Source organism: Rhododendron vialii, chromosome 4a, assembly GCF_030253575.1.
Source record: "Rhododendron vialii isolate Sample 1 chromosome 4a, ASM3025357v1".
NCBI lineage: Eukaryota > Viridiplantae > Streptophyta > Magnoliopsida > Ericales > Ericaceae > Rhododendron > Rhododendron vialii.
In genome coordinates, this window is record NC_080560.1 from 15,025,966 (window position 1) to 15,084,153 (window position 58,188).

General features: G+C 38.2%; 7 protein-coding genes across 7 annotated transcripts in view; 3 read left to right on the plus strand and 4 right to left on the minus strand.

Moving 5' to 3' along the window:
* Nucleotides 1-1,665: 1,665 nt before the first annotated feature.
* On the minus strand, nucleotides 1,666-2,536 carry LOC131323721 (uncharacterized). Its single transcript, XM_058355566.1, has 4 exons — nucleotides 2,326-2,536; nucleotides 1,947-2,232; nucleotides 1,812-1,864; nucleotides 1,666-1,703 (listed from the first exon to the last, which is right to left on the minus strand). Exons 1-4 carry the CDS (start codon nucleotides 2,534-2,536, stop codon nucleotides 1,666-1,668), a joined length of 588 nt encoding a protein of 195 aa, XP_058211549.1.
* A 10,909-nt stretch (nucleotides 2,537-13,445) lies between these two features.
* On the minus strand, nucleotides 13,446-15,013 carry LOC131323722 (protein FAR1-RELATED SEQUENCE 5-like). The gene is made up of 3 exons (XM_058355567.1): nucleotides 14,942-15,013; nucleotides 14,453-14,579; nucleotides 13,446-14,362 (listed from the first exon to the last, which is right to left on the minus strand). The coding sequence occupies exons 1-3, from the start codon at nucleotides 15,011-15,013 to the stop codon at nucleotides 13,446-13,448; spliced, it is 1,116 nt and encodes a 371-aa protein (XP_058211550.1).
* Nucleotides 15,014-18,511: 3,498 nt separating this feature from the next.
* On the plus strand, nucleotides 18,512-22,068 carry LOC131322714 (small ribosomal subunit protein uS5w-like). Its single transcript, XM_058354136.1, has 3 exons — nucleotides 18,512-18,925; nucleotides 19,817-20,215; nucleotides 21,698-22,068. Exons 1-3 carry the CDS (start codon nucleotides 18,653-18,655, stop codon nucleotides 21,860-21,862), a joined length of 837 nt encoding a protein of 278 aa, XP_058210119.1. The 5' UTR covers nucleotides 18,512-18,652; the 3' UTR covers nucleotides 21,863-22,068.
* Nucleotides 22,069-27,267: 5,199 nt separating this feature from the next.
* LOC131322713 (zinc finger AN1 and C2H2 domain-containing stress-associated protein 16-like) lies at nucleotides 27,268-31,399 on the plus strand. Its single transcript, XM_058354135.1, has 2 exons — nucleotides 27,268-27,693; nucleotides 30,393-31,399. The coding sequence occupies exons 1-2, from the start codon at nucleotides 27,595-27,597 to the stop codon at nucleotides 31,161-31,163; spliced, it is 870 nt and encodes a 289-aa protein (XP_058210118.1). The 5' UTR covers nucleotides 27,268-27,594; the 3' UTR covers nucleotides 31,164-31,399.
* An 8,418-nt stretch (nucleotides 31,400-39,817) lies between these two features.
* LOC131323724 (uncharacterized) lies at nucleotides 39,818-41,326 on the minus strand. The gene is made up of 3 exons (XM_058355568.1): nucleotides 40,959-41,326; nucleotides 40,609-40,907; nucleotides 39,818-40,317 (listed from the first exon to the last, which is right to left on the minus strand). The coding sequence occupies exons 1-3, from the start codon at nucleotides 41,324-41,326 to the stop codon at nucleotides 39,818-39,820; spliced, it is 1,167 nt and encodes a 388-aa protein (XP_058211551.1).
* Nucleotides 41,327-47,701: 6,375 nt separating this feature from the next.
* On the plus strand, nucleotides 47,702-53,677 carry LOC131322716 (uncharacterized). Its single transcript, XM_058354138.1, has 3 exons — nucleotides 47,702-47,869; nucleotides 53,088-53,188; nucleotides 53,269-53,677. Exons 2-3 carry the CDS (start codon nucleotides 53,095-53,097, stop codon nucleotides 53,415-53,417), a joined length of 243 nt encoding a protein of 80 aa, XP_058210121.1. The 5' UTR covers nucleotides 47,702-47,869; nucleotides 53,088-53,094; the 3' UTR covers nucleotides 53,418-53,677.
* A 1,307-nt stretch (nucleotides 53,678-54,984) lies between these two features.
* LOC131322709 (leucine-rich repeat receptor-like tyrosine-protein kinase PXC3) overlaps nucleotides 54,985-58,188 on the minus strand; it is a 4,454-nt gene continuing 1,250 nt past the window's right edge. The window contains exons 1-2 of the mRNA XM_058354130.1: nucleotides 56,292-58,188; nucleotides 54,985-55,786 (exon numbers count right to left, since the gene is read on the minus strand). The exon at nucleotides 56,292-58,188 is cut by the window's right edge and continues 1,250 nt beyond it. Of these exons, the coding sequence (XP_058210113.1) occupies nucleotides 55,461-55,786; nucleotides 56,292-58,188 (2,223 nt within the window). The 3' untranslated portion in view covers nucleotides 54,985-55,460. The remainder of the gene's footprint in view (nucleotides 55,787-56,291) is intronic.

The following is a 58,188-nucleotide window of genomic DNA, read 5'->3' on the forward strand; positions in this document are numbered from 1 at the left end:
CGGACAGGGGATCTGGTCTCGTGGAAATCTCAGGAGGAATACATGTATGTCTTTTTCCTTCCTTTTCTCTTCTTAGGAAAATTATCAAGTGTATAAGTAACCATGTGCTATTTGTATTCCAACCTAAATTAGCAAATAAGATTAAGTCTATAACCACATAGTTAATAGAAAATTAGAATGAGGGTTATTACACTACATGCATTGGCCCAATTTATTCTCTTGTTGTTCATTGGAGCTGAAACCCTAAATTGTTATTGTGTTCTTTTTTGACAGTTAAACTTAGATTGTGATTTTTTTTGCTGGTATGAGCCATGTATTTTGCAAGAAAGGGCTGATTTGGGGCCAATGATGGTTCAGACAAAAACAAAGCCTATGAGGATTGTTGAACAATGTGAGTTCAATATCCATTAGCATTAGTGAAGAAATATAAAGGACAACAATTACAATGCAGACGAAAATTGAAGCAATGCAAAAGGAGATTGATGCAATGCAAGTGAGAAATGGGGGGAAACTGAACTAGAATTTTGTTTGGGTTGTTTTTTCTGTGTTATGTGGTACATTTATGGCAAATTGGGTTAAATTAGCCTGTTAAATTAGAATGTTCATGGATAGGAAAAATGAGGCGAAATGCGTATCTTTACATTATTCTGCCCTCTTCTCTGTCTAGTTTCTATTACTCTCTGTTTATTGTTGTAATCTTTCTACTTCAGTTTATGGTTTTTGACAATTGATGTTTATAATTATGAGAAGGCAATGGGTTTTTAGCTTACAGTGTGATTATGGAGTTTTTAGCTTGGATATGTTTTTTTCCATAAAAGTTGAAAGTGGTAAGAGTGGGTATTCTCAGTTGGGGAAGCTCAGTTTGTACAGTGGTTTTCTTTAACATTGTTATAAATGAAACCAATTTATAAAAATGGAAGTGGAAGCTGCAGGCAGTCTTGCATTGCAAGTTGGAGTTTTTGGATGTGTTAGGCTTTTGGTGTAGATATTTCCCCTATATCCAGTGACTGTGTCTCTGGTTGCCTATTTCCATTTTTGGTTGCAAACATAAAAATAGTTAACAATATTTAGAACTAATGCAACAACAGTTAACACGTTCACTTAGAACAATGTTTAGTAAACTAGGTATATGAAACACTAATTTGTTTGAAGAACACTTTTACACCTCTACAGCATTGGAAGATCACTAATTTTTTTTCAAATACAGGATACATCGTTAATTTAGATGGAGCTCATTTGCAACCACTAACTACTAATCAAAATGGCAGAACAAATGAATCTTAAAGAGGTTCAAACCACATCCGATTACACTATGAAAACCAAAAATGTTATCCTGAAAAGATAACTGAGAGAGAATTCCAGGAAACTAGTTCGAAATATTCGTAAGACTCAAAACTCGTCCACAGAATAAGATGCAAACATAATACCAAGGGAATCAACTCCCATGAACCAAATGCAGTACAAACCATCAAAAAATGAGAATCTCAATAGACAAAACCAACAAAATTATCCAGTCAAGTATTCCTCTCATCGACCATTCACTACCAACAACAAAAAAATGGACAGTTGTTTTCATAACCACTACAGTTTTCATCTACCATTTAAGTCCAGTTAAGTTAACAAAGATCTATCATCTACCCAAGATCTTCCAAATCATCACAACCTCTATGTCTCTATATGCCTTCCGAATTTCATCTCCATATCTGCAAACCTATGTAGTTCCTGAAACACAAATAAAATTAGCATTCAAACCATGCATAGTCATAGTCAATGTCTATTTGAAGTGCGTATTTCACTTAAAAAACACTTACATTCTTCGTCAAAGTCATCATCGTCGTCATCCAACCTAACATCTTGTGAAGATCTAAAGAAATAAGGACATCAATTAAAATATGTTCCGTGTATAAACAATTCAAATTACAAATTACATATTAACATACACTTACATGTTCATAAGCATTGGACAATTTCTTTTGTCATGCGATTGCCCCGTTAACCCACAACCATAACATTTCCTACTTTTCTTGATGGCCTTCTCTTTTCCCCCTTTCAAACACTTACCACAACTCTTTACCCTAACTTCAAGCGGTTCTTTCAAACCATGTTGGCTTCCGAGAGAAATAGGCAATTGGATAGAACTCGTTGAACCATCTTGGCAAGAATTCCTCATCAATGCAATCTTCTTTTGACTAGCTAGCAAAGCTTCTCGCACAACTTTAGTTCCTGCTTCATCTAATACAGCGTCATCAATAACAGTAGAAGCAAGTTAGAAGAGACTCTGCCGCCTCACAAAAATTGAACTGCCGCATATTTCTTTAACATTACTGCCCAAGTCATCCATAACTCTGCCCGATTTTGCTGTTTTAGTCCACTTCTGCAAGATGAATTTAGAAGTGAGTTCCCTAATCTGCATTATGAACAAGTATGCCAACATGTGCCGACATGGACAACCATCGAATTCAAACATCTTATAACTGCAACTCACATGGTTCGATGACTTGTCTACCGAAACCTCATGACTTCTTGAATCTTCCATTTCTTCCCTCTGAACCTTTCAAACACAACGATATTCATCCTCATGAAATTTCTTAACCACATAGGCACCAACTTGAAATAGTTCCTCCTGAAATTTCTCAAATGCATGAAGTGTCTATAATTTTTTTTTTTTGATCCGCATGAAGTGTCTATAATTCACTCATTCTTTTTTCCATCAAACACGCGGTTTTCAAGACTGGCTTCTCATTTATATCCTTGTGGTCCAAATCCAATTTGTTATATCGTACATGTAACGCCCTCAATTTTTCAACGTAATAAATAATCCATTTCAACAAAATATCCTCACATATCATAAATTATACCCCAAAGAGTTCCCATATGTTTATCTTACAAAACAAATCCCCAAGATTAATGTTATACAACTTTGGCACTCCGGCCCTAAGTAAAACATAAGTACATGTACGAACAAACCGTTAGGTGACAAATGGTTTAGTAAAAAAAAGGAATTTTTAAAATGAATAGTTATAAACCCATTCTTATCAAAAGAATGTCTTTACAAGATGTTTAAGTAACTAAAATGAAGTTAGCTCCCAAAAACCTTCATGTCCAAGCACACGACTGCATGCAATCAATTGTCCAGCACTTTGTCCTGAAAAAGAAAGATTAGGTTGAGCTACACTAGCCCAGTAGGAAATTCTTTACCAGTTCTATATGTAAATATAATGACGTATGCAAGTGAGATGAAGACAAGAGATACAACTCAATCGACGGAAAACAACTGGTTTAAGGGTATTCCAACGTTCAGTATAATCACTCTAATACATGCCAAGAGCACAATGTGCCGCCAAGTTCCCACGGTGTCAACAACTCAAGTAAACTCGACACGACTCGCTATCGTCAATCTCCCTTCATCGGTATTTCCACCTCTTGCGTTATCGTATAACACCATGAGGATTACCGTGTTACCACCCCTTTGCGTCACGGTGATCCCTAACGACTCGGGTCTCCGTATTGCCACTTCTTGCATTACGAGACCGTCTAAGTCTCGTATTACCACCCATTGTGTTACGAGACTTCCTAAATCAACTTCTGACACAAACAACTTTTTCCTTACTCGATATACAAGTTATGACCTTCCCAAGACTGCAATCATACATGACATATTCACGACATGCCAACTATATCACAAATGTGCCACAATGTTCATAAATAATCAATCAATCACAAATTGCATCTTATTGACATTTTAACCTAGTAAACTATTATTCAATCCTTCCTAACGGAGGGCCAATGGGTCAAGAATAATATCTACTAATCATAGGAAGTCATAACGATAGAACGAGAATCTTATGAGTAGCCGACGGATGTTGGTAGACTAACACACCCCCAATCTAATAGTTATAACTTTTTGTGTACTCAAACTCTTAAGGTGATTTCAGTGGCAATGAAAAGCTAACTTTAAGACCTTTGAATCGATATAAAGTTTGCGTGAATCAGACATCTGACGAGGAAGTTATGGCCGTTTGAAGTTGGGCTGAAACCCAGAAGATGAGCAAAATTTCTAAAGAGGGAAGGGGTATATATCGATACCCCTTATTTGGGTATCGATACCTGGCTGTAAATTTCCAGAAAAGGAAGGGGTATCGATATCGATACCACGCAGTTCTGAGCGATTTTCTGCAGTTTCAACAGACTTTCAAGCACCAAAGGGGGGACGATCAAAGCACGATTCTCACACCAAATCAACATATATACATATAAAAGAGTTAAAGAAGTCTCTACCTCATGACGATAACAAAGGTCCAAATTATTAAAGCAAGCCCTAGCCTCCTTGAACTTCAATATCAAGGAAAAACTCTCCTCCAAGCTTTACCCAAGGATTTTCAAGCTCAATAACATAATTACAATGTAGGAGGGAGGTTGATTCTTGAAGCAATTGAGAGTTGGAGTGGGGTTTTTAGTGAGAGGGGGAGAGAGAGATGGCCGGCTAGAGAAAGAGAGGGAACGGATGAAAGAGAGAGAGAGAGAGAGAGAGAGAGAGAGAGAGAGAGAGAGAGAGAGAGAGAGAGAGAGAGAGAAAGAGAGATATTTTTATCTCCTACATACACACACCTCATATATATACTCCCATATCTTCCAATCACACCTACACTCCCTTAAGTCTCAATTCCTTAATTCTAGTCCTCAATTTAAATATCCCCCAAATAAACATATTTTCCCCAATTAGACATTTAATAAACATTTCAAGATTTAAATTTATACGGGTCTCTACAGTACACGTGCAAGTGTCCTATCGAACCGTGTCACAAAATCCAACATTGAATTATCTTCAGACACATACCTCTTGAAGAATGAATGAGAAATTTCAGCTCTTTGACTACTTGTCATGTGGGCAGATGAAACGTGTTTCGTATGTTAGAAATAATTGATTTTGATTATATTTTTGGCATAATTGATTTCTTAAAAAGCAATGTTAAAATTGCAGTTATTAAAATCTCACCAATATACATGATCAATTTGTGTACAAATCTTTTCTAGGAAAGAAAAGTCCCCTGGCTCGTACTTGTCTTTAGCATGACAAATAAAGGAACCCTTTATTAAATCTTGGCCCACCTATTTTATGACTTTGGTCCTTACTGGTTTTGGCTATTTATAGGCATCCTATTTTGTCAAATAAAAGAAAAAGTTAGAAGACTTAGAAACTCTCTTTTGCAAAGTAGAGACAAGTGGACAACCAGTAGTTTCGGCAGTTTTGGTTCAGTTCACCATTGTTGACTTTGGAGTTGTGCATTAGTTCACCATTGTTGACTTTGGAGTTGTGCAAGATCGTTGCAGACCAAAATTTTCAAAAGATCAGTTCACCATTGTTGACTTTAGGAGTTGTGCATTTAAGCCTCAAGATCATTGCAGATCAAAATTTTCAAAAGATTTCGACTCAACGGAAAGAACACAACGTTCATATTTTCTTCCTTATAAAAGAAAGGCTTCTGCACCAGAAGAAAACAACAAAAAAAAAAAAAAGGCTTCATCAGAGAAAATACTTAGAGCAATCTTCTCATACACTTCATTTTTTTTACAATCACTTTGAGAGATTTGTGAGCAAAATTGTTATATCTACTCTTTGAGGATTGTTGTAATTGTGAGCTACAAATTCTATTATCTTTTGAGCGATCAAGTGTTTGAGAAATCAAACACTGGTTCTGTAATTCCAAAAACAGGGGTTTTTGTTTTTGGAAGGGGTGTTTTTTTTTTTAAGGATTTTGTACTTTAAATCCTTGCGGTTGTCTAGCTTCTCCGGAAAGCTAGGAGCGTCGGTAATTGTAAGCACCCGCAAGGCTTACTGGTGTAATTCCATTTTTATTAGTGGAACCTTCAAGCGATTGTCTTGGAGAGAAGTGGAGTAGGCTGGACCGTGGACAAATTCAGACCGAACCACTATAAACTGGTTTTGCACTTCTTAACTCTCTCTCTATATATTTGCTAATTAGTTATTTGCCTTGTAGATTTTAACTGGTAATTTTTAATTAGCAACCGTATTCACCCCCCCCCCCCCCTCTAGGTTGCTGTCTGGGTAACAATTGGTATCAGAGCTTGGACTCTTGTCTAAAGACTTTACAGTCTAAGAGTGATTATGGCAACCACATCCTCACACATCGAGGGTCTATCAACCAACAGACCACCTTTGTTCAATGGAACAAACTTTGCCTACTGGAAAAATAGGATGAGAATTTATATCCAGTCCATAGATTATAGTTTATGGAAAATTATCACGATCGGACCCAACATCCCCATGAAAACTGTAGAAGAGACCTCTGTGGTCAAGACTGAGGCTGAATGGAATGATGCAGATATGCGTTATATAGAATCAAACTCCAAGGCTATGAATATTTTATATTGTGCTCTAGATTCTGCTGAATATAATAGAATCTCTATCTGTGAAACTGCTAAAGAAATTTGGGATAAATTGATAGCTACTCATGAAGGAAATAGTCAAGTAAAGGAATCAAAAATAGATATTCTAGTACACAATTATGAACTGTTCAAAATGAAACCTGAAGAATCTATTTCTGATATGTTCACTAGATTTACTGATATCGTTAATGGTTTAAAATCTCTTGGTAAATCTTATACTAACTCAGAAATGGCAAGAAAGATTCTCAGGTCCATGACAAAGTCTTGGGATACTAAGGCATCAATCATCTTGCAAACCATGGACTTCTCCAAATGTACTATGGATGAACTTATGGGCACTCTCATGACAGAAGAGATACATCGCAAGCTAAATGAGGAAGTCGATACAAAGAGGAAAGATATCGCTCTAAAAAGTACTACCAGTAAATCAAAGAACACCGAGGAAGCAAGTAATGAAAGCGATGATGATGAAGAGATGGCCTTAATCACAAAGAATTTCAAGAAATTTCTCAAGAAAAAGAATGACTGGAAAGGAAGGAAATTTCTCAAAAAGAATGAGAACAAAGAAGATGATGGCAAACGTGATGAGATGATCTGTTACAAATGCAGAAAACCAGGGCATATGAAAGTTGATTGTCCTCAGTTCAAAAGGTTCAGCAAAAAGGACAAAAAGAAAGCAATGGTAGCAGCTTGGGACAACAGTGAGGACAGCAGCTCAGAAAGTGACGAGGAAGCTGAAGTGGCAAACCTCTGTTTAATGGCACTAGAAGAAAATAAGGTATATCATGACTCCTCATCTCTTTCATTTGATGAATTACAAAAAGCTTTTAGAAGTTTGCTAGTTGATTTTGAAAAAGTAAAATCAAAGAATAAAGCTTTTAAGAAACTCGCCAAAGAACTTTCAAATGAAATGAATAATTTGATTGACGAGAAAAATGCTTTAGAAGAAGAAAATGAAAATTTGAAAAATAGTTCTAACACTGATCTTCTTGATAAAAAAATTAAAGATTTAATTACAGAGAGAAATGCTCTGGAAGAAGAAAATGAGAATTTGAGAAAAGCTTCAAATGTTGATTTTTTGCATAAACAAATTGATGATTTAACTAAATCTCTTGAAAAATTAACGATGGGTAAAGAAGCCTTAGACTTACTTCTTGGAAAACAAAGATGTTCTTTTCATAAAGCTGGAATTGGTTATAATCCTGACGAACATAAAAATCTTTACAAAAATCTTTTTAATAAAAGCACTTCACCTATTCGTCCTAAAATTACTTGTCATTATTGTGGTATAGTAGGACATATTTCACCTTCATGCTCTATGAAGAGACTTTCATCTGTTCATGTTAACAAGACTTGGGTTCAAAAGAACCAAACATACCCTATTCAAGCTAACCAACATGGACCCAAGATGATATGGGTACCAAAAATCAAGTTTTGATATGTTATTGTAGGTATGTCTCAAATCCATATCAACTAAGGGTAAATGGTACCTTGATAGTGGATGCTCAAGGCATATGACAGGAGATGAAAAGGCTTTCAATTCTCTAACTCCAAAAGATGGAGGATTCGTAACTTTTGGTGACAATAGCAAAGGAAAAATCATCGGTATAGGTAATATCGGTATATTTCCTTCTCCTGTTATAGAAGATGTCTTATTTGTTGATGGTCTTAAACACAATCTTATTAGCATTAGCCAATTATGTGATAAGGGTAACAAAGTTATTTTTGAAAAATCTAGTTGCATCATTGAGAGTATCAAAGAACACAAAACATTATTTGTTGGCCAAAGACTTGAAAATGTTTATATTGTCAACTTAAATGATTTGAGCAAACAAGGTGTAAAATGTTTTTCTGCAATGAGTGATAATAGTTGGTTATGGCATAGACGCCTTGGACATGCACACATGGATGCAATTTCAAAACTTTCTAGAAAAGAATTAGTTGTTGGTCTTCCAAAAATCAAATTTGAAAAAGATAGATTGTGTGATGCATGCCAACAAGGTAAACAAACAAAAGTTTCTTTCAAATCTAAAAATGTTATTTCAACTGCAAGGCCATTACAATTATTACACATGGATTTATTTGGCCCTACTAGAACAGCAAGTCTTGGCGGCAAATACTATTGTCTTGTTGTTGTGGATGATTTCTCTAGATTTACATGGGTTATGTTCCTAACTACTAAGGATGAGGCTTTTCCTTCTTTTACAAAACTATGTAGAAAAGTTCAAAATGAAAAAGGATTTGTTATTTCAAATATTCGAACCGATCATGGTAGAGAACTTGAAAATTCTTTATTTGAAAAATATTGTGATGATCATGGTATAGATCACAACTTTTCTGCACCTCGCACACCTCAACAGAATGGGGTAGTTGAGAGGAAAAATAGAACTCTTGAAGAAATGGCGAGAACAATGCTGTGTGAAAACTCTCTACCTAAATACTTTTGGGCAGAAGCCGTTAACACTGCTTGTTATGTTCTAAATCGAGTCTTGATTAGACCTATCCTCAAAAAGACACCATATGAGCTATGGAACGATAGAAAATCCAATATTGGTTACTTTCATGCTTTTGGTTGTAAATGTTTTGTCTTAAACAATGGAAAAGATCATTTGGGAAAATTTGATTCGAAATCTGATGAAGGAATTTTTATTGGTTATTCAACTTCAAGTAAAGCATATAGAGTGTACAACAAACGCACTTTACTTGTAGAAGAATCTGTTCATGTTTCTTTTGATGAATCTAATCCATCTACTGCTAAGATTATTATTGATGATGATGAGATAGATATCATAAAAGAAGTGCAAGACTTAACTATTAGCAAAGAAAATAGTGAAAGACAACAAGAGAGCACTAAAGCAAAGGATGATGTGGCTCATGATCAATCACAAGATCCTATCAGCAATCAAGATCTACCTAAAGAATGGAGATTTGTGCAAAATCATCCAAAAGATTTGATTCTTGGAGATGTTTCAAAAGGTATATCTACTCGCTCATCCCTTAAAAATATTTGTGGTAATTTAGCTTTTGTCTCTCAAATTGAGCCTAAAACTTTTTTTGAAGCTGAAAATGATGAAAACTGGATTTTAGCTATGCAAGAAGAACTGAGTCAATTTGAGAGAAATAAAGTTTGGAATTTAGTGCCTAGACCTCATGATCACACCATCATTGGCACTAAATGGGTTTTTAGAAATAAATTGGATGAATCAGGAAACATTATTAGAAATAAAGCTAGATTAGTTGCACAAGGCTATAATCAAGAAGAAGGCATTGATTTTGATGAGACATTTGCACCTGTTGCTAGACTAGAAGCTATTCGGATGCTACTTGCATTTGCATGTTTCAAAGATTTTAAACTTTTTCAAATGGATGTGAAAAGTGCATTTTTAAATGGCTTTATTAATGAAGAAGTTTATGTTAAACAACCACCTGGTTTTGAAAATCATTTATATCCTGATCATGTTTATAAGCTTTCAAAAGCTTTGTATGGTCTAAAACAAGCTCCACGTGCATGGTATGACAGACTTAGTTCTTTCTTACTAGAAAATGGTTTTTCTAGAGGAAAATTAGATACGACTCTTTTCATAAAAACCGAAAATCATGATATGCTTATTATTCAAATTTATGTTGATGATATTATTTTCGGTGCTACTAATGAAAAATTATGCAAAGAGTTCGCTAAGTGTATGCAAGGGGAGTTTGAAATGAGTATGATGGGAGAACTCAATTTTTTTCTTGGACTCCAAATCAAGCAATCAAAAGATGGAATTTTTATAAATCAAGCAAAGTATACGAAAGAACTTCTCAAAAGATTCAACATGGAAGATTCCAAAATCATGAAGACTCCAATGAGCCCAACCACTAAACTCGACAAAGATGAAAATGGTAAATCAGTAGACACTAAAATGTATCGAGGTATGATCGGTTCACTTCTTTATCTTACTGCTAGTAGACCTGACATCATATTTAGTGTTTGCTTATGTGCTCGTTTTCAATCTAACCCAAAAGAGTCACATTTAGTAGCTGTAAAACGTATTTTTAGATATCTTGCAGGAACTCCTAATTTGGGGTTATTTTTTCCTAGAAATACTTCTTTCGACTTAATTGGTTTTTCTGATGCTGATTATGCCGGTAGTAAAACTGATCGTAAGAGCACTAGTGGTACATGTCAATTTCTTGGAAACTCATTAGTATCTTGGTTTAGTAAAAAGCAAAATTCAGTTGCTTTATCGACTGCCGAAGCTGAGTATATAGCTGCTGGTAGTTGTTGTGCTCAATTATTATGGATCAAACAGCAAATGGAGGATTTTAATCTACATTATGATCATATTCCAATTAAATGTGATAATACAAGTGCAATCAATTTAACAAAAAATCCCATTCAACATTCTCGAACAAAACATATTGAAATTAGACATCATTTTATACGTGATCATGTTCAAAAAGGGGACATCGTTCTTGATTTTGTCAGTACCGACAAGCAATTGGCGGATATTTTTACAAAACCCCTTATTGAAGAACAATTTTATTTTATCAGAAGAGAACTCGGGATGTCTAATCCATTCTAAATATTTTTTTTGAGATTTTTTAGTTAAATTTAGTATTACTTGTCTAATCATTTTTTTTGGAGTACTTACCATCATAATGTTTAATAAATCACTCCGAACATATTACACTTAATTCTATGCTACATTAAGGGGACACAACAATAAACACCCGAACACAATTTTCTTCCCCTATTTTTGTCTTATTCGGCGCGGCAACCCCTATCCTCAATTTCAAATTTCAAATTTCAAAATTTTTTTCTTTCTCAACACTTCTCTCATACTCTATAAATTCAACAACACAATCTCTATCTCTTCATCTATCTATCTCTCCTTCTCTCTCGGCCTAAATCTCTCCAAATCTCTATCCTTCCAAATCGAGCAATGGCAAACTTACCGCAAGGGTTACCGTTTGAGTTTTACGAAAGAGATGCCGAACGAGCAGAGTTCAGGTTGTTTATCCAAACCATTTGGATGCAACTCTTTATTTTCATTCTGCTGTGTGCGTTACTTACAATGAGAATACCACCATGGTTCGGGTGGAATGTAAATGTGGATACTCTGTGGTATTGGATTGGCATTGTAGCTGCCGTTGTAGCAGCCATTATTCGAGCATACGAAAATCAAAGACGCCAAGCTTTCGATGAAAGAAGATAGAGTGCTACAGGGCAAGAGAGGCATGGTGCTGGAACCATGGCCATATTGTTTTTCTCTTTTTCTCTTTTTTTTGATGATGTCACAGGGGGAGAAAAAGAGAAGTTTTATTTGATCTATCGTGCTATTTTTAATATTTTAAACTGTTGTGGGCTAATTTAAAAAAAAAATTGCTTGCTATGATCTGTTGATTATTGCTATTACTCGTTGATCATAGATAACTGCTTTGGTGCATATATTAAGGGGAGCATATATGTAGGGGGAGCATTTGCTTTTTTTTACTTAACATTGCTTTTAAAAATTGTATTTTGTGTCATCATCAAAAAGGGGGAGATTGTTAGAAATAATTGATTTTGATTATATTTTTGGCATAATTGATTTCTTAAAAAGCAATGTTAAAATTGCAGTTATTAAAATCTCACCAATATACATGATCAATTTGTGTACAAATCTTTTCTAGGAAAGAAAAGTCCCCTGGCTCGTACTTGTCTTTAGCATGACAAATAAAGGAACCCTTTATTAAATCTTGGCCCACCTATTTTATGACTTTGGTCCTTACTGGTTTTGGTTATTTATAGGCATCCTATTTTGTCAAATAAAAGAAAAAGTTAGAAGACTTAGAAACTCTCTTTTGCAAAGTAGAGACAAGTGGACAACCAGTAGTTTCGGCAGTTTTGGTTCAGTTCACCATTGTTGACTTTGGAGTTGTGCATTAGTTCACCATTGTTGACTTTGGAGTTGTGCAAGATCGTTGCAGACCAAAATTTTCAAAAGATCAGTTCACCATTGTTGACTTTAGGAGTTGTGCATTTAAGCCTCAAGATCATTGCAGATCAAAATTTTCAAAAGATTTCGACTCAACGGAAAGAACACAACGTTCATATTTTCTTCCTTATAAAGAAAGGCTTCTGCACCAGAAGAAAACAACAAAAAAAAAAAAAAAGGCTTCATCAGAGAAAATACTTAGAGCAATCTTCTCATACACTTCATTTTTTTTACAATCACTTTGAGAGATTTGTGAGCAAAATTGTTATATCTACTCTTTGAGGATTGTTGTAATTGTGAGCTACAAATTCTATTATCTTTTGAGCGATCAAGTGTTTGAGAAATCAAACACTGGTTCTGTAATTCCAAAAACAGGGGTTTTTGTTTTTGGAAGGGGTGTTTTTTTTTTTAAGGATTTTGTACTTTAAATCCTTGCGGTTGTCTAGCTTCTCCGGAAAGCTAGGAGCGTCGGTAATTGTAAGCACCCGCAAGGCTTACTGGTGTAATTCCATTTTTATTAGTGGAACCTTCAAGCGATTGTCTTGGAGAGAAGTGGAGTAGGCTGGACCGTGGACAAATTCAGACCGAACCACTATAAACTGGTTTTGCACTTCTTAACTCTCTCTATATATATTTGCTAATTAGTTATTTGCCTTGTAGATTTTAACTGGTAATTTTTAATTAGCAACCGTATTCACCCCCCCCCCCCCCTCTAGGTTGCTGTCTGGGTAACATCGTATATGCAGGAACCCATCTGTCATGAATCTCATACATATACTGCAACCATGGATTGCTGGACATGTTAGATTTTTCTACAACATATACCCATGTTGCGTCAAACTTCTCAGGGCTCTCGGAATTCCAAATACATTTTCTGAACTCCTCATAATGTTGTTTATATGCCAATGCACCTAATTTCTCAAAAAATTTACTAACAATGTGCCAAATACAATATCTGTGAAACGTATTCGGAAGAGCATTGACAATTGCTTTTGTCATTGCCAAATCTTGATCTTGATCAGTTATGATCATTTTGGGCGGTGTTCCAGGCATCGCTTTCAAGAATTCCTTGAAAAGTCACTCAAAGGATTCACTTTTTTCGTTGCTTAAGAAAGCATACCCAAAAAGCGTTGTCTGCCCGTGATGGTTAACCCCTAATAGAGGTGAAAAGATCAAGGAATATTTGTTTGTGTTGTATGTTGTATCGAACACCACCACGTCCCCAAAATATTGGTATGACTTCCTAGAGGTAGCATCGGCCCAAAAACAATGAGTCATCCTGTGCTCATTATCTTCCTCGATTGTATACGTAAAACCTAGATTCTTTTCTTTTTCAGTCTCAAAATGCTCTTTCAACATGTTGGCGTCATGTCCATCTAAATATTTCCTCGTATCCCTTTGAGAATTATAAATATCTCGTCGTAAACATCCAACATTTTCAAGACTCCCGGCTTGCAACTCTAAAATACTCATTTGTTGGCTGGTTGACACATTTGCAGCTGCTAGTTGTTGCGTTAATGCTTTTTGTGCAATTGACACTCGACGATGAGATCTCAAGAAATGCACCTTTTTTGGTGTCGTAAGAGGGTGGCTATGCCCCTCCACAAATTGGGTGACAACAAATCCTTCACCTGACCGATTTTTTACGACTGTTAGTTTTGCACCACATTTCTCTCTAGTTAAACCCCGCTGTCGTTGAGTGGCCTCTGAACTTTTACTCTCCCCTTCTTTGTAACAAACATTCTCTTTCCTAATGGTTTCACCATTCTTATCCGTCTTACTAGAATGGATTCGCATACTAAAACCAGCTTCAAATGCGTAATTGTTGTAAAACTTCTTAGCATCATCTAAGCTTTTAAATTGTTGTGTAAGTTTTGGTATCACTTCGTTTTTAACTTGAGGAGTGTAAAGTACTTCAGAAATAATTAGCAAACTCCTCACACGGTTGAGAAGGTGACAGTGAGAGTAGTTGTAAATCATCCAAAGACTGTATTCTAACCACCAAAAGACAAAACAATAAATAAACTATAGTGATCATAACTACACTATTTTTCTACATGAGAGAAAGAGAGAAAGAAAGATACCTTCGCGGTGGTGGTGGTGGAAACGAGGGGGTTGGATTGACATTGGAAATATGTTCTTGTTCCATTTCTTCTTCTTCGTTCCTTCTTCGGTATAGTTCAAACTCTTTTCCTCTTTTAGAATGTGTAACTGGAAATAACAAAGACTATCAAATCGAATTAGTATTAGAATTAGGTTTTTTTTAAAACCAGAATTAGTGACCACAGGAAGTTCATAGCAGAGAACATGGTCCAGGACTCAAGATACCAAGATTCAACAAAAATGTAGAATGTTCAAAGTTGCAGGTTTGATTAGAGAGATATTTAAATAAGAATCCAAAACTACTAGGTTTGTGCCAAAAAATGCCTTCTAGGATGGCCTTTCTGTTGCTAATAACAGTTTGATAGAAAAACTAATCACATCTAATTTAACATGTCTAGGGAAAATTACTTCAAATTTGTGTAAAGAAAAATATAGCAAACGAACTAGTGGCATGCTCCTTATCTACATACAGCATGAGCTAACACCCCATTTTCCTCACTCTTGCTTGCTTTATACACTAAATGAGTGTTGATGGCACACATAAGCACAGTACCCCATTTTTTTGTATGGAAATTATCAAATAATATCAGAGATTACAAAAAAAAAAACTAATTTTTCGAAAGCAATTTTTCACAAACCCAAAATTAGTCGACTTTAATAGAGAGAGAGAGAGAGAGAGAGAGAGAGAGAGAGAGAGAGAGAGAGAGAGAGAGAGAGAGAGAGAGTTTGTTGTTCGTCTTCGTTTTCCAGAGCTATGTCTTCGTTCTTCGTCAATCTGGTACAAAATAAGGAGAAAAAAACCCCCTAATTTACAGTCTGATTGAGAGAGATACGAGTTAGAGATTCGAGAGAGAGATACCTGGTGGGCTTCGATGTTCTTCTTCGTTCTTCATTGATGGGCTTCGATCGATTTCTTCATTCTCCTGTGGATTTCTTTGTTCTTCGTCGATGTTCTTCTTCGTTCTCTCTCTCTCTCTCTTGAGCTCTTGAGCTCTCTTTTACGTTGAAAAAATGGAGAAAAAAAGGGAAGACCGTGTTTTAGGTGTTTTAAAACCGTGGCCGTTGGATTAAATCCAACAGCTGTCCATCGCGTCCCGCACCAGCACCCCATCCGGGATCCCTTAGGAGGTCCTTACTTTGTGTGTGTGTGTGTGTGTATATTTGGAATATACGATTTCCAATTCCCACAATTATAGGAATATATATATATGTATATATATATATATATATATCTACCTATGGGATATACAGTTTCCATTCTACAATTATAGGCATTATGCTAATCCCAGCAAAAACTGTAGCTCTCTCTCCTCCTATCTCTAAATCGAGGAACCAATATACCCACCGTCACCGATCAACTCTATCGTCTCCACCCCCACCGTTGCCAATCACCCTCACCATCACTATCAACTCCACCATTGTTGTCAACCTCATAGTCGCTGACCGCCACCATCAAACCCATCATCAGTTCGGATCTTTCTCTCTCTAGATCGATGACTGTCGTCGCCGCCAAACACATCCACCCCTCGGTCGCCATCAACCACATCGTCGCACCGCCACCCTCCCATGCCTTCAGGCCATCGCCGTCAACCGCACTTCGGCTTTGGTATTGATGTAGAATAAAGTGTGCTTTGTATTTTTGTCATGATTTTTCTTTATTGTAATTTAGTCGGGACAATTTTACAATAAATGTTCATGATTTTTTTATGTTTGGTCTTGCTATTGTCAGCCCACTGGGCTGACGATAAGTACACTAGAAGGCAAGGAAAACACGTATTTTTGTGTACTTTTTATACCATTTAATACACATTTACACACGCACTATTGTCAGTCTATTGGGCTGATTTTTGAATTTTCCTTTTATGTTTTATGGTGATTTCACCAATTTCGTCATGATTTCGGTATGTGTTTTTGTTTCTCTAAATTTTGTCATTATTTCGGTTTAGTACAGTTTCGTCAGCACAATTTTATGATACGTGTTCATAATTTTTTTTTTATGTTTTATGGTTTTATGGTGATTTCACAAATTTTGTCATGATTTCGATATGTGTGTTTCGATTTTTTTGAATTTTGTCATTATTTCAGTTTAGCGTAGTTTCGTTGGCACAATTTTATGAGGCATATTCATGATATTTTCTATTTCATGGTGATTTTACAAATTTTGTCATAATTTCAGTATGTCTGTTTCGATTTCTTCAAATTTTGTCATGATTTTGGTTTAATGTAGTTTCGTAGGGTATTCATGACAAATTCATGGACGTATTCATTTTCAAGTTTGGTAGATGTTAGTTTTATTTTTAATGTTGTTTTTAGATTTTAGATGAGAGAAAATTAGAGAGAGAAGATTAGGATAGAAAAAGATAGAAGAGAGAATTAAATAAAGGGAAAAAAATCGAAATGGTCCCTATAGTTTAGTATTTGTGTCAACTTGGTCCTTGCAATTTGAATTGGGTCGATATATACTTTGTAATTTTCATTTTGTTCCAACTTGGTCCAACTACTAACTGTCTTTAGCCTCCGTTAGCCCTAGACACAAATGAGTTCATTTTCTAATAAATTACCGAACATTTTCTTCTCGAACCTCGTAGACCTAAAACCTTTTCCTAAAAAAGTAAAACAGAGTCACTTTTATTCTTAAAATCGGATTCTCTGGCCCGTGTTCTTTTTTCTAAAATATTTGAATTATTCTTCTGATATTTAAAAGGCGACCAGGCACGCCTAAACTCTACGCCCGGTGGAGATAAGTTTTTTTCTAAACCCCTTTTGTGGCCCAAACTATGGCCAAACCTAATTATCCTTTACCCGAAGATATGTAGGTAGTTTGATGAAAGCTCGGTTCCTTTTGAAAATAAAACCCACTTCATTTTCTAAAATTTAAACATTTTTCAAAAATATCCAAACCCCTTTTATAGAACACAAAACTCATCAATTTTCTTTTCTTTTCAAGAGTCACGTCGCAATCCATAAGAATCGGATCACTTATTCATGCCCTAATCTCTCTCACTCCTTCCCCCGAAGGCGAACGAGACACGTTTCGGTAGAAGGTAAAATCCCGGGTGCGACAAATGGAGAATAGAAGCCGTGAAAAAAATGGAGAATGGAACAATGAGACTCTGTGTTTTGGTTCAAAGGTATATTAGGGTAAGAAGAGAATGACAGATTATGGTTTTAATCCTAAAAAAGCAGCCCATTCATGTCTGGGATTTACGAAATCTAACGACAGTTAGTAATTGAACCAAATTGAAACAAAATGAAAACTACAGAGTGTAAATCGAGCCAATTCAAACTGTAGGGATCAAATAACACTAAACTACAAGGACCATTTCAGTTTTTTTCCCTTAAATAAATTAGGAAAGATAATGAGAGTAAAAGATTATAAAGATTAGTAGAGAGAAAGGGTAATTTAGGATTTATTTGAATTTGAGGATGAGAAGATAAGTTTTTAAACCCACTAGGATGATGACTTAAGTATTTATATAGGGAATGACCCCTATTTAAGTTCCCCATAAAAATATGGACTGAAGTTGAAAAAAATTCATATAAGATGACACTGTAGACAAAAAATATCAATTATTTGGTATTTTCGTTTTTAGTGAAATTTTTTATTTTTTGCTTTCGATCATAACTTTTTAGTCTCTAGACTCCTTCCCTCGATGATTAACTTGAAAACCAAAACGTGAATTTACAAAAAAAATCAAAAAAATACCGAAATGGGAAATTTAAAAAAATATAGCATGAATTCACTAGGTCCAATTTATTGAAACACTCATTCTACAATCACAAAAAATTACACAAATTCACTCACATTCATATTGGGACCTACACACTACACCTCTAGTGAATGTGTGTGGGACTCACTAAAAGATGTGAATATGTGTGTATGTGTTTGTGGTTGTAAAATACTATTATTATTATTATTGTTATTGAAATTACTCTTGAAATTATCCCGGGTCAGCCCTATTCCGATAAGAACCAAATCATCCCAATTTATAACCTACCCGGATCTCCTAGCCAAACACACCGAAACACACTCAGAAACCCTACATTCTCTCCCCCATATCACATATAAACTCTTCGCCTCCGCTTGCTAGGGTTTCACTTGTCTCTCTCTAACCTCTCATTTCGCTATCTATATCTCCATCTCTATCTCCTCCAAACCAAAACCCTAGACACCAACAACCATGGCCGAGAGAGGAGGCGGAGGCGACCGTGGCGGTTTCGGGCGTGGCTTCGGAGGCCGCGGGGGCGGCAGGGGGGGCGATCGCGGCGGGAGAGGGGGGCGCCGCCGCAACCCCCGGCGCGAGGAGGAAGAGAAGTGGGTCCCCGTGACGAAGCTGGGGCGGCTGGTGAAGGACGGGAAGATCAAGAGCATTGAGCAGATCTACCTCCACTCTCTCCCCATCAAGGAGCACCAGATCATCGACACCTTAATCGGACCTTCGTTGAAGGACGAGGTCAATCTCTCTCTCTCTCTCTCTCTCTCTCTCTCTCTCTCTCTCTGTATATATATATATAGAGAGAGAGCCCCTTTACGATTTTGGAAAGAAATAAAATCCATTACTTAGGCTCTGCTTCACATAATGCGCGAGCGGGAGGGCGGACTTTACGGGTATCGTAAAATTTGCGAGACCAATGATTGAGAGAGCGAACGCAGGCTAGTGGAGGGTTATGTGACTAAAGCTTGGGCTAGCTTCAATGCTTACTTTCATTTTTCCGATTCTAGTGTGAGTGTATGAGTGTGAGGTTGGTAAGAAATTCCCTGCTTTTTATTCCGAAACCCATTTGAATAATAAGTTTTGATGGAAAATTGGAATCTCGAATAATACTCTCTTTTAGCGATTTCATCAGATATTTTGAGAAATGTATAGCTTAACCCCAAGTTTTTCCTGTCACTTTTGCTGAAAAACGTGTTGTACTTCCTTGATTTGATGGGAACAAGTTGGTTCTCGTTTAACACTAATTTTGGGGATGGGAGATCATTTTGTTGTGTCTTTTTGGGTTGGTAAAGAGCTCGAGATGTCAACATGCTAGTATTGGGTGGGAATTGAAAAGAAAGTGGAATTCTATCACTTGTTTCAATGATCAAAAGAGGTGAGAAGTTGTGAAAAACTGGAGATTAGTTTTGTTTGTTACCAAATCTATGTCGCCATTTTTGTTGAGATTTGATGAGAAACCGCAACCATTTCTTTTCCTTTCCTTTCTCACAATACACGTGGGGTGTGTGTGTGTGTGTGTGTGTGAGATTCAAACAAATGAAAACCCAGTACTAGCTTTTGCAACATTGTTTCACATATTTGTCAAACTTAGATACCTAGTTTAAAAATCTGGGTCCGGCCATGTTTCAGGTGATGAAGATCATGCCAGTGCAGAAGCAGACTCGGGCTGGTCAGAGGACCAGGTTCAAGGCCTTTGTTGTTGTTGGTGATGGCAATGGCCATGTTGGTCTTGGTGTTAAGTGCAGTAAGGAGGTGGCGACAGCTATTCGTGGCGCGATTATTCTTGCTAAGCTGTCAGTGGTTCCGGTGAGGAGAGGGTACTGGGGGAATAAGATTGGGAAGCCCCATACTGTGCCGTGTAAGGTTACAGGAAAGTGTGGTTCTGTTACTGTCAGAATGGTCCCAGCTCCCCGAGGTGCTGGTATAGTGGCGGCAAGGGTGCCAAAGAAGGTCCTGCAGTTTGCTGGGATTGAGGATGTGTTCACTTCTTCCCGTGGCTCAACAAAAACTCTTGGCAACTTTGTTAAGGTTTGAGCTACATTATGGACTTTATTTAGAATTGTTTACTTTATCAGATCATAGCTGATTACACTTCTTGTTAACTGATGGATACATGCACGTATTGTCGTTGTCTATTTTTCCTCCAGTGATAGAAGTGTTTGGTTAGGTATTGAATAAGTATGTGGTTGTATGTGGTTAGTTTGAGGAGTGGAATTTGAAGTGCTTTCTGTTAAATGCATGTGTGAGAACAGTATATTTTCTTAATCAGTTGTGCGAGAGGTCATCCTTTCTTTGAAATGATAGGGATAAGTCTAATGGATTATGTTGCATTGGTTTTTCATAGAAGGTGTTAGATTGTATGAAAGTTAGATTGTGCTATAATCCTTTGGCGGATAGGCATTTATTTGGTTGCAGGTTAGCAGGTCTTATCATGCATGATAAAAGCATTATTATAATTTTAATTGCATGGTTATTTTTGGGAGGATCGGAAAAGGTGGGATTGTGGATTGGGAAAGAGGGACATCTAAATGTACTTGTGATTACCTGATTGGATGAGATTATGCAAGTATAAGCGATATTATATGGGAAATGATTTTGCCACACTCTTTTTTGTTAACGTCACTCCCCTGCAAGTGTATTTTTGCACCAAAAATACACTTGCATGGGAGTGGCATTAACAAAAAAGGTAGTGGCAAAATCAGCAGCCTATTATATTTGTTCTGTTAAGAGTTAGATAAAAGGTAGGAGGATTATTCTTTACTGTTGGATACAGCTATTACTCCATATGGGAGACTAAATTACACAACGTACCTCAATTATGGGGTGTAACAAAAGTCTTGACTAGGTTAGGGATCACATGTTCCCCAATCCCGTTATATATTTATAAAAAATGTGCCGTGAGGTAATTAACTTCCTTTCTTTTTGAAGATGTAGTTATGGAGCTCATGTATTATGTACTGTCAAATATGTTTTTTGGAATGTCAATCACATTTGAGCACCATGTTAGAGTTAGATAAAAGGTAGGAGGATTGTTCTTTACTGATGGATACAGCTAATACTCCATATGGGAGATTAAATTACACAACGTACCTCAATTATGGGGTGTAACAAAAGCCTGACTAGGTTAGGGAACATGTTCCCTAATCCCGTTATATATTTATAAAAAACGTGCCGTGAGGTAATTAACTTCCTTTCTTCATGAAGATGTAGTTATGGAGCTCATGTATTATGTACTGTCAAATATGTTTTTTGGAATGTCAATCACATTTCGGTAAGTTGGAAAATGCATTCTGTCTGTTGGTCATTTTTGTGCTGATTAAAATTGTTTAGCTACTTTTGCGTGCAGGCCTAGTAACACAGCATTGTTAGATACAAAAATCTTTCTGAGTTTACACATAAAGTTATCTTGGGAGGGGGCCTCTATTTTTTAGTGGAAGCTACCTAGGTCTCCTATTTGTATTTTTTTCTCTGGAAATTTATGTGTGCGTGCAATTCATGTGTTATTTGCAGGCAACTTTTGATTGTTTGATGAAGACGTATGGGTTCCTTACCCCAGACTTTTGGACAGAGACTCGCTTTGTGAAATCCCCATACCAAGAGTACACAGATCTGTTGTCGCTAAAGCCATCCAAGGTTACTTACGTGGAAGATGTTCCAGAGAGAGCTGAAGTTTGATCAGGTTATGGTTTTAGCAAGAGATCAAGAGATGTTTTCCTTAAGCTAAAATGTTTTTGTTCTCTGTTTTATGGGATGCTACCTGCAGTTTGATTCTGGATTTGTTGAATCGCTACTCAAATTTTGAATTTATGTGGTGCTTGCTTGATCTTCCATGGATTTTGGATTTGGATAATATAATGGCGCTTTAGTACTTGTTGGATCAATAGATTCCGTGTGAAAATTTTCAAGTGAAGATGGAATAGGTGGTCTCTCTTTTCGTGTCTGTTCCTATTAGAACATCATAAGTATAGGTTGAAGTCTGAAGAGAGGGAAAGGGGTCCAGGTGCCTCCGGTAGCCTCTGGTCCTCAGTAACCTTTGGTTTAGGGTTTGACTCTTATTTGCGTGCCATCAATTTTGTGTCTGGATGGTTCGTATGAAGTTTTGTCGGGATTTTAATTGGACCTTGTATATGTGGACGGTGAATTGATTCCAAGATGAGACCGCAGATTGAGATGTCAAAGAAAAGGAAGCAGAAGAAGTGGAGTGGGGTGGCAAGTGATACCCACAACGGTTATTGAACAATGGGGATCCCCTTATTTGAATTGTGATGCAAGATGAATTGTGTTTTTATGCAACAAAATGTGAGAACTTGCAACTAGGAGGGAGAGTTGGAACCGGGGATCTTGTAGGGCGGCCGATCTGGTTGTCCATTTCGGCAATGAATGGCTTGGATCTATAGAAGCTTGGATTAAATTCGAGTTGTCGGCGTCAAAATGAACGGTTGGATCGGTCGTCCTACAGTCCCTGCAATGCGGATTGCTTTGCAAGATTTCCAAATTTGAGTTTTTGACCCACTCCATTCATAAACTCTCAGAGTTTATTCACGACATGCATCATATAGATTGTGCTCATATGTAGAGGTACTTGAATTTTTTTGAAAAGAGAATAAATTCTTTACATCGCCGGTGTAAAATATTTGTTTTCTCCAAATCAATTGCATCACGACGCGTGTCAAAATAGTGGTCCCAATTAAAAAACATGACGACGTGACGTAATGTAATTGATTTAGAGGAAATAAATGTTTACACCAGATGTGTAAAAATTTTATTCTCTTTTGCAAAGTGTATTATTAGCGACAAATTAATTGGGTATTCTCTTTTTTGTTCTCTCGCTTCGCCATCTCCACATTAACCCATCCATCAGGGTATTGTCAACCTCAAATGGTAACAAAGATTAGGTATTACTATCAAGTATCAACCCAAGAATTTCTCCGTTAACTGCTTTTTGTGTTTTGTTTAAAATATGTTAGTACAAGATCGCGTGTGCCCCATTCGCTAGTCAATAATCTGAGCCCATGCTTGTAAATTGAATGGACTAAATTTCATATTTTCACAGATTTTTAGTCATATTATTCTCATCTAGTCTTGGATTAAATTTTTTTTTTCCACTGAAAAAGGAAGTGATTTTATAATAAAAAAAATGCAGTCCAAGGACCGAACATCATAAGGGCGAGACTTGCGAGGTATTGAGGGACAGGACCCCTAACACTCCAATCTAGCACCTAATAGAAAGCGCTTAGCCAATGAATAAGCTACCTTATTTGTAACGACCCTGATTTTCAGTAAATGAAAATTTCGTAAAATATTTAAATTTTGTTTTAATTACTTGTTTTTACTTTTAAAAATTTCTTTTAATTTCTAATAATCCGTCATAATTAGATTTTAGTCCTTAAAATTTATATTTCTTGGCTAGAAATCCTACATGGCAAGTAGGGTTAGTTTCTAACCGATTAGTTGGAGAAACCGAACTACCAATCTACCTAGTTACAATTCCATAACCCTAGATGGACCTTTTTGACCGTCTTTGAGCCTTATGAACCCTTTCAACCCTAATTGAACCTTTTTGACCTAGAGAGGTCATCATTATACTCCATGTCTAGTCGTTTCAACCTTAGTCATCATCATTATTCCTTTATCCATTGGATAATAAATGTTAGGAAAATTTTTGTCCCTTGGATAATGGAAGCTAAATTTGCCAAAGTGTTTATATATTTGACAAGACAACTCATGCCATCATTTTACTACCAAAAGAAGTCATCATTTTGCTTCCAAAAGAAGCAAATTTAGCCTTGCCATGCATGCAAGCCTAGGAAGAATAGCCTTGAACCTAATTCCCCTCTTAGACTTACTTTCCTAAATTTTCCTAGATGTACATATATATATATATATATATATATATATATATATATGTTCATAGTACTAGAGAGAGAGAGAGAGAGAGAGAGAGAGAGAGAGAGAGAGAGAGAAGCCGAGAGGGAGAGGGAGAGGGAGAGAGGGAGGCCGAGAGGGAGGGAGAGAGATGGAGTGTGTGGTGTGCTTTGTTCACTCCCACAAGCTACCCCTTTAGCCTTAAGCCTATTTATGACTTGTCAACCCATTTTTAGTCAATTTCTAGCATAGAATCCCTTTAATCATCCTAGAAATTGACTACAACCTAGCCTAGGATTGACTAAACATGGGAAGACTACACATTAGTCTAGCCAACATTTCCTTCTTACTTGCAAGACTTACCAACCTAGGTTATAATTACCTAGGATTGCTTTTAAATCTTAGAAAATCTTCATAATTACCTATTCTTACACCTAAGTTGGATTGACAAGTCTTGGCATGCATGAAAAGCTTGATTAGACAAGACCATACCTTTCATAATTACCCTTTTAACCATTGGACAATATTTGCTAGGGAAAATTTTATTCATTGGGTAATAGAAGTTAGTTTGGCTATAAATAGCACCCCATCTTTGCCATTCAACACACACCTCCACCCATTCAACTTCTCTCTCTAGAATCCTTGCAATTGTTATTTGTTCTTCTTGTTTTTGAGTTCTTCTTGTGTTCTTTAAGAAACTCATCCTAGGCCACCACTAAACCACCACTCGACCTCCCTTTCGATCCAAAAAGTTTAAGTAATTTAGTCAAGAACAAGTTTCGAGAGAAACCTTTCTCTTTCGAAGCTACCGGAAGCTTACCGTAAGAAGTTACTCCGTTCGACCGCCGACTTACCTTTCCGTAGCCATCCTACCGCCAAGAAGAACTGTAGATTATCCTTATCCCCTATCTCTAAGTATACGTAGAATGTCCCTAGCCATTTTCTTTAAGTATAAAAGGTTATATCACCTATAAGGTTTGAAATGCATAATAATTAACAAACTTGTTTTCGCTAATGGAAGTATGAGCATGTTTGAATAATCGACTTTTACTCTAATAAACGTGTGTTGTTTTGAACTTCTCACAAAGGAAGAAAGAACGATTTTTGAAAGATAAGACTTCATCGTTTGGTAGAAGTATTCGTATTTTGATCTTTAGGATGGTTATGAGCATGTATACATGAATTACTTGCATTACTTGTCTTGTTGTAAAGTATAAGTGATTTTCACTCCAAAGGCGTCCGTACATGTGACGTTATGCTTTAAGTGGTAATTTGAGTATGATTAGTAATATAGAGTTGGATGATCTTGCTAGTTTAGTTTCAAGATTATAATGAATGATTTTATGATTACATATGTGAAAAGTCCTACCGCGGAGTCGTTGCATGAAAACAAGACACATAAACTGAGAAAGTAGAAACATGACACCTAGGGTGTGTTAATGGCAAAGAATGTTTGAAACCATAATGTGACCGGACTTGGTAGCCCATTGTGTGTGTGGAAACCGCGATGTGGCCAGACTTGGTAGCCCATCGTGTGGATTGCGAAAACCGCAACGTGGCCGGACTTGGTAGCTCGTTGTGTGAATGAAAACTCGCAATGTGGCCGGACTTGGTAGTCCATTGCGTGGATTGTAAAAACCAATAATGTGGCCGGACTTGGTAGCCCATTGTGAAAATTGCCAATGGGGCCGGACATGGTAGCCTCAATGGTAATATGGCTTGGTTATCCGTGGAGAGGAGCCAATGCAGATTTTGTGTGCCAATGGGAACCCGGTGCGGTGGAACCATTGTGAGAATACTCGGGAGACCGGAACGGCGGAACCGAGGTTAGGTGTGTTAAAATGATGATTTTGAAAATGTTGATTTGGTTAATGAAAGGTGAAACCAGTGACACGGTCTACGAGAAGTCAAGTAGGAGAAACTCAGAAAATCATGGACACCAACGTTAGTTGAATAGTGAATGTGGATGTATCATTGTTAACTGTTTTGTCGAATATATATGAGCTATGTGGAAATTATTGAATTTGTGATCATTTGTTCGTAAGTTAAGGGTTAGTGGGTATGTGTTACTCTATTGAGCTTTTGTAGCTTATGGTGTTACCTTTTGGTGATCCTGACATATTATATTGGTGGCGACACTGGTATAATGTGTCAGATCTTATAGACGAACACTTTGGAAGCTTTTGGAGCCGAGGAGCTGGCTAGAATGGAAGAAGAGGCGGAGCAGTAGATAGGAACCCTAGTTTATTTCCCCTCCTTTTGTTCAATAAAAGTACTTTTGTTAAGATTATGATGTAATATTGAGCTAGGCTCCATTTTATTTTCAATGAAATTATTCATTTAACGTTCTCAAAATTCGGGGCGTTACATTATTACAAGAACGCTTAACATGAACAAACGAACAAGATGAAAATAAAGGTAAAAGCCCTGCACAATCATCAAGGATAGAACTATTATCAGCAAAAGACTTTCCATCTTGATTCAAGGCTTGAACCACCTGCAACGAGTCACCTTCAATAATGATTTTCGAAAAGCCTCTATTAGCCGCAATAACTAGAGCTTTACGAAACACCGATGCCTTAGTGGATCGTGGAGAGAGGAACCCATCAAAGGAAACAGAGAGTCCCAAAATCTCACCAAATAATCATAGAAATTAGAGAGTAATAATATGTACTCCCTCCATCACAAATTCTTGGTCCTATATGATTTTAAGTGTAATTTTCAATTGCCTATCTTTCTCAATGTATATTATTATTATTATTATTATTTTTTTTTATGTTTTTGAAAATATTGTTGTATAGAAATAGTTGAATTTATCAAACAAGATTCATATTGCATATTTTAAATAAAATACATTGAGAGATACAGACCATTGAAAATTACATATAAAACCGTAGAGAATCAAGAATTTGGAACGGAGGGGGTAGTTTTTTTTTAATATGGGCAATCCAAACACGAAACCCAAATATTCAAGTTTTGGACTTTTAAACGGACTCATTTTTTTGGAAAATGAGGCCCGGGACGTGTTTTGATAATTAATCTCGTCAAGAACATTTTTAGCATTAACAAATGTTCTCAAAATGTCATTTTTTCAGCATTAACAAATATTTTTAGCATGTCTTTGGCGGGAGTATTATTATCAAAACGCGTCATTGGTTGTTATTTTCCCCTTTTTTGTAAGAAGTTAAAAAAACCGAAGATCCAGCCCAAGACTGGGCATGGGTCGGTTACTCGTTTTCCCTGCATCTTTTTTCCACCGATAAAATATGTCCCCAGAAGAAGAAGAAGAATTGAAGGCGACTTGGCACGACTCTTTCCCTTTCCCTCTGGCTTCCGGATTCCCCTTCGAAATTTCAACGCGGAATTCGCAAACTTCAGAATCAAAGTCAGTCGTTCCCAAAAACTGGGCTCAAATCCAGGGAAATCGATACCCATGAGTCAATTGTCTGATCTTTCAAATCTGTTCATTCATCATTCTTTGATATTTTCCTCTCTTGAATTGTCTGATCTGTGAGTTTGGGACGAGGAATAATCGAATTCCGATGGGAACTCCGGCGTTTCCAAACCTGGGAAAGCATTGCACCGTCGAAGACTGCAAGCTCATTGATTTCTTGCCCTTCACCTGCGATTGTTGTCACCAGGTTCCTCTCTCTCTCTCTCTCTCTCATATAATTTATGCTGACAGATTTTAGACATGACAATACTCCATTATGAATTGTATGCGATGTGTGCATATTGAATATGTGTTGCGTATGTAGGATAAATATACCGTCCAAGTACAACCAACCCCAAGGGGTTGCCAGAGTTTAGGGCTAAAGGTCAGGTTTGAAACTTACCAGGTGTTATCAACTCCTTTGGGCCAATCCATATGGGTCTCCCTCCAGTTGACCGGGGGATTGGTCCCAGGATTGGTCGAGGTGCACATAGGTTGGCTCAGACACTTGAGTTATTCAAAAGAAATCCACGGCACAATTCACGTACCTTTGGAAAGTATTATCTTTTGGGGTGAGAGTTGTTTTCAACGGTTTATGGGTGTGTGTTATGAAATTTGACTAATGTTAGCAATCATTTTGGATTTTTTAAATGAAATTGGGGCGACAAAAAGTTATGAAGTTTGTGGGGATATTCATCATCTTTCTTTTCTAATATTTGGTACGAATTATTGTGTTGTAGTTGCATACTGTTGTGGGGTTTGTGTCCTTAATTGGGAGGGTACTCTGGAACCTTAATTCGGTGTTGTTACTAGGTTATAATGGACTATCTTTTCGAAATATGTCATGTATCTAGCTCATAATTTCCGGTTACATGCTATGTTTCAGCTGTAGTGTATAGTCCTGTGATCTTTCCTTTGCTTTGGCACTCCAATCACTGAAATGTCCCGGTGAGTACTCTTATGAGCTTGTTTGATTACCCAGATTCCTATTACGGGGAGACACAAGAAGTAATATACAATAGTAGTAAATGAAGAAAGAGAGGGACCGAAGGAATGCATATCTCATAACTGCACTTCTGTTGTTTGAATATCACAATTTGGTGGAGTGATTACAAAACCATTGGACAACCAATCGGTGAAATGTATAATACCTAGGGATATGATATCTGTAATACTCCAACAATTAGTTAGGCGGAATTACTCGTTTTATGAGACTATATACACTCATTGATTGTCCGAACAAGGATGACTCGGGTTTCTTATCTTCTTCCCTTCTAGCATGTGTATATAGTTGTAGGAGGAATGATATTTGTGAGTTAGGCAAGAATCTTACTAATCTTCGTTCATGTGTTATATGAGTCCTTGGTGATAAAGGTTTCTCGTTGGACAATTGTTCTTGTGCTTTGTGACGGAAATGAATGAAAAACAAAAGTATATTGCCAAGAGAAAAGTTTATTAAGGGGTAGGCCGGTTACTGTGTGGTCATTGGAGAACGAAACACCTACAGAAACTGGCTAAATGCAGTGCTTAATAAGAAGAAATGTTTGTTCCAGTACTTGCGAGACTGTAGTTGCTTCTTCTTCTTCTTTTTTAACTTGGGCAGGTTATCTGAAGTGTAATTGGTACTACTGCATACTTAAATTACTACTAATACTTTGGCTAAAATTGCTCAATATGTTGCTAGTGCAACTGTACCTTTTGGTCTCTTCGAAATATATGGTGCTAGATGGTACTTGAATTGGCTCTATGGAGTATACTTGATTCTCGTGTACACTTGATGCATCTAAGATTTGCAAATGATATTGTAGCACTTTGTAGTGTTGCATTTGATCCCATCACTGTCATGTATTTCTATGCTGCAGAGAAGAGTAGTTCTTTTGCTTTTTCAGTTGTTGATGGTCTCGCATTTTCGTGTATGTGATTGATGAAAGAATCATTCAGACAATAGACCTGCTTTGTTGAGCTGACATGTAGCAAATTTATGGCAAAGGTGGGATCATCTGGAGCTGTTTATCCCATGTTACATAACCTCTTCAAAATGAATGACCTAGGAAGTACCAGTGTCGAACACTCTCGAGACTTTGGTAAGGGTATGGGGTATGGACTTTCACCTAGGAAGCTTATATGTATTCAAGTTTTCCTCGAAATATGTACAAAACCCTCGTATCATGTACGAAGTGTCAAGGAACCTTGTAACACAATTTATGTTGGAAAATATAGCAGATACCTTAGGAAATGCGAATAGTCATTGTCAACATGTCCTTGGCATGAGAACTAAGTGAATTTAATATGTACCCATATTAGAGTTAGTCTCAGGTTTACCTTGTTCCCTAATGAGGATAAAACTGAACTAGAAATTGAGTTTCAGGTTTACCTGGTTCGCTGAGGGTCTTGTTCACATGTGCCCAGGCCCCAAGGGCATAAGTTAAAAGAGCTGAAATTTGTTGTGCATTCTCTATGCATGCACTTTCACAAAGAGTGTACAACACATTTTAAGCATCTTAACGTGTTCCCTTGGGGCACACAATAACAAAACCTATCTATCTATCTATCTATCTATCTATCTACATGTACGTTTATACTATATTTTTTTCCCAAAGCTGCTGTGTCTGGTTTATTAGTTATGTTTTGCCAACTTTTGGGTGGTTTTCTTGTCTTTTTTGCCATTTGACTTTTCATTCTTTGGTACGGTATAGCTCTTAATCTGTTACAGTTTTGTTAGGATGTGTCATTGTAGCCAGCATATAGATTACGTCCTCCCGTATGTTGTGAACTCACTTCATTATGTATTCTTGTCTTTTCTTTCTTTCACCTTATCACCAGCACATTATTCTCTAAGTATTTTCTTGGGAAACTTCCTTTTCCTCTATTTTGCTCATATGCATTATTTGCCCTAATCTTCCACAGGTGTTCTGTTTAGAGCACAGGAGTTACGGTAAACACCAATGTCCAAAAGCCAACAAACAAGACGTAACTGTGGTTATCTGCCCACTGTGCGCGAAAGGGGTCCGCCTGATTCCTGATGAAGACCCAAACATTACTTGGGAGTCGCATGTTAATACGGAGTGTGACCCGTCAAACTATGAAAAAGCAACAAAGAAGAGAAAATGCCCCGTCCGTGGCTGCAGAGAGATCCTAACGTTCTCAAACACAATCAAGTGCCGCGACTGCATTCTGGAACATTGCTTGAAGCATCGGTTTGGGCCGGATCACAACTGTCCTGGGCCCAAGAAACCAGATCCGGGCTTCCAGTTTATGGGCCTTCTAAATCTGAGTCGAAAAGAAGATCCAAAATCCACGTCTTCGTCCAAATGGTCCACGAGCCTCCTCAATGCTGCCTCCAGCTTCCGGGCCACAGCTGAAGCCGGAATGGCAAGGTTGAGCAGCGAGTTCAGCCAAAAGACTCAGATGACTAGGAATGGAGTGGTGGGACAGAGTAGTGGCAGCAGTAGCGGTGGTGTGAATCAGGTGGAGCAATGTCCGCAGTGTAAGGTGAGGTTTTCTTCGGTTACTGCTCTGGTGGAACACGTGGAGAAAGTTCATGAAAGGAACGGCAACCGGAGCGGCGTTATGAAGGTTACCATTGATGTTTGCCCCAAGTGTAATAAGGGTTTTCGGGATCCGGTGTCGCTCGTGGAGCATGTGGAGAGGGACCATGCAGGCACTTCAAAGGCTTAGAAAGCATGTTTGTTCATACAGAAGTAGTCCTGGAGAACTTTTTTTCTGTTTGTTTTGGTCTGGTTCCATTGTTTCCAAGGTATGCTTTGCATACTTCATTGTTGTTAAAAAGGACAGCAAAGGAGGCTTGAGGCCCAACTTTTGATTTTTTTGTATTTACAGTTTCAAAGTAAACTGGTTGTACTCATTGTGCAAGAAAGTTGCAATTACTTCAGGACAGCAAATTTAGTTTCCTAGTTCTTGGGTGTTTCTGGTTTTTGGTTGATCAATTGTGATCTAATTTCTAAAATGGTAGTGGTGCCTTTAAATGTTGTCAGTAATAGAGCAACAAATAGTCAAAATTTGACAAAAGGGCACTCTAGTTGGGCCAAAAAATACTAACATACTTCTGGTTCCGTCTTCTAATTCTCCTAATTCGCAGTTGATTGAAGAAAAATGAATGTATTTTTAAAAGCCCAAGCCATTTTTCAGCATGCTACAAGGTCAAAATATGGCAAAAATACTCCGATAGAGCTAAAGCCATTATTTGGCCGCTATCACTTGCAGTCGTTGGATCACAACTATTGCAAGGAATGGTCCGGGTCATTTTCAAGTTTGGCCAAAGAAATGGCAAGCCATATTTTGGCTCCCAAAAATGGCCCCCCCATTGGAGGAGAGAATTTTGGTTCTGAAACCAAAATATGCTTTGGCTGCTCTTAGCCTCTTACACATCCAAAAGGCTTAGATTAAAGTGAATACAATTTTGTTCGATGTTTCAATTGATTTTTGGCTTTGGAAATCAAATCCTACCTCTATCTTCAGAATTTGAGAAGAATGGCATTTCTGGTGTGGGTATTGTAGCAAGGAACCATTTTGGTGAAATTTTGGGGTCTATTTCGATTTCTTTTGCTGGTTTCTTATCGCTATGTTCTACTGAGGCTTAGGGATTTCGTGAAGCCCCTGTCACTACGGCTCTTAGAGGATTTTCTGAAATTATTGTTGAAGGTGACTCGTTGCTCTGAGCTCTTTGTGCATCAATCCCTTCAAGCGATTCTCTGAGCTTTTTTGACTCCAAGTCCAACTGCTCTAGCTCCTCCATCAGTTGACCTCTCTTGGTATCAACATCCGCCAATCGTCGCTCCTTCACCTTTGAAGTCATCCCGCTAGCAAAATTTGATCTCATGGAAACATAATTGGTGGTATTCTGTATATATTTCTCTACCTGAGTTTGGAGCGGGGAATAATCCAATTCAAGCTTCGAAAATTCAGCGTAAATCATTTGCAGTTTTGGTCTTAAAGATGTTAGCTTCTCAAAAGGAGTTTTTCCCAAAATACTCTTAATTTTGCTATCATAAATCTTCGCAGCCAAACGACGACCGCAGTTGATCACACTCCCTGTATCAAATGCAGTAACAGTCGACTGCACCGCACAGCTTAACATAGGAGGCTTGGAAGTAAGAGGCTTAGAAGTAGATGGAAGATGGATTGCCCCAGATACAAAATTATGTTTTGATCGCAATGCAAGATCAAAAGGGTCTGGACCATCAACAGAACCTTCACGCTCATCTGATGCAAACTGGTTTCCCAACTGTAGAAGGAAATGGCTCATTAAGAAATTTGATGAAAAAGTCCAAACTTCTTTAAAGAGTAAATAAAGTAAAGAACAAAAGAAGGCGGTGGTTAAAGCTTACTCGTTTATCCAATACCTCAAGGTGGTCTGAAGTGTTCGGCAAATCATCAAGGATGCCATCCAAATTAAAGTCCAATTTTGCCAAATCAGAAACAGGTAGTTCAGGCTTTGATTTAAGATGGAAAGTCTCTCTTTGATTGTATCTCTATTCTTGCTGATTGTGTAGAGCTTTTTCCTTTATTTTCATCTTGTTCCTTTATTCATGTTAAGCGTTCTTGTAATAGGGTAACTCATTTATTGGCTAAGCATTCCCTATTTGGTGCTAGACTGGAGTATTGGAGGGGTCCTGTCTCCCAACATCTCGCTAGTCTTGTCCTTGATGATATTCGGTCATCGAATCGCTCTTTGTCTTAATAAAATCATCCCTTCTTCTGTAAAAAAAAAAAAACTCTTTACACACACCCAAACAAACAGGATACTTTAAGATAGACAATTTGAATCCAGAGCTCTTTAATTAAAAAAAAAAAAGAGAAGAGGGCACTCTATAAATTGAGATTCTTATTTGGTGGATTTGATTTCTCTTATTAAAATCATACGGAATCCAATGAGTTAAAATAAATTTTAAATTTTTATTTTGTCCTACGATTTGGAAAAAATGTTTACATTAAGAAATTTATTAGATATAAAAAACAATTTTAAAAGAATATTACGTGGACTATATGTAGATCTAATACTACTATATAGTACTACTATGTAGTAGTACTAGGGTTTGTCCATGCCTTCAACGTGAGATCTAATTAGAGGTAATTGTACAATTAATATTGTTTGAGAAAGAGAGGGAGAGCCGTAGAATTTATGGAGCAAATCAATAGTTAGGATTTATAGAGAGATAAGATTTAAAAACTGTTCTCCCTTATTATGTAGATATTATGTAGACATAGATTGATAATAGCTTTTTAGTTTGGGTGTTGACATCAAAACTATTTATTTATTTTGGACAAATGTGTGAGAAGTTGTATTTAACTGTGAGGCGAAAGGTTACACAACAAAGGAACCCCATGGGGGCAAATGTCCGTCCACAGACCGGACAAACAATTAATTAGAGAGTGCAATGAGAGCACAGTATGTGCAACCATTTTACAAACTCATCTAGCGAGATCAGGTATGTTGAAAAAAAAAACTAATATCAAACACATGATCAACAAACCATCGGACTAAATCCATATATAAACCAGACTAATCTGGACAGAAACTGTAACGCCCCGATTTTCGGAAATAAAATCGGAGGCATTTAAATATTGATTTCTAAAAATTTATTAAATTAAAATTCAAAATCCAAAACGGATAATTCACCCTAAAGTTTCGTCTATTACAAATTATTGTAGAAATACTGAAAATAGTCTTTGCGATAATAAACTAAACAAAATAACAGAGCCATCTTCTAAGTTTGATACGAATCCCAAGCGTATTCTGGCTCGGCTCCGACCTCTAGGTTCTCTTCCGCATAAAACTGATCGCCTTCGGAATTTTGTGTCTCTTCTTGATTTTCTGCAAAATCTGGCATGGAAGCCAAGCAATCCGTACCTGAGTGAAAGAGTTCACCCTGTAGTATAATCCAACCCAACTACCCCTCTTACTTTACAGTTAGCAAGCAGCAGGATAATAGTAGTGCGAAAAAGTAAGACAGAGTTTGTTCCACATAAACCAGTTTATTACTATCCATTAACTTGACGTGTAATCTAAGATCTCCTCCGCGGGATCTTTCCTCCCCAACCGCTAGCTATGCCTTGTCCCATGAGATCACTTTCTTTTATTGTCGCGGATTGCACCTCAGTTATGTACCTAGCGTGTATCCCTCTCATTACAACAAAAGGAAGCTTATCATGCCCGAATCATAATTAGGGTTCGCCTATCTTATGCACCACTTCACAATTATCACAATCATCAGAATCATCACTGGGCTTACTTTGCCAGTCTCAATTCATCACTGGACACCCGCCAGTTTCAATTCATCAATCAACGCTGGGCTTACTTTGCCAGTTTCAAACCATCACATCCAACTCATCACATCTCAAAATCCAGCCTGCAGGCATTCTAAAGAAAACAAAACTTTCCAATTCATCCATTACCTAGTATCGTCTAAGTGAACTCTATTCGCATACCACCCCATGTCTCTAGGGTCCATTCTAGCATTCAAATCAAGTGTCGGTACAATATACAATTAAATCAAATAATAATTAAAACAATTAACGAGCAATGCAATCACACAACTTTTTATGAATGGGCCGTTGCCCTTATTCTTGTACGGTACAATGTCAATAATGAAGTGGAATTTTTATAAAAAAAAATAATAAAAAAATATTTTCTAGGCTTTCATTAATTATTTCTAAGTAATTAGATTAATTAAAAACTAATTTAATGCATTAATTAGGTAAAAATATTAAAATAATTAACGTGACCTGATTAAGAGTCCGAGAGGTCCCATGCAACCAGTTGAGTGTCAAAAGTTGGGTTCGGAGGGCCGCGAGATTATTTTAAATAAAAAGATTAATAAAAGTTGTCGAAAGTAAAATAAATGGATAATAAATTATTTAATAAATAAGATAGGTCGAGGTTAACAACGTTTCATCTTTGGAAGGTAAAAAGTCCAAATAAAATTACTCGGGAATTTATAATAGGGTTTATATGGTCGTAAGGTAATTTTATTTGGAAACACTGTGAAAATATTAATAAATAGCAAATTAAATAAAAAAGTATAAAATTAACAAGATAACATCTTTGAGGTGTGAGGAATCTAGGAAAAATAGTTTGGGTGTTAAAAATATTGTTTGGAAAGTCGCAAATATTTTTCGTTTATAAAATCTTGACAGATAACGAATAAATAATTAATAAATATCTAAATAAATAAATAAATTATGAAATTAACAAGGTATGATCTTTGAGGTGTGAAAAGTCTAGGAAAAATAGTTTGGGGGTCAAAAATGGTGTTCGGGAGGTCGCAAAACACTTTCTAACCAAAACAGTACATACCGCAAGGTTGGACCAGTCAACCTTGCGGCTGGGGCCTTCACCGCAACCTTGGCTCTGGTTCTTGCGGCCCGCAGGTTGCGGCCGAAAGGTTCGAGACAGTTTTGGTTTTTTTCGTTTTTCTCACGGTTTTCGATGCATGGGACCATAAGGGGCATAGGGTTAAGTTTAAAAACACTAAATATACTTAGAGGAGAGGTTGGAATGGATTATAATACCTTGGTTCGGGCCAAATTGATTTTAAAACGAAACTTGGAATTTTGGGGAAGACGACTTCGGTTTCTTCGATCGGAGAACCTTGGGATCAAATTGGCGGACGTTTGGTGATGCTAGGAGTTGTAAGAACAGATTGGAATGATCGGATTGGGTTTCGATTGATTTTGGAATGCAAACCCAATTTCTCTCTCTTTCTTTCTCTCTCTAGAACTCCATGGATTGGAGCTTCGTTCTCTCCGATTTTTTTCTCCTTTCTGGACTGGTGGGGCGTGGAAAATATTGTGATATGACCTAGGGTCGGATTAATGAGGTATGTATAGGAGAATTTTAAAGAAGTTGATAAAATTGAGTTTAATAAGGACTCTAACTCTAGGGCTTTGCGATGGACGAAAATAAGGGTGGAGATATGATTAGGGAGAGGAAGTAGAGACTGAGTAGGAGAGGGAGAGATGAAAGGAATTTGTATGCATGCATGCATGTAATTGAAAATAATTAAAATAGGATAATTCTTATTTGTATTTATCTTATTAAGGAAAAGAATTAATTTCATTATTAATTACACTAATTAAATGATATTATTATTAATAAAATTTTTGGGTTGTTACAACCTATCCCCCTTAACAAAATTTCGTCCTCGAAATTAAAGTGTACCTTTAGGAGGAAACAGATTCGAATAGTTGACGCGCATAGTATCCGTTCGTTCCCAGGTTGATTCCTCAACTTCTCGATGTCGCCGAAGGATTCGGACGAGTTGAATGGTTTTTCCTCGAATGCACTTCTCACTATAGTCTTGGATTTCCACTGGCTGTTCCTCGAGAGTGACGTCCTCGTTGAGTTCGATGTTTTCCCAATTGATGATGTGGGAAGGATGTACCATGTACTTTCGAAGCATTGACACGTGGAACACGTTGTGAACTCGGTCCAGTTGTGGCGGTAGTGCTAGGCGGTACGCCACTTCTCCAATTTTCTCGAGGATCTCAAAAGGGCCAATGTATCGTGGTGACAGTTTTCCTTTCTTTCCGAATCGGATAACTCCTTTTCGTGGTCTGATCTTCAAGAACACATATTCTCCAACCTGAAAGGTCAATGGTCTGGTCCTCTTGTCAGCGTAGCTCTTTTGTCGACTCTACGCGGTTAGGAGCCGTTGGCGAATGGTTTGGATCTTTTCTGTCGTCTCTAGGACTAACTCTGGTCCTAGTAAACTTGCTTCTCCCAATTCAGCCCAACAAACTGGCGACCGACAAGGTCGCCCATACAGAGCTTCATATGGTGCCATGTCTATGCTGGATTGATAGCTATTGTTATAGGCGAACTCAACTAGGGGTAGGTGTCGATCCCAACTTCTTTTAAAGTCCAAAACACAGGCGCGGAGCATGTCTTCTAAGATTTGGATTGTTCTTTCGGATTGTCCGTCCGTCTGTGGGTGAAATGCGGTGCTGAGACGAAGGTCGGTTCCTAAAGCTTTCTGCAGGCTACCCCAAAAGGTCGACGTGAATCGTGAATCTCTATCACTCACGATGGATACGGGTACACCGTGTAATCGCACGATTTCTCGGATGTAGAGCGTGCTGAGGGAGTCCATCAAATCCGTCATCTTCATGGGTAAAAAGAGGGCGGATTTGGTTGAACGGTCAACTATCACCCAAATGGCGGTGTTTGATTGTGGAGACCTTGGTAATCCTGTCACAAAATCCATGGCAATGTGTTCCCACTTCCATCCAGGTATAGGTAATGGTTGTAGGGTCCCACCGGGTTTCTGATGTTCCGCTTTCACTTGTTGGCAGGTGAGGCATGATGAGATGTATTTGGCCACATCCCTCTTGATTCCAGCCCACCAGTACTGTTGGCGGAGGTCTTGGTACATCTTGGTGCTCCCTGGGTGGACGACGAAGTTGGAATGGTGGAATTCCTTAAGTACTGCTTCCCGGAGGGTACCGATGTCTGGTACAAAGATTCTTCCCTGGAAGCGGAGGCTCTAATCAGCGTGGATCTCCCACTCGGCTGCTGCTGTTCCAATTGAGAGTTGATGTCGAATGAAGTCGCATTCTTGTTCAAAGGTTTGAGCTAAAAGAATTTCTCGGTGTAAGGCTGGAGTTGCGACTATGGCGAAGAGACACGAGTCAGTGCCTTCTGCGGTTGGTTGCAGTTTGAAGCTATTAATGTCCTCCATCATTTTCCACTCTCTTATGGCTAAACTAGCCACTTGTCCTCGGTTCTTGCGACTCAGCGCATCAGCGACTACGTTTACCTTTCCAGGATGATAGGACACTGTGAAGTTGAAATCTTCCAAGTATTCCACCCATCTCCTTTGTCTCATGTTTAGCTCTTTCTGAGTAAATAAGTATTTTAAACTTTTGTGGTCCGTAAATACCTCGAACTGCTCTCCGTATAGATAGTGTCGCCAAGACTTTAGGGCGAATACTACTGCTGCTAGTTCCAAATCGTGAGTTGGATAGTTCCTTTCATGCAGCCTCAACTATCGGGATCCGTAAGCAACTACTTTTTCATTTTGCATGAGTACAGCTCCTAATCCATCTCTAGATGCGTCGCAGTACACGGTATACCCTGCGTCTCGTTCAGGTATGATCAATATAGGAGCGCTAGTCAGCCTCTTCTTAAGTTCTTGGAAGGATCTCTCACATGCTTCGTTCCATTCAAACTTAACTCCTTTTTGGGTCAATCACGTCAATGGTTTTCCCAAGATGGAGAAATCCTGTATGAATCTTCTGTAGTAGCCAGCTAATCCCAAGAAACTTCTAATCTCGAACACCGTAGAAGGTCTTTTCTAGTCCATGACTGTTTCTACTTTGCAGTCGTCGACTAAGATTCCTTTCTCTGACACCATGTGTCCTAGGAATTTGACTTCATTCATCCAGAATTCGCACTTGCTGGCCTTCGCATACAAATGGTTATCTCGAAGTACTTGGAGGACAATTCTCAAGTGGTCTTCGTGTTCTTTCTCCGTTGGAGAGTATACAAGGATGTCATCGATGAACACTACCACAAATTTGTCCAAGTACGGCGTGAAAATTTGGTTCATCAGGCACATGAAAACAGCAGGAGCATTGGTTAGATCAAACGGCATGACAATGAACTCGTAGTATCCGTAACGCCTGCGGAACGCCGTCTTGAGTATGTCGCAATCCCGAATTCGCAATTGGTGATATCCAGATCTCAGATCAATCTTTGAGAAACAAGTCGACCCTCTCAGTTGGTCGAACAAGTCGTCTATTCTCGGTAGAGGATATCGGTTTTTGATGGTGACTTTGTTGAGTTGGCGGTAGTCGATATAGAGTCGGAGCGTTCCTTCTTTCTTTTTGACGAATAGCGCTGGAGCTCCCAATGGTGAGGTACTAGGTCGGATGAAACCCTTCTCTAAGAGTTCCTGTAGTTGTGTTTTCAACTCTCGTAGTTCTGCTGGAGCCATTCGATACGGAGCCATCGAGATTGGGGCCGTGCCGGGTTGTAGCTCAATGGTGAAATCCAATTCCCTTGGTGGCGGTAATCCTGGTAATTCCTCTGGAAATACGTCCTCGTACTCGCAAATGACATGAGGGAGGCCCAACTCCATTCGGTCCGTTTTCTCCAATTTGAGACTCGCTAACCATCCAGCGAGCTTCCTATGCCACTTTGTTTCGTGCGCGTGGGGTGCAGATGGGTCTTGTCTATCCCCCTTAAACTTGAAACACGTTCCTTCTGGCGAATAGGCTGTCACCATCTTTCAATTGCAGTCTATGATAGCTCGGTGTGCAGTCAACCAGTCCATCCCGAGTATGACGTCAAAGTCCGTCATTTCGATTACTCATAAGTCGCATGTTAACCGCAGGTTCGATACTTCTAGTTCACACCCTTTATAGATTAGTACTATCGGAATCTTACCCTCTAGTGGTGAGGTCATAAGCATAGTTGTCTTTAGAGGTTCAGTTTCTAATCCAAATGTAGATACACATATGGCAGATATGAATGAGTGCGAAGCTCTAGAATCAAATAGTGCTTGAACACATGTAGTAAAAAGAGTAAGGGTACCTTGGATTACTGCAGGGTCCATCTCCTCTTCTATCCCTTGCAGCGCAAACACCCTTCCAGCACTGGGCTGGATTGGCCTGTTCGATCCTCTGTTCTGAGTTGGTGGTTGGTTCCACCCACCGCAAGGCTGGTTCTGTCCTCCGGGTTGGTTACTATTCCAAACCGGTCTAGCTTGATTCTGATTCCCAATTCCTGCAGCCTTGACTTGATTTTGCGACGGCTGTCCCCCTTGGCTTCTAACTCTGATCAACTTGGGACAGTTGATCTGGATATGTCCTTTTTCATGGCAGAAATAACAGCGGCGGACTGGGTATTGGTTCTGGGGAAAGAGGTTGCGGTTTGGTCCAGGATTAAAGTTTGGACCTTGGTTTTGTACTTGGATCTAGTTTGGATTAGGGTTAGGATTTCGATTGAACCCTGGGTTGGGGTTTCTCCAAGCTGGGTTGGGTTGTATCAGTTGCAGGCAAGGGTAGTTTTGGTGGTAGGGTTGGGAGGTTGGGGCACTCCTGTTGTTAGGGTTGGTGCGGATAGGTCCTCCAACTGTAGGTATTGTCTTTTTCTGCTCACGTCTTGTCTTGAAATCCAAGTTTTCTCTCTCCATCTTAAGTGCGCATTGCACCACTTGTGAGTAGGTGGGAAGCGTCTGCGCCACCATCGCTCGGCGTGTCTCATTGAGTCCCCACTCAACTTTTCTCGCCTTGTCGTCATCAGTAGGTATGATTTTTGTACCATAGCGAGACAGTTCTTCAAGCCGTGCTGCGTACTGGGTCACAGTCATTGTGCCCTGCTCGAGGTTCATGAATTCCGAGGCCAGTGCTTGTTTGACAGGTGCTGGAAAGTACTTGTCAAGGAAAATTTCTTCGAACCTGTCCCAAGTCATTGTTGCCACATCATGGGTGTTCTTCATCAGGTCTCACCAATGCTGAGCTTCACTCTGCATCTGATAGGTAGCTAGGGCAATTCGATTGCTAGCCTCTTGAATGTCTAGGGTTTCAAGAATTTTCTTGATTTCTGCTAGCCAAGCTTCCGCAGCTGTGGGGTTAGGTTCTCCTTGAAAGTAGGGCGGGCGACGCTTGCAGAATTCATTTAGTGCCTGACTTCTGGTCATTGGTCCTAGAGGTGTGTGCGGGGCTCCGCACTGATTCTGGTTATTTGCAGTTGCAGCAGTAATGAATGCTTGCATGAGTTGGACTAGTTCGGTAGTCCCAATTTGGTTGTTGAGTTGATGGGCTCCATTTTGTCCATTGTTTTGCTCGTTATTCTGGTTGTCTCTCGTTTCCTCCATCTAGATACCGTTATGTTATAATTTAGTAAAGGGGGGGTTTTATTATAAGAACATATATATTTGTATAATTATTAAATACGTGGAAGCAAAACATCATAAGAAACTTTTTTTTTTATTAACAAAACAAATCAAACACATTATTCATGTCAAAACACACTACTTAGATGTGTAGCTACCAAAAGTCGAGATAAATCCTACTACCACAATTATTTTCCTTAAAAAAAAATGTCTAGAAAATTCCTACTATCACAATTGTTTTCCTAAAAGAAGAAAAGAAAATGTACTGTGCGTGAAATAACTAGGAAATGCTAAAGAAAACGATCAATCGAAAAGCATAGGAAAATATTCTGCCAGAAGACTCTGCTTTTCGACGGTGTCCTCTGTGAGCCTGTAGCAACTCCATGTTACTCGCCATAGTGGTTCCTACTGGTTGGGGTTTGGGTAGTTATAAGGTTATAAGCGGATAGGTATCTCTGCATAGGTGATGTGATCGGTGAAGTCGGCATTCTCTGTAATAATATGATGTTCCTGTTCGGGGCGGGATCTTGCGACTCGTGGATAATGGATGCGGTCGGTATAGTGTTCCCTAAATCCTTGAGGTACAACGATGAGATAGTATCCATTATAACATGGGGCTTGGATCTTTACTGGCCCTAGGTAAGCTGATTGTGCCCTAATCTTAAATGGGCAAGGGTATAGCGGTTCCAGCTGTATATAGACCCAAGTGTTTGGACCATAGTTAGAATGGTGTCCTACCCATGGAATTCCTGCGGGTCGAGCCATCTCAGGACAAGGTGGAGGGTCGGCATCTATGACTTCACACTCACTGTCTGATTCTTCCATTGGTACGGGAACTGGAGAAGGTAGAGGTTCCTGCATTTCGAGTCATTGGCTAGTCAGCCACCACTGCAGCTCGGCATCCATATCTCTTGGTGCATCTATGGGTAAGAACAAGCCATAATCATCCATCTCTGGTTCTGCCAAAAATTCATCTTCACTGTTAGTGTTGTTTTCTGCATCTTCTTCTAATTCCGGCTCATCATTGCCCATCTCTTCATCCTGGTTTTGCCCTTCCTCTGGTACTATTGGCTCCTCCTGCTCTGGCTGCCAGGGGCCCAAACGGTAGTCGTGGTCTGATCCTGGAAATGGAGGCTCTTCTGGGTCTTCTTCCTCCTCGGGGGGTTCTTCGGGATCCTCTTCTTGTTCAGGGGGTTCTTCAGGATCTCCCTCTTCCTCAGGGGGTTCTTCAAGATTCTCTCGCGGTCCCACTTGTACTCCAAGGATGTAGGTTAGTATGCCTCATATCTCATGGTCTTCAACGGTGGAGCGGGTGGCGGCGTCGGCGAGAGCTAAAATCCTTCGGTGAGCCTGTCTCTTCCGATAGAGGGTAGGGAACATTCCTGCCAAATAATCATCTCCCATTAGAAAATCTGGAGTGGCTGTCATGAATGCCCTTAGGTTTTCTACTTCCGCAGTTAGCTGGGCCATCTCATCCTCCTCCTGAATGTTGGGAGAGTTATGGTTCCGGTCTGGGGTGGGAATTGGAGGCTGGTTATCCACATCTCTATAATGTGAGTAATAGGGTTCGCTCCTGATATCAAAGCCCGGTATGCTTTCTAGAATGTCACGGATTTCCTTCTCGAGGTTAGCCCTTCTCCATGGGCTTGGATGCTGAGCCGTGTATACTTCCCTCTGGTTTGGCGAATTCGCCATCAGCTGCTGATACTGAGCATACATAATTGAGAACTCGGTAGGTACGTAAGGGTCTCGGAAAGAGAAGTCGGATCCTACGGTGTTTTCCAAGAAGTTCTGCAATCTGCTCCATTCATCGGCTAGTTGGTCTGCAAACGTGGGGTCCATCTATAAAAGCAAGAAAAATATATTTATCGTTAGGTTTCAGTATATTTCAAACAATGTCATTTTAAACTTGTAGTGAAATACTCAATCTGATGTGATCTACCCAAACTACCAAAGTCCGATGGTTTGAACCTAAAGCTCTGATACCAAGTTGTAACGCCCCGATTTTCGAAAATAAAATCGGAGGCATTTAAATATTGATTTCTAAAAATTTATTAAATTAAAATTCAAAATCCAAAACGGATAATTCACCCTAAAGTTTCGTCCATTACAAATTATTGTAGAAATACTGAAAATAGTCTTTGTGATAATAAACTAAACAAAATAACAGAGCCATCTTCTAAGTTTGATACGAATCCCAAGCGTATTCTGGCTCGGCTCCGACCTCTAGGTTCTCTTCCGCATAAAACTGATCGCCTTCGGGATTTTGTGTCTCTTCTTGATTTTCTGCAAAATCTGGCATGGAAGCCAGGCAATCCGTACCTGAGTGAAAGAGTTCACCCTGTAGTATAATCCAACCCAACTACCCCTCTTACTTTACAGTTAGCAAGCAGCAGGATAATAGTAGTGCGAAAAAGTAAGACAGAGTTTGTTTCACATAAACTAGTTTATCCATTAACTTGACGTGTAATCTAAGATCTCCTCCGCGGGATCTTTCCTCCCCAACCGCTAGCTATGCCATGTCCCATGAGATCACTTTTTTTTGTTGTCGCAGATTGCACCTCAGTTATGAACCTAGCGTGTATCCCTCTCATTACAACAAAAGGAATCTTATCATGCCCGAATCATAACTAGAGTTCGCCTAACTTATGCATCACTTCACAATCATCAGAATCATCACTGGGCTTACTTTGCCAGTCTCAATTCATCACTGGACACCCGCCAGTTTCAATTCATCAATCAACACTGGGCTTACTTTGCCAATTTCAAACCATCACATCCAACTCATCACATCTCAAAATCCCGCCTGCAGGCATTCTAAAGAAAACAAAACTTTTCAATTCATCCATTACCTAGTATCGTCTAAATGAACTCTATTCGCATACCACCCCATGTCTTTAGAGTTCATTCTAACATTCAAATCAAGTGTCGGTACAATATACAATTAAATCAAATAATAATTAAAACAATTAACGAGCAATGCAATCACACAACTTTTTAGGAATGTGCCATTGCCCTTATTCTTGTACGGTACAATGTCAATAATGAAGTGGAATTTTTATAAAAAATAATAATAATAAAATATTTTCTAGGCTCTCATTAATTATTTCTAAGTAATTAGATTAATTAAAAACTAATTTAATGCATTAATTAGGTAAAAATATTAAAATAATTAACGTGACCTGATTAAGAGTCCGAGAGGTCTTATGCAACCAGTTGAGTGTCAAAAGTTGGGTTCGGAGGGCCGCGAAATTATTTTAAATAAAAAGATTAATAAAAGTTGTCGAAAGTAAAATAAATGGATAATAAATTATTTAATAAATAAGATAGGTCGAGGTTAACAACGTTTCATCTTGGAAGGTAAAAAGTCCAAATAAAATTACTCGGGAATTTATAATAGGGTTTATATGGTCGTAAGGTAATTTTATTTGGAAACATTGTAAAAATATTAATAAATAGAAAATTAAATAAAAAAGTATGAAATTAACAAGATAACATCTTTGAGGTGTGAGGAATCTAGGAAAAATAGTTTGGGCGTTAAAAATATTGTTTGGAAAGTCACAAATATTTTTCGTTTATAAAATCTTGAAAGATAACGAATAAATAATTAATAAATATCTAAATAAATAAATAAATTATGAAATTAACAAGGTATGATCTTTGAGGTGTAAAAATTCTAGGAAAAATAGTTTGGGGGTCAAAAATGGTGTTCGGGAGGTCGCAAAACACTTTCGAACCAAAACAGTACATACCGCAAGGTTGGACCAGTCAACCTTGCGGTGGGGCCTTCACCGCAACATTGGCTCTGGTTCTTGCGGCCCGCAGGTTGCGGCCGCAAGGTTCGGGACAGTTTTGGTTTTTTTCGTTTTTCTCACGGTTTTCGATGCATGGGACCATAAGGGGCATAGGGTTAAGTTTAAAAACACTAAATATACTTAGAGGAGAGGTTGGAATGGATTATAATACCTTGGTTCGGGCCGAATTGATTTTAAAACGAAACTTGGAATTTTGGGGAAGACGACTTCGGTTTCTTCGATCGGGGAACCTTAGGATCAAATTGGTGGACGTTTGGTGATGCTAGGAGTTGTAGGAATAGATTGGAATGATCGGATTGGGTTTCGATTGATTTTGGAATGCAAACCCACTTTTCTCTCTCTTTCTTTCTCTCTCTAGAACTCCATGGATTGGAGTTTTGTTCTCTCCGATTTTTTTCTCCTTTCTGGACTGGTGGGGCGTGGAAAATATTGTGGTATGACCTAGGGTTGGATTAATGAGGTATATATAGGAAAATTTTAAAGAAGTTGATAAAATTGAGTTTAATAAGGACTCTAACTCTAGGGCTTTGAGATGGACGAAAATAAGGGTGGAGATATGATTAGGGAGAGGAAGTAGAGACTGAGTAGGAGATGGAGATGGAGAGATGGAAGGAATTTGTATGCATGCATGCATATAATTGAAAATAATTAAAATAAGATAATTATAATAGGATAATTCTTATTTGTATTTATCTTATTAAGGAAAAGAATTAATTTCATTATTAATAACACTAATTAAATAATATTATTATTAATAAAATTTTCAGGTTGTTACAGAAATCGAACTAAATCCGAACAATAACTATTTATGTTAATACCAAAACTAGTAGTGCATAAAAGATTTGTACCGAGTGCAGAGTACTTACACCCAGAATTTGACATAACATTAACGGTGTGTTTGGTTGGATGGAATGAAATATGAATATGAATGAAATTAAAAATGGAATAGAATTGAAGTAATTGAGAATCGAATAATTATTTGCATTCTCATGTTTGGTTGTGTTTAGGAATAGTCATTGTCATCTCCAATAGAATAGTGTGACAATAACAATTTTTGGAGTGGCAATAGCATTTTTTGGGGTGGCAATAGTAATTTTTGGTGTGGCAATAGTGAATGTTGAAGTGGCACTAGTAATTTTGGTGTGACAAAGAAATTGAATAATAATTCCTTAGTTTTTTTGGATAAAATGACAATTCCTTTACTAAGGTGAACAGTGATTCTATTTGGAATTATCATTCCATTATTCAATGGTGAACCAAACATTAGAATAAGTTAAGTCATTGGAATGACTATTTCATTCCAACCAAACATACCCTAAAGTTTTTTCTTTTGGTATTACAGTATCATTTTTCTTTGGTAGTTTTTTCTGTTTTTTGAAATGGCAATACGAAGAAAAGGTCCCACATCCTAGATTAATTACCCAATAATTAAATCCCACGTGGAATCCGGTTATCTAATTCCAATATCGTACAGGGGGTGTTTGGGTGCCCCATTTTTTTTTTACTTTTTGCATTTTTGATTTTCTGAATTATAGTCGGAATGTATCAGGTGGTGTTCCAACTAGCCTTCTTTTTGAAAAACTTCTTTTTGAAAAAGTTCTTTTTCTTCAATTTTCAAACTCAAATATAATGAAAATGAAAAATAATTTTTTGATTTTTCTTGCACCGTATAAAAGATCTCAATGAAATCTATCAAACAAGATCTATATTGGTAAGAAAATTATTTGCATAAATATATAATTTTTGGGCTTGAAATTACCTTCTTTTTTCCAAAACCTTCTTTTTTTGAAGTTGGAACACCCCCTCAGTGAATTCAAAAAAAGTATTTAGAAGATATGTGCAAAATACATTTTACAACATGAGAAATATTTGGGAGATATTTGTAGAATATTTTATATGGATATTTTTGCTAACCAAAATGGGAAAAGTGGTACTCTCTCCGTCCCTTTTTAAGTGTCCTGCTTCGTAACTCCAACTTATTATAAAGATATCATCATTATACCTTTTATATCAATTTTTTCCTTCACTTTTACTCACTATTTTTTTAAAATGGAATCTACTTTTAGGAACAAAATAGATAATGCACCAATTTTTACCCACTAATTTTACAAAATAGACACTTATTGAGAAATAACCCAAAATAAAATACTAGACTCTAAATAAGGAACGGAAGGAGTAAGTGAGAACTCAAAAAACTCCTCGTTTCGTACTTTTGCCTTTTTTCTCTAACATCAAAAACAAAAAATTTCATGAAATGTGTTTTGCCTGAAGTTTCCCAAACAGCCAAAAGTAAAAAAGGTAAAAATGAAATGTTATCAAAAAAAAAAAAAACCCTACTAGACTTTGTTTGGAACCTATAGAAAAGAAAAGAAAGGAAAGGAAAAGAAAAAGGAAGGAATATGAGAGGAAAATAGGAGGGAAAATTTAATATTCACTGAACTTAAAAATTTTTTTTTCTTCCAACCAAACAATGAAAGGAAAATTTTTTTAATTTAATTTAATTTTTCTTTCCATTTCCTAAGTTCCAAACAGAGGCTAAGTTGTCTGCCAAACACCCCCGTAATCTGTCTAAGCAACCAAACACGGCCCAATATCGCAGCATATAGGAAATAGGAAAGCGTCTTGGATAGCTCCAAAACAAATCCTCCGTCAGTTCCATTACTTCCAATCGCTGAAACAGTCGATCAATCTGCTCCGATATTCCATCGCTGTAAGTTCTCTCTCTCTCTCTCTCTCTCTCTCTCTCTCTCTCTCTCTCTCTCTATCTATGAATCTGTATTTCAGTTTCGAATCTCACCATTTTCGTAGTCGATTTCCGCGAGTTATAGGGTTTCATGTGTTCGATTCATTTCTGTCGATCCATTTTCTGCAGAATCGTATCAATTTTACCTGGTTGTTGTTGGAATTTTGAATTTTTTATCTACGTTGGTTGCGTTGATTGATGTTTCCGGATTTAGGGTTTGATTCCATAATTGGTCGTCCCAATTTAGTAGCGTGTTAATGTTTTCGTGACGGATGACGGACGTAAATTTTACAAGTTGATACAAACCCCTGGGTAGAACTCACCCTTGGAAATCCGCTTGTGAGGATAGGGCGTCCTAGAGCTTATATACTCGAAGCCAAGTGCGCCCGATTTGAGACATTAGGATTTGTAAGGTAACACCATGCTCTGCAAGCGATATTAAGGGCGGCTCACTCTGGTGATACTGACCGGATGATAGTCCTTTCTCTTTTTTCCACTCACCTATCAGTATTCAATACCTTCTGTATTTTAATCAAGCCATATATAGGTCACCCCTTCCGTGCTCGAATTGTGAAGCGGTGGCTGGTTTTGATATGAAATGATATAAATTCTAGGGTAAACTCACCTTTGAAAATCATCTTGGAAGGAAACCTATTCTGGAATGCTTCTCCTATCCTAAGCTCAAGCAATTCAGTTGAACTACCAACCAGCCTTTTTCACTGCCCATTACATTAAGGCAAAAGTACATAAACATCCCCTCAACTATCACTTTTTTCCACGGAGACCCCCTCACATTTAAAATCGCCCATACGGACCCCCTCAACTACTGGAAACGAAAAAAATGCTAACTCTGTTAATGGGATGGAGGAAATGTCTAAGATACCCCTTTTTTTTTATAAAGCAAAAGTACATAAACACCCCATCAACTATCACTTTGTTCCACGGAGACCCACTAACATTTATATTATACCCTTATTCTATCAGTCGTTGTTCTAATCTTTTTTTTTTTTCGTTTTATACAATTTCTTTTTTTCTTACATCAATCATTTTAAAGAGAACCTTCTGTATATAATCACTAAAATTGCATCTTCACTTATTTCATCCATAAAAGATCAGATTCCACCAAAAATAGCGTGAAAACTATGGCGTGATGGCGGCAGGTGCCACGGTGGTTCTTTTGTTGAGAAGAAATGAGAAGGGAAGAAGAGGGAAATGAGAGAGGTGTGGGAGAAGAGAAGTGTAGGAGAATGGTGGTGGCAGCTGCTACGTTGCTTTTCCCATCTCCTTTTTTGTAACTTGTTTGGGTTCTTTAAAGTGAGAGAGAGAGAGAGAGAGAGAGAGAGAGAGAGAGAGAGAGAGAGAGAAAGTGTTGGAGGAGAAAGAAAAGGTCGCCGGAGTGGGACGAAACCAGTGTTTAGTCGGTGAGGGTATAGAGAAAGAATAGCTTAGATGGAAAGGGAGAGATTACCTATGATTGAGAGGGGGGAGGTGAGTACAATCCTTTTAAGTTTTAATCCAACCATTGATTTTAATGATTGAGATGGAGTGTCAAAAATTGTGTGGGTGGAACCGGCCCCTATATATATATGAACCAAAGTTTTAGATCTGTTTGCTTGTTTTGAGTTTCGATTGGAGGCTGTTTGTAGAGGGGAGAAAGAGAAGGGGTTAGAGGGGGTGTATGTATGTAATGCAACAAGGGTATTTTTGTCTGATTTATGGATGAGGGGTTCATCACAAACAGTTTTGAGACGGAAGGGTGTCACTTGGGTAACAGAGAATAGTTGAGGGGGTGTTTATGTACTTTCACCTTACATTAATATGCTGATATCAAACTGTGAGTTTTAGGTTGGCTTCCTAATCAACTATGCCATTTAGCTAATTTTTGTTTTTGTTTTCTAAGTGTGATGTTTTACCGTAGCACTCCAATCATAAAAAAAAAATATTTTGTAATTTCTATGGATAACCCAGCCGTACCTGAAATCCTACTTTGCATAGGTTTGGGTTCTGTGGAGAATAAGGAAAGTGATTACGGCAACGACGGTGCTGGCACAATGGGGGAAGGGAAAGCCCTAGCTGAAAACGCGCGCGAGAGAGAGAGGGTAAAATTAGTATGTTAGAATAGTCATACACTCGTTCCAGGAGTGTTTGTAGAATCTTCAATGTCTCCGCACAAGCCATGGATGTGTACCTTACTCTTGGCATTCAACTATGTTTATAGGTTGACTATTCAGATTGCGTAAAATTAGTATGTCAGAATAGTCATACACTCGTTCGGGCAGTGTTTGTAGAATCTTTGATGTCTCCGCACAAGCCATGGATGTGTACCTTACTCTTGGCATTCAACTATGTTTATAGGTTGGTTTCTTGATCAACCAAGCCATTTAACTGATTTCGGGGTTTGGTTTGTGACTCTTGTCATCCACTACCCCAACTTAAGAACATATTTGTTCCGAGATGTATCCCTGCATAAATCCTACATTTTTAGACCTAGCCGTAGTGATGCATGTGTGTCTGTAGACTCTGTACACATGTACGTGCTCCATAGGTTTGGGTGCTGTCTAGGATAGGGCAGATGGGTTCTGTGTAAACTTGCCTTGGTGGTGAAAATTCGTAGATAGTGACCAAAGTATGGGCTGACCTTGAAGGCCCATGAATTCAAAGACTCTTGATTGTTTGACTTTGCATAGAAGCGTGAATCTAAGAGAGAGTTCAATACCTGAATTGCAAATTAAGTGGGATACCTTGGAGTTTTGAGATGATGTAATACGCATGTTGTTTGCACACGAAGGTTAAAACTGCTTGCTGGGATTTGACCTTGGGCCTCCCATTCATTAAGATTAAGGCTAAGCTCTCATTTTGGTGCAACAATTCTTGAGTAACATAATCTTTTTATTTCTCAATACAACCTGACCTTCTGTCTATGAAGTCTGCCGCCTGATTGAGTGGATTGTGCAGTTCCTTGATTTTTTCTCCCTTGGAAGATATGCCCCATAGTAGGCCTTGACAGTTGCTGGTGGTTGTAAATCACTCTATGTGCTCTGTGATTTGATGAATATTTTAGTTGTTAATCCTCTTTGTGATTGCAAAATTCGTTGTGATGCAATTTTAATGACTAATGACTATTTTGTTTGCTTGATGAATTCCTCTAAATGCAACGCTTTTGCAATACTGTTTTTTGACATGTTAGTTATGGATCTTTTTGTGTGTGTGTGTGTGTGTGTGTGTGTGTGTGTGTGGAGTTCATTGTCTTAAACTGGGTATCCTTTCTTCAAAGTTCATTTTTGTGGCTGTGTTGCTATTGTTTTATTAACTTTCTAAAGTTATCAACAGTAGCAGTTCTCTTTCTGTGGATATTGGGAAGAAAAATATTGAAGTCTTCTTTGGAGGCTGGAAATTATAGAACATGTAAATGCTTTCTCTTAATTTTAAAGATATGCAAAGTCACTAGTAAAAAAGGATATTTGCATGTAGTATTTGGTTAGTACTTGTTTTGTAATTGCTGTAGTGTATCATATATCAACCATGTAAGATCTTTTTTTTTATACGTGGCATGCAATTTAATGTGCACAAAAAGATATTTTAACAAGTAATTAGAAATACTAACAGTCATAGTGCTGCAACATCAGCTGGATGAGAAATTCAGGACATGAAGATCAGTATATGCCTTCTGAATATGTTTAGTTCTTACTGTTTCACCTTTGATTTTTGCCATTTACTTTGGGCATGATGTGGCCTGTGTGTTATTTGGAGGGAATAGGAAGTATGTTGGGATTAGTAAGGAATGTGTCTCCAGTCCTGTCGCATGTTTGAGGTATTGGACTGCATGCTAATGGGGTACTGATGTGCACCGAGTGTGGAGCACCTGGTCCGCATGGTTCCCAATCATGTTATTGGTGTCTGATTTATATGTGGAAATTGATTCACCAATTGTTGGTCCAATCACTTTAACCTTTAATTCGCTAGTCAGAGTCAATGTCTCCTTTCTGTTTGTTCGTGCATTTTTCATTTTCTAAGTTGTTTCCAATTTTCTGATCATATAGTTTGGTTACAGGTTTGATTGTATTTATGAGCACCGTCAATGAGTTGTTAGCCTACTATGTTGCCTGTAAGGAGTAGGACAATATCCGTTATTCACAAAATATTTCTCATGACTTTACCAGTATAAACCAATGTCTTCATTTATTAAGCAAGTTTTTTTTCTCTAAAATTTGGTGTTATCAGCTTGGTTATTCTTTCAACAAGGAAAAAGCCATGGTTGTTTCCTTTTGCAATCTTACCTAGGCTTCAGGCTGGGCCTAAGCATTTGCTCCTTTCCCTGTTATAGCTGCCATATTCGAAAGACTGCACCCTTAAAACTGTATGCAAGTGAAAGTTGAATGCAACTGGACTGGAAGCTTCGAAACACTGAAACTTTGAGAAAGTGGTGTGTGGTGTCCGAGATGTCACAACACGACACTTGTCAAACACTCCCTCATCCTATTGATCTGTTGCCCTATTCTTTAATTGACGTGCGTATTTTTTTTCTTTTGAAAATCTTCATGTCGGCGTGTTTTCCTCTTTCACCAATTATGAAATTATGGGCTAGGCATTGGGTTTGGCAAGGATGATACCTGCAAGATAGAAAAACTAGCTTCGACCCCACAAGTAGTAGTAGTTGTCATAAAGTATAGATAGAATACATTTTGATTTGATTGAGAATCATGTTCATATAAAGGGCATTTTCAAGGGGACGATCTTGTAGCCATTTGCCTCAAGCTCAAACTTCCTTCTTGCATGTGTGTTCCTCCATAAGCACACACTAGTAGAATAACAGGTCGAAGCACAGACTCTATAAGGATCAAAATGAATTGGTAGCATACTCAATCAAAGAGGTGTGATTTTATCGCCTGCTATGAATCCCGTACTACCGCCCATTGAGTCGTGTTGTGTGTAGTGTCCACACTACTTAGACTAGGAGGAAAATACTACGATGGTCCCATTGCTTTATTAACATATTTTATACGTCTAATTTCTGTCTTATTTGTTGGCTTGATTCAGAATACCCATAGTTTCTTTGAATTTTGCTCTTCTTCTGTAGCTTGGACGCAGTTACTTTCCACTTTTAAACGGCTGAGCCATGCTGGGGTGACTTTTATTTCGGTTATCGCTTTGTTCTGTAACATGGTAATTTTCTTGGCTGTTGCAGGCCAAATATGTCAGGCAAGTACATAATAGGCTCTCTATTGGGAACTTGTGTTGTTGCATATGTGGCCGACCATTTTATTGCCGACAAGAAGATATTTGGAGGTAAGGTTTATGTTTCTCTCTCACTATACGTTCTTCCCTTTGTGTTGCTGCAGTTTAATATTTCGCTGGCTTTTGAACAGGCACTACTCCTGGGACTGTTTCTAACAAAGAATGGTGGGAAGCGACTGATAAGAAGTTCCAGGCATGGCCTCGGACTGCAGGTCCCCCGGTGGTGATGAACCCCATCAGTCGTCAGAATTTCATCGTCAAGTCCAGCGTTGATTCTTGAAGCTCCACTACTACCTGTGATCCTTCACCAGGTTTCCCTTATTGGCATGCTATTCTTCCTTGAGAGGAATTTCTCAAGGTCCAAACAATTATAGCTTTTTAGATCGGTGCTACTCTTAAATTGGTTTGTTATGGCCTTTGTGCTCTTTCATTTTCCTACTGGTTTGGGGATAGGTTTTTCTTGACATACTGCAAATTTTATCTGAATAAATGGAATGGTGGTGAGGTGATCAAACCATGCTGCTTTGTTGTTCGTATGCATGTTTGGTGTGTTTATTTCTAGTTTTCTTGTTTTGTGGTGAGCAATGGAGACGGTAACCTGGGAAGGGGGAATCTTGTCTATGGACTCGTATGCTTGACCTTGTAGTGAGAAACAAGGATTTTGATCAACTGAGTTAGTCCCTCAAAGAGTTTTTGGTTTTGGTGCTTTCCTATCCGAAGCGTTGGACCAAATGAGAGAGGTCTCTCAATCTCCTGAGATTCTTTCAAGGTCATTAATTCTCAACTGAGCGATTCAAGCAGAAACAATAGAGAAGTAAAAGCTGGGAAAAGACTATTAAAGGTTCGAGATGGTGTTTAACAAAACAAGGGCAGTAATCTCTCTTTCTCGTATTCCGATCTTTCCCCACCAATTTACTCTTCACCGGCCGGCATGATTCCCCGGCGCAACTACATGGCCTTTGGCCGCATCCTTTGTGCAAAGACAAACGGGCGACATCAATTTGGGGTGAGCAATAAAAAATATTCACTATAAAATTTTTGTAGGAGTTATATTATTGCATTTTACTTTTTGTTATTTTCTTCTTTATTTTCTTTAAGAGTGTGTTCGGCTTGGGCCTTTTATACCCGTCTTCTTCATTTTCTTCAAGAGTGTGTTTGGTTTGGGCCTTTTATACCGTTGTCTGGACCCTTGTTTGAAACAGAGAGAGAGAGAGAGCCCAACTCGTATAGGCTCATGAAAATTTCAATTTGACATGTAAACTAGTTAAACTAAGCCAAATAATTTTTTTTCAATAAATATCTTTTACTCTTTCTATCCCATTTTGTTTGTATTTTTTTGATGTTCGTTTCAGTTTCCAATCGTTTATATTTTCCAATATAAATCTCCAAAGATATGCAATATGAATTTTATTTGATAGTTCTCGATTAGGTCTATAATACAAAGTTTTCAAATTATGAAAAGTATTATAGATTGAAGATATAAGCATTTAAAGAACGGCACAAATAACGAAAATGGATAAACATTTTGTTTGCACATGCAACAATGGAAACGATCATTCAGCTGTTAAACTATTCTAGAGCCTCCGTTTTTTTCTTTGACATTGAAAATGATGAGTAGATAGGAGTGAAATTGGCTAGACTTCCGAGATCAGGTCACTTGTATTGAGAACCGTATGTACCTCTGTTCTCATACAATTTTAGTGTGCAATCCACTGAAATTGCATGTGCACAGAGGTACGTACCATTTTCGGAGGATGCCCATGCTCGTGACTCGAACAAATGCCGCTGTGTAGGAAGCACTTGCGCGCCATTGCACCAAGCCGCGGCATCTGAAAGGCATTACCAAATTTATTGGACTACAGCGACTATAATAGCTCCAATATCATTGTCAAGAATGAAAAACCAGATACAACAGAGCGCGAGGCAAGAAATTCAATAATAAGGCAGTGCAGGAATTTTTTGCATAAACTTAACTAGGTATAGAATAAACTGGAAATAGTCATGGTTACCCATCATACAATGTATCTTCCCATACACATATTTAGAAACCATAAACTCGGCAGGAGATTTGATGGCCTGATAATGAATTTACAAACAACACCACCAGAGTAATCTTCATCGGAGAATCCCAACCTTTTTCTACTTCCGGTTATGAGGGATATTACATGGTGCAATTTCCATCAATCCTTTAATACGAAAACCAGCAGCGGAGAATATCCCTGAAAAACTTATCATACATACTCTCCATGTCCTTTCATGACCACTGGATTCTCCATTCTTGATCACATGGATCAAAATCGAGGAAAACCTGAATCCTTTTCCTTTAGTTCTGTGTGATTTCTTGAAGCATTTCCACCACCTTCTTCATTTTGGGCCGTTTGGCTGGGGTGCTGTCTGTGCATATTAGAGCAACCTTTAGAGCTGCTAGCATTTCCTTTCTCCAGGTGAAGGAGACCGTGCTAAGCTTAGAATCGAGTATCTGCTCGGGAGTTTCCCCTCTTGCCGGTGCATTGTGAACCCACTTCACCAAATCTATCCCCTCACCAAAGGCCTCATCAACCGGTAGTCTGGTTGTAAGAATCTCAAGCAAAATGACGCCGTAGCTGTAGACATTTCCTGGTGCTGTAACTTGCATTGTGTATGCATACTCTGTTGTAATCATCAAGAAGTTACAAAAATAAGCAAAGAAAAATAATGTGGGTAGCATAATGTTAGGCCATCTCCAAGTCTTACTCTTTCTTTTCCGTCTGTTTTTTTTTATTTTAAATTTAGTAATAAAATTTAGCTTGATCAAACATGGAGCACCCGATGAATCTTTCATTAAATTTTCTTTAAGAAGCCCAACTTAACCCAAAGGCACTTTTTAAGTATTAACCATTATTGATAGAAAAAAAAAAAAAACCATATCCAATCCTTCCTGTTCAACATTTCCATCTGATTGGAGTAAACTAGGGCTGGCCTGTGCAAAATTTGATGAAGGGTTTGTTTGTCCTTCATTTGAGGAAGGATTAGGTTATTCATTGATTCCATTAGAAAAATTTGGAGCTCATTTCTAAACCCTATTCATTGAATGTAATGAAGGATTGGAGATGCCCGCAGAAAGCAAATAACACATTGACAAGGCACTATAAGTCAGCATGATATAGAGTAGTACCTGGGGGTATATACCCAAATGAGCCAGCAACTGCGCTGATACTTGCAGTGCCTCTGGACGGGTCCAACAGCTTCGATATCTCAACCTCACCAACCATAGCTTTGTAACTGGCACCTAAGAGTATATTACCAGAGGAGATATCAAGATGAATAGTTGCGACCTGATGAAGAAAAGCCAACCCTTCAGCTGCTCCGATCGCAATGCCCAGTCTTGTAGGCCAATCTGGTTTGTACTCTGGGAGCTTTGAAGAATCGTGAAGGAACTCAAACAATGTACCATTCGAAAAGTAGTGATGCAACAAAAGAGCAACGTCTTCGTAAATCACGTACCCAATGGGTGTCATTAGATTATCGTGACAGAGTTTACCCAGCCTTTCGAGCTCTCTAATGACCTTACTCTGGTGATGAATTATCGTTCGGTCCATAGATTTCAACCTCTTCACTGATAAAACCATACCAGAAGGCATAACTGCTTTGTAGACACTGCTGAAAGTTCCGCTGCTCAACTTATTTGAATCCTTCATAGTTGCTTTTACAACAGCATCGAAATCTATTGCTTGTCTCAGATTCTCAACGAAAACGTTTCCTGCTATTATTGATGGCCGGTTATTGCTTCCATCATCGATGACCTCTACGCATTTGGCGGTCTTTTCTTGTCTCTCCCTCATCGTGAAAATCACAACAACAATTGTCACAGATACAAAAACTGCAAGCCCAGATCCAATAACAGCCATTATGATCTTGAAAGAAACCTTATGATGGTAATTTTCGCGGCCAGAAGTATCAGAGTTTCCACATGACAAACTCAATGGATCTCCACATAGCCCTTTGTTCCCCAAAAAGCTTGAATTTGGGCTCTTTTGAAATGGCCCAAAGGTTGGTATTGGACCAGTGAGCAGATTATTTGAGAAATCGACCTCTATCAAACTAAGCATGCCCTTGAATGCAGGTGGGATAGTCCCAGAGAGTTGATTATTGGAGAGATCCAAAGAAACAAGCTTGTCAAGTCTTCCTAACTCAGGAGGCAATAGTCCGCGGAGATGGTTAGAGCTCAAATTTAAAGCTATCTGCAAATTCTTGATGTGACCAATATCAGGAGGGATAGCTCCAGTCAGATAGTTACTACCCAGTTCCAATTGAAGCAATTTCACACAATTCCCAATCTCATTAGGAATTTCCCCCCTAATGAAGTTCTGACTTAGTAGAAGGTATTGCAATCTCGTAGTGTTGCAGATATCCCTTGGGATTGTGCCATTGAATCTGTTATTGCTCAAATCCAACTTGTTAAGACTCTTGCAAACAAGAACTGATGATGGTATCTCCCCAAATAGGCTGTTTCCGGAAACAATCAATTCTTGGAGATTGGTAAGGTTTCCAAGGTCAGGAATTGTTCCGGTGAAACCATTTGAGGCCAAATTCAACAGAGTGAGATTAGAGCACTGAGCAAAATCTGAGACAATTTCCCCAGAGAGGTGGTTGTTGTCAGCTTCAAAGTACGTAAGGCCACTAACGTTTCCAATTTCCCTAGGAATGCTTCCGATGATATTGTTGTTTCCAATTCTAATGCTCGAAAGTGCCTTGCAATTCCCAACCGATTGGGGAAAATTGCCAGCAAATTGGTTCTGAGTCAGAACCAAAACTTCCAGTTTTCCCATAGCGAAAATGCTATCAGGTATTGTCCCTTCGAGCTTGTTCGAATGAAGGTTCAACAACCGAATTTCGGAATTCGACCCTAGATTATCAGGAATACTTCCAACTAATCCATTTTCATAGGCAGTAAAAACTCTCAAATTGGTCAAATTCCCAACCCAAGTGGGTATAGAACCACTCAATCTATTGGTGAAGATTTGAAAATCTTGCAAATTTACTAGACCCTCAAGCTCATCAGGTACTTGTCC

Bases quoted from the DNA above. Each gene is read 5' to 3' on its own strand.
- LOC131323721 (XM_058355566.1), bottom strand. From the start codon at position 2,536: ATGGAAGATTCAAGAAGTCATGAGGTTTCGGTAGACAAGTCATCGAAC. The intron at 2,233-2,325 runs GTAATGTTAAAG...ACGCTGTATTAG, and splicing joins AGTTATGGATGACTTGGGCA to ATGAAGCAGGAACTAAAGTT. The intron at 1,704-1,811 runs GTAAGTGTTTTT...ATAGGTTTGCAG, and splicing joins TGATGACTTTGACGAAGAAT to ATATGGAGATGAAATTCGGA.
- LOC131323722 (XM_058355567.1), bottom strand. From the start codon at position 15,013: ATGTGTGCCATCAACACTCATTTAGTGTATAAAGCAAGCAAGAGTGAG. The intron at 14,580-14,941 runs GTATGTAGATAA...TGTTATTTCCAG, and splicing joins ATGGGGTGTTAGCTCATGCT to TTACACATTCTAAAAGAGGA. The intron at 14,363-14,452 runs GTATCTTTCTTT...TTTGGTGGTTAG, and splicing joins CCACCACCACCACCGCGAAG to AATACAGTCTTTGGATGATT.
- LOC131322714 (XM_058354136.1), top strand. From the start codon at position 18,653: ATGGCCGAGAGAGGAGGCGGAGGCGACCGTGGCGGTTTCGGGCGTGGC. The intron at 18,926-19,816 runs GTCAATCTCTCT...GCCATGTTTCAG, and splicing joins GACCTTCGTTGAAGGACGAG to GTGATGAAGATCATGCCAGT. The intron at 20,216-21,697 runs GTTTGAGCTACA...TGTTATTTGCAG, and splicing joins CTCTTGGCAACTTTGTTAAG to GCAACTTTTGATTGTTTGAT.
- LOC131322713 (XM_058354135.1), top strand. From the start codon at position 27,595: ATGGGAACTCCGGCGTTTCCAAACCTGGGAAAGCATTGCACCGTCGAA. The intron at 27,694-30,392 runs GTTCCTCTCTCT...AATCTTCCACAG, and splicing joins CCTGCGATTGTTGTCACCAG to GTGTTCTGTTTAGAGCACAG.
- LOC131323724 (XM_058355568.1), bottom strand. From the start codon at position 41,326: ATGGAGGAAACGAGAGACAACCAGAATAACGAGCAAAACAATGGACAA. The intron at 40,908-40,958 runs GTGAGACCTGAT...GACTTGGGACAG, and splicing joins CAGAGTGAAGCTCAGCATTG to GTTCGAAGAAATTTTCCTTG. The intron at 40,318-40,608 runs GTGAGCAGAAAA...GCCATGAAAAAG, and splicing joins CTTGGATTTCAAGACAAGAC to GACATATCCAGATCAACTGT.
- LOC131322716 (XM_058354138.1), top strand. From the start codon at position 53,095: ATGTCAGGCAAGTACATAATAGGCTCTCTATTGGGAACTTGTGTTGTT. The intron at 53,189-53,268 runs GTAAGGTTTATG...GCTTTTGAACAG, and splicing joins CGACAAGAAGATATTTGGAG to GCACTACTCCTGGGACTGTT.